Below are 72,089 nucleotides of genomic sequence, written 5' to 3'. Positions count from 1 at the left end.
CTAAGGGCACGAAACTGAACTTCTTGGAAAGTACGTTGGTCAACTATCATAATTACATTAACACTCTTAAAAAACGAGACAATATTTGACGAAAAACAAAAGATTTATTTTTTGTTTATATTTGAGCCAAAGGATATTAATGAAAACTCAAAACTGAACAAAACTCAACTCGGACACAAGAACAAGTAAGTAAACGGAACAAATAACTTGAAGATAACAAAAAAATCGGAACATACAAGAACTATTGGAACAAATAAATCTTTTCGTTAGTTGGTAGAAGCAGCAACCGAAGCATGGCTGCTGAGATCCTTGGCTGCCGCTCCTCCACATCTTCACTTGGTGTTTCCTAACCAGCTGCGTCCACCTACGAAGACATGATTGCTATAGCTACGACAAAAACATTCTTTATCTAGAACTTACATAAAAATGAGAGTGACGAACTGAGTTAATAGGAACTACCATTCTCATTCTTACGTGTGTGGTGCAAAAACAAGAAAAATAAAATGAAGCTCTAACGATATTCATAATAGCTGAGAGCTAATAAATAAAGACACTTTTACATGGCCTCTCAGGCGTGTTACAAATTATAAACTTGTAAGCTGCGGTATTTAGCGAACGATGTTGAGGCAGAGTGGATGCCTTGAGAGGCATCTAACTGTTATAGAGCAGTGGACAAAATATAACATCTTGCGTCTAAGTGCGGATAAGGAACGCCCAGTCATGTTCACTGCAAAGAAGACCAGACCTGAAGGGCAGACGTTAAATCAATAACACACGGATACAGTAGACCAACTAGGTCTGATACCTAGGTGTCTTATTAGACAGTAAACTTATAAAGCCACACATAGAAGCGAAGAAAGAGAAGATGATCAGACTAATTCATGCCCTACATCCATTAACAGAAAGCGAAAAACTTGAATATCAATACAAAAATAAGACGTTATGTTGGACTCACGATTAAGGCCATGACATACAGAAATTTCTATTGGGGCACAATATACTAGACAAATATAAAAACTCCTCAAGTCATATGAAAGAGATGCTTGTGATTCATTTTCAAAGAACCCAGGTAGTCCTGAACCAGAAACCTGTATAATGAACTTAATGAAGTCATGATAGGCAGTTGGTTGAACAAAATGGCAGAAACAGCTTGAGAAAGTTGTAAATCTCAGACCAGCCTCACAACATTTGGAATATACGAGCATAGTCAGTCGCCAGAGATGGCCTCGCATAAGAGTTCACGAGCAATGACAGAAGTACAACAAGATCCAGTAAAGGAGCTCAATGTAAATCTTTCCTTGAAGGTCAGTCTGATGTGGGTGTAGTTTCTGTTATGGGTTTCTCTGTTCTGAATTTGATGACGTTAATCTAAAACGGATAGCTCAACTTCTTCCGAACAGTCTTGCAACTGGTAGTTGGGTAATGGTGTACTGCTGCTCAATGAAGAACTATGTGTCAGTATAAGCGTTATGCGATTTCAGCTCTTATGAGTCCTCCAAAACTACACATTTCCTCTCATTCCCTCAGCGCACATCTACTTATTCAATGCACTTTGCACATTCTGGACACCCAACATCGTTTAAAATAAATACGGATATATGTGGTATTATGCTGGGTTTCTGCGTGTGAGGGCTTCTGTTGCAATGAAATTATGGACGTGGAATCCCAGGTAGAAGCAGACTGCCTGCCGCGGCATAGTGTGAAGTGTCACTGTATGCAACTGCCTCGCTCCTGAGCTAAAGAGCCCCGTGTCACTAGCAGGACTAGCTGGGCGTGGCTGGTGAAGCCTAATACCTGCATGGGGCGTGGCTCATTCCAGCCAGCGTGGCGAGGTAAGGTCCTCGTTTGCGTCCAGATTGGGCACTTTCCTCTGATACACGTATTCCTGCTCAAACGAGTTATTCTGGTCAGTGGGTGGGGTTTGTTGTCTGTTGGATACTTCCAACTGCTGAAAGCAAGAGGAAATTTCTCAGCATGTGTATTAATTATGAACAAGAAAATAGGAGTGGGGCCGAAGAACTCAGTGAACGTAATACCGTAACCAGATATACATGAATCCCACACCCAAGTGATGTTAGTATAATAGGCTGCTAGCTCTGAAGATCGTTAGAAGGTGGAAATTATAAAAGTTGAGGTAGAAAAAATTATTCATTGGATGATAGAAGACAAAAATGTAATTGTGATGCAAGGCAGGAATTCGACAGTAGGACAAGGATGAGAAGGAAATATAGTAGAACGCCATGAGCTATGGGAAAGTAATTATAGAGAAAGTCGCGGGATAAAAAATTTGCGTAGAAATCAGTTGAATTTGGGTCTTTTAAAAAAGAGAAACGAGGCTGTGTATGTTTTAGAAACCTGGAGATACCAGAAGGCTTCAGAAGACTATCGGTTGTTTCAAAGGGAACTTTAGGCACCCACTGACTGAGAAAGGGAAGTGTATTGCAAAAGAAGACGAACGGTTGGTGTCGAGAGATCAGACAATGAGAGCAGCGTAGGAGAAAAAACACAGTGCCCACAACAAATGTTTTGACAACTCGTCAGTAATGAACTTTATTCACGAACGAAGAAAATACCTAAATACTGAAGATTAAACCAGCAGATGTGAATACACAAGTCTAAAAATAATGGAGAACAAACTCTAAACCTGACTGTGGGAATGATACACGCCCCACACAGAAAAATTTAAGAAAACTTCGGAGAAAACTGAATTCACATGAATGAATACCTAGGGTTCAGATTGCAAGACAGTATGAAGCAAGGAAGGCTAGACTGAAACTTGGATTCAGTGTATAGATAGGTTCAACAAAGGGTACCAGCTTGAAATATTAATGAAAGGTACGAAGGGACACGTTATACTTTTAAAGAAATTTCACAGAGCACTGTCGAAGAAGGTCACCCGGGGTACATCGTTCTTTTGTATTAGAGTGTATTACAGGATTGTAACATACTGAATCCTTCGTTTACTCCTTTATGTAAACGAGACAGACGACTACACTTTACAGTCGTGGAAAATAACCAGATTGTGAGAGGTTTGCGAAAATTATTGTCCGACAGAGTGGCTGTTCCTGCAATACAGACGGTCTGAGAAGTACTTGACTGTTCCTCGCTCCAAACTGAGTGGCCATTAATTCTTACTAAATGGTCATTGTACAAATAATACTAACTTACCTCAGAGTGGTTCTCTTGCGGCGGATCAACGATTTCCGCATCTGGTTGTTTGGAATAGTCTCGGTGATCACAGTCGGTTTACAGGCGTCGTCCGGAAACGGTGGAATTTCTTCCAGCACATCTGTCACGTTGAAGCGCCCAATGACACGGACCTGTGGGTGGTTTGACTTCATTATCACTGACTCAGCTGTAAAGGCATTTGTCTAACCGACAGAGAACCTCATACACTGACTTAACTTTCTGAAACGGATTATATATTAAGTATGCATCCGTATGTATAGGTTGTAATAACGGTGATGAACATTGCTACAGACTTACCTCAGTACGGCCCTCCTGCGGCACATGGAGCAATTCTATCTCTCGTTTCTGCGGTAAAATTTCAGGTTGAGCACTCATTTCGAAAGTGTCGTCCCCAAAACGTGGACTCTCTCCAGCCACCTCTTCCTCGCCGAAGTCCCAAGTAAAATTGAGCTGTGGGAGGTTTAAGTTTGTCATTAGTGACTCAGCTAGAATAGCATATGCCTGAAGCATAGAAATCTTTATATATCTGTCTCAGCATTCTTAAATGGATTACATATTAAGTAATCAATCCTTCACTGTAGGCTGTAATGAACGTGTGATACAGTGCGTTTAATGTACGTTAAAATTGTGAAGATACGGGCAGGTTAGAAAAAAAGAAGCAGATCATTGCCCATACAGTGCGTAGGGTGTGTGATGACATGAAATGATTAGACCATGGACAAGGGTGAAACAAAGCAAGACTATGAAGATCTAAAAACATGACGCATGATTTGTGAGCCGTATGGTATGTAACCTTTTTGATGGTTTTTGGTTACTACTTGCGAATTTACAGCAACTACACCGGTAGATTTAAATAAAGGAAGGCTCCTAACGGAAATATAAATATGTTTTGACATTGCTCCTCTTTATCTTTTGCCAAGATTAAATACGAAGCTTAATTAACAATATATCATGTAGAGTTATTAACTATATGTTCTGTGTTCCCGTTATTTATTTTCTTATCGACTATTCTCCAAGTTTCTAAACTTTCTCCTGCATGGATTCTTGGTAAGCTTCACAGACAGTGGAACTGCAACATACGTTATATCGTTATGACATTGTGTACATTTTTCTACAGCGGATTCGTACTACTTCCGCAAACTACTGCACACAAATTAAAGTCTTGTTTCGTCTTCTTTTTAAACTGATGGCATACGCTTATACCAGTTGCTGAAAGTGCTTAGTTTTATGCACAGGTAGTCAAACTAACACTCCCTATGGCCGTATCTTGTCTACTGGAGACTGAGGTAGCACCTTGAGTGCCCTTTCCGGATTCTGGAGCAGTGACTCCACTATTAACTTTCGTTTTCATTTGGTGAAAGTGGAACGCCGAAGTTCAGTATTGTGTGTCAAACGAGTGATATATTTTGAACCCCTAGCAGCTTTACAAAGGAAACGTAGTGCACGAAATCTATAACTGCTTTTCACCTTAGATTTACCTTAGGTTCTTCTAACCAGTGCACTGTACTATTAATGGATTGTAATAAAATGCATTTCTTATTTAGTCTTTCATGCACAAATGAAAGTGTTATCCGGCAGAGTAACAGATTCTGGAAAGCATAAAATTTGCTATTTCATTTGGTCATTCTTCGTGTTTACTGCACATGGTTGTACTGCTATTGACTTACCTCGGCACAACCGTCCTTCAGCGTACAGTCCACACTGTCCTCCCCATTCTTGATGCGACTGGCTGACTCTGGGGTCCACTGGCAGGGAAATATCTCAAAGACAGAAGGCACTTGTGTCACCCTCCTCTTTCTCATGCGGCCATAAACCTGAAAGAGGGGGTTCCATATTTCTAAGGATTGCCAATACTCTAGACACTTTACTTACGTACAATGCTGGAACAAATTTTATAAAACTTAAGCAGTCCCTAACTGTAGCGTTTGAAGAGTGTGAAGTATGGTGCTACAGTGATCGATTATAAATTATGACATCAAATAAGGCAGAGAACTGAGGACCTAAGAGAATGAAAACTTGAGGTAAAATATTTATGGAAAACGCTAAAGAAAATTATGGGACGTTAATGTGGCTACAGCTAAGGCATCCTGCAATAGTTAACCTGGGACTTGAAAGGAAAAAATTATATGTATACAGCATGTTTAGAACATTTGAAGCAAATGTGGATAGATATATGCAATAAACACGTAGTGAAGTATGAAGGCCAGAAAATGCTGGACCGAGACTCGAGTACGAGACCTTTTCCTCTCTGTCAGCCATTGGCGGAAGTACAGTTGTGAGGACAAGACGTGTGTCGTACTTAGTGTAGTCCATAGAGCATGTGCCCGTGAAAGGCAAATTCATTCTGCTGCCACTGACCCACTGTGATCTCTATCCTACTGACGAATGAGATGAATCTGAAGACTCGTTAAGAACGTAAACATTTCCAGCCACTCTAGGTTGCAGAAAAAGCCTGTTACATCAAATATCATTTAAGCAACACACATCTGTGTACACTAAACGCATATCCTTATTGATGGTGTCATGAAAATAATGCTTTGTCATATAGCTCTGGTTAAGGTCACGATGTCTCAAATGGCGAAACGAGTGACCCTCCTCACACACGCACGCTGGGAAGAGTACTGACGACGTAAATAATTGTAAACATATTACAATTTACCGTGTAGTCTGCGATGGTGTAACATGTCTGGGTTACAACTACTAGGGGAAATGAACTTATGCATTAGAAGATATAAAGTTCTCCTAAATAACTGAGCCACTCATCAATTGCTACTCCTTAATATTCTCAAAAGCAACGTTGTTTAATCATGGCAGACATGCTTTTTTACTGTTTGACCCAGAAATGGTAGACAGCATGCTATCCGCATCGCTGAAACTGATTGTTACATTACGTATATGAGTTGCCTCCTAGTACAACGAACGTAAGTCTATGGTCGTCTTTCTTCAAACCATTAATGTCTGCATGCCTGTCTGAAGGAAATTGTAATGTAATACACAGGCAGCGTCTAAACGCAGATTGTGTAAATGATTATTATATTTGCGTCAATGATCTTAATTGACGCCTCTAATAATGTTTCTCTCCCTATGCGTGAACAACAAAATGCGAACATAGAAAATATGGACAATATGTGCAATATGGAAGTTTTGATCGGTCTTGGATGCATATATGTATAGCCGAAATGATAAAGTCATCCACTAGCGAGAAGCGGTAAGTCTGGCATCGAGAGCCGTTCGATTACGGATTTTCACGTGCCAAAATAAAATCTAGATGTGATTGCAAAAAGTATTCGATATTTCAGAATCTAGTTTGCAATTTTAGCGTTCTGTCTTCTTCAGTTTAGTTTACTAGCTTACTTCCAACCATTAGCGTTGTTAGCGTTCGTTTCCAATTAATATGAGTTCTTATGTAAGCAGGTATAGCTATGTCGGTGATCCGAAGATCACAGGAAAGTAAGCGGCCAGTCTTATGGGGTTTATGGATACGAAGACGTGTGTGTGCACTACAAGAGGAGCTGTAGTTTGATGATGGCTTGTTTAGGACAGCAAGTAGGACAGGTTTGCCAAGTCTAGAAGCTGATACAGTGAGAGTCAGTATGGCGTTATGGCAGTGACTATTTTAAGCATAATGTAGCTGGTCGTTAGCCTCACTATGGAATTTTTCATATATATTGGAGATATTCAGTGCTCACCTTCTCCATATCCACTTCTCTGTAATTGTAGACTCCCGTCGAACGTGCTTTCTTTGATTTGTCCCCTAAACCACGTGTCTTCTTCCTGCAGGGAAGACACAGGCAGCATAATATGCTGCATAGCACCTGCGAAGGCAAAAGATCATTACAACACGTGTGATTCAAAGTTGATACATTAAGACAGTTAAAAGACGCCACCTCAATCTCTTACTGCAGAGTAGTCATCAAGTTGCGAATTTTTTGTGGACTAGCTCTCACAATGTTTTCCGATGTGTGGAATACAGTATGGAAACTCAGAAATCGTAACTGGAGTCCAGACCAGGTGTTAGATGTTATGCCTGACAACCATATTTTTCTTATGACTGCAGTCCCGTAATTCCTCCATTAGTTATAGCATCTGACCATATCCTGTGATCACCTTTTCAGCTAAAAGAGCTGAAGGAAATGCTGAAGTCCTCGACGAACTCTGTCCTTGGAGTCGATCATGTTCACTATCCTACTCTGTGTAGTCCGCCAAATCGTTCATTGACAAAGTTTCTACGGACTTTCAACGGTATTTGGATGAGACTCTTCTCCTCACTGAACAATTTAAATAATTATTCCAGCTCCGTTAACTAAAGCAATGCCTGGGAGTACAACTTCGTCTTCAGCCAGAAGGACCCTTGGATGGTTTATTAAGAACCACTGAGAGTGGTAGTTGCGATAGAAGTATTTGGTTTCAGAAAAATTGATTTCCAAAGGGTAACGGTACAGTAGACATTCTTCGTATTATACATTCTGAAATTTTTCGAGCGTTCAGCATTAAGCAACATTTTTGCATCAGCTTTTATCGACATTAAAAGTGCATACGGCAGTATTTAAATTCCACTTCTGCTTCAAAAATTAAGCGATATATGTATTCCAAAGACATTTTTGTTTGATATTCAAACCGTCCTAAAATACAATACTATGAGTCTAGAACAAACTGCTCGTACAACCTCAGGAGGAATTCCTCAGTGCTCCAAGCCCAGCCTTCATATGTTTTAAACGTACACCCGAGATACCGACTACGGACAAGTTGGTTACGACGGTCTAAATCACCCAGTTTATTACACAGTCTCTCTTTACCATAGGTATCCGAAGCGAAATTTGTAAGTGTGGTATTTGGAATGCGCTTAAAATGGGCTGATTACATATCTCTTGTAATCAGGAAACAGCATTAACAGTATGATATCTGTAGCTGGAGCTCGGTAAGGAGTGGAGCCCACCATTCTCTTGAACATGGCCTACGACCTCCTCCGCTGTCATCGATTATGGATCCTTCTTATATCACGAAGCTACCAAAGGTGCACGTAATAAATTTGAAGCAGCAGAGTTCTGTTCCTTGCCACATTGCCTTGGAACAATGCTATCAACTTCGACGAATGCCTTACTAGTAGAAACGCTTGAATCTCCGCTGTATAAACTACTTTTTCGCATCGCAGCATGTTACACATGGGTATCTTTCTTGTACAAGAAGGTAATTTTCGACCTCTGTCTCACGGAAACGGATAAAGATAAGAAAATAATTTTCAAGGTTATTTTGGATCGGTATTTTAGAGGTATATCCGTCATGGAATCTGCGGCTCGGTTTTGGTACAAAGAGTACATGATAAAACACACTTGTGTGGTTTTCTGACAAATTAATGGTGCTTCCAGTAGTCTCTTAAGGCACAACGTACACCACGTAAAATACAAAAGGCGCCAAAGGATTTGGTCCGTTTGCGTCGGCAAAAGGAAGTGTGAAATATTCGTATTTTGACTCTGCACTGTAGTATAGTAACACTAAAACGATGCTCCTTTTGGGTATACAATAAAGAAGACGATAGCACTTAACGAGCAAATCTGTTCGCTAACTGCCATGTTCTTCTATATTGATCCAAACTTGAAGTGTGATATTTGCTCTTATTACATGGGTCTTAAGGACTTTAATATTTGCACAGAAGATGGTCTCTTAGTGACTAAAATCGATTTGCTGTAATAAATGCTTTCAAAGCCCTTATGACCGATGAGGCCGAGTTTGGTGTTTGCATATTCTTAATTGTCAACGACGGCTGTCCTCTCCTGATGTCTCTTCCCCAAAAAGTCAGCTCTGTGGACGATCTCACGTTATGCTCGTTCCCAGATGATAAGGTTTATACTTAGTATGGCAGGACGCATTAGAATCAGATAATTTCCCTGATGTACTGACGAGAAACAAACAGCAAGGACGTTTTATTCTTTCCTAATAGCCCTTGGAACGTCAATAAAGCAAATTGGCACTCTTTCAAAAAATGGTGGAGAATACAGAAGCTGTTGTGCCAGAAATGGATCCAGCGAACGTATCCAACTATTCAATGTAATATATGTGAGCGATTTCTCCATCCCAAAAACGACATGCTACTTCGTTGCAGATTAACAGCTCTCTGACCTGGTGGCGCAGTGGTTAGCACACTGGACTCGCCTTCGGGAGGACCACGGTTCAATCCCGCGTCCGGCCGTCCTGATTTAGGTTTTCCGTGATTTCCCTAAATCGTTCCAGGCAAATGCCGGGATGGTTCCTTTCAAAGGGCACGGCCGACTTCCTTCCCCATCCGCCCCTAATCCGATGAGACCGATGACCTCGCTGTCTAGTCTCCTCCCCCAAAAACCAACCAACCTCTCTGACCTGGAATACGAAATCCTCACAGTTATTGCGCAACGTCGACTACAGCTTGAACAATATCAGGTCTGGTCGAACCACGGAGCTCCATACCGACCTGTAGCGCAACAATCCAAAAGTGTATACGAATGTATTCAGCACTGACTACTGATCAGTAAAATCGACATTCGGGTACTGCAAATAGGCGAAGAGGTACGAGAATTTCCTTTCCGTGGGACCGAGGTCACTTGGGATCAGTTTACAATGACAAGAACGAACGGATGGCGAACAAGGTCGTTGTTACTCGCCGTGTAATTAATGTCATTCTACCATACTCAGATTTCAGGAAACTGGCCAAGGAAGAATGGGCAGAGGATTTGGACCTTTTAGTGTAACACAGAAGTAAATACGACACTCCAGTACAAGCACTTGTTAGATGCTCCACCAGACTTCGAACATTTCAGGAGAGGAGGAGGTTGGTAACTGTACCATTATAGTTCAACTACTTCCAAAGTACGTCGAGTAGGTATCGTATATAGCCCTTCCAGTGACTGTCACAAGATAGAAGCGGGAGACATAAGCGAACTGCTGTTTTCGTACAATTACACCAAAACACAGCCAAACTATTTACCGCAAAATCTTGAAGATATCCCTCTGATCAAGTGATTCTATTTTATTGTATCATGATGAATCACAAATATTCTTCTCAGTCCTCTTGAAGCAAATACTCTGCACCCAAATTTGTTTATTTCGTCCTGGGTCAGGTAATTAACTCAACTTGGTATGCTTGATTGTAGGTTGTACTTCGCACCATGCGTTTTCTGATCATCACTTGTTTCCGTTTCTGCAATCTCCCAGTGAGTTTCAGTATCTGACTGAAGAAAGCTGTTTATCACAGTGTTAGCATGGTTTGGAGAAATAAAGGTAGATACAGGTTGTATGTGTGTATACAGTCTCCGCTGTAGAATAAGAGATCGTTTATTCGCTGAAAACAGTGCAAAGATAAACTTTTTCGTTGTACAGGAGCGTGCTGAAAAGTAATGTCTCCGAATTTTTTATCCTTTTCTCAATACCGGTTGAGGTATTACTTGTCATGCAAATTAGTCGGTTGACTTTTCCGTTTCGCGGACGCAAGCTGTTCCAAACTGGTGCTAGAGAGTTCCGAATATTAGTGTGTAACATGTCTGCGTGTAACGTAGCTATGTCGCTGTATGAGACAACAGAATCTCAGAAAACAGAAACATCTGCAACAATCCGTCACCTCGTGTTCACAGTCATCGATCATCCTCCATCCAGCCCCGATTGGATCTCATCTGTTTTCCATCCCTTTACAAAACTTCGAGGACGTCACTTTGATAGTAATGAAAGGGTACAAGCAGAGGTGAGGTTGTAGCTCCGTCAACAAAGTGAAACATTCTACAGTGACAGTATAAAAAACTGGTCTCCCGTTGGGAGAAATACGTTGGTCCCCAGAGTGACTACGATGTGAAACAAATATATAGGCATGAAGAATAAAGACGTAGAATGTTAATAACGTAAGCTTCATTTAAAATGCCTTTCGAGTTTCAAATAAAAATTTCCGATACATTACTATTCATCAAGACGTCGTAGCACTGGGTACACATTCGGCATCGACCTATACATTCATATTCACAGTAGATAATACAAGGTACAGAAGAGAGTGAGGAAGAACAGGTGGAATGTGATGACAATAGCCATGCATTTCGAATGAGGAAATACTCTGAGAACTAAACCCTGAGCAAACACTAACAATAAAGATGCTCCATGCCATGCGTCGTGTCCAGCTGATACACTGAATACAAGTCGGAGAAGTCGATTCAGATATGCGCTGCCTGGATTTGAAGGTTTCACGTTATGCAGTACACTAAATATATTTGCCTCACGGAAAAAAGGAACTGCTTCTTACACTTCCATAAAAATAGCAGAAACGCTCCTTATACGCAGCAACTTCAGAAAGTAACACATGTCGTCCCACGCAAAGATCACTGCGCAACTAGATTGGTGCGTTATCACAAGAGAGTACATGTCCTGGGCCTCCTACAGGCATAGCCACACTGCGGTACGGTTAATAACTGCTTCACAGTGTGAGAGTGAAATTGAACGGCGACTGGAAAGGTGCCCCAAAGTTGAGCTGCGCGGCGCAGTACGATTCCTGTGTTCAAAACGTCTGAATTGCATTCAGACTGTGTGAGAAATCTGACTGTGTGTGGACAAAATGCAATGTCCCGTCCCACTGTATTGAAGTGGTGTCATCGATTTAACCCATGCTGAACGGACGTGGATGACTCTGATAGGAGACAAAGGCCATCGATATCGACATCGACCACAGACGTCGATGTCCAGACCATCGAGGAACTGAATCAAAGAATTAGGAGTATTCCAGCGATGAAGACATCCACATAGCGGTTCTAGAATGGCTCCATGTCGAACGAGTGGATTTCTATCATCGAGTAATTGAACGACTGATAGAAGGCTCCGAGGGTAGTTTACAGGGATTTGGTAACTATGCTGCTAAATTGTCTCATGTTTCTGTGTCAGTTTGAAGTGTAGGAGAGCACTCAATAAAAGTTACTTCTCCTATCTTGAGAATGTCTGCCTCACTTTTTGAGGGCTCCTCGTACGTAAAATTTTCTCATTGTATCTTCAGATATAGCAATAAAGTAATATTTTGTGGTACTTACAGAAGTGCGTATATACAATACTGGCCATTAAAATTGCTACACCAAGAAGAAACGCAGATGATAAACGGGTATTCATCGGACAAATATATTATACTAGAACTGACATGTGATTACATTTTCACGCTATTTGGGTGCATAGATCTTGAGAAATCAGTACGCAGACCAACCACATCTGGCCGTAATAACGGCCTTGATACGCCTGGGCATTGAGTCAAACAGAGCTTGGATGGCGTGTACAGGTACAGCTGCCCATGCAGCTTCAACACAATACCACAGTTCATCAAGAGTAGTGACTGGCGTATTGTGACGAGCCAGTTGCTCGGCCACCAAATGACCAGATGTTTTCAGTTGGTGAGAGATCTGGAGAATGTGCTGGCCATGGCAGCAATCGAACATTTTCTGTATCAATAAAGGCACGTACAGGACCTGGAACATACGGTCGTGCATTATCCTGATGATATGTAGAGTTTCGCAGGGATCGAATGAAGGGTAGAGCCACGGGTTGTAACACATCTGAAAAGTAACGTCCACTGTTCAAAGTGCCGTCAATGCCAACAAGAGGTGACCGAGACGTGTAACCAATGGTACCCCATACCATCACGTCGGGTGATACGCCAGTATGGCAATAAGGAATATACGCTTCCAAAGTGCGTTCGCCGAGATGACGACAAACACGGATGCAACCATCATGATGCTGTAAACAGAACCTGGATTCATCCGAAAAAATGACGTTTTGCCATTCGTGCACCCAGGTTTGTCGTTGAGTATACCAGCGTAGGCGCTTCTGTCTGTGATGCAGCGTCAGGGGTAACCGTGGCCATGGTCTCCGAGCTGGTGCTGCAAACATCGTCGAACTGTTCGTGCAGATGGCTGTTGTCTTGCAAACGTCTAAATCTATTGACTCAGGGATCGAGACGTGGCTGCACGTTCCGTTACAGCCATGCGGATAAGATGCCTGTCATCTCGACTGTTAGTGATACGATTCCGTTGGGATCCAGCACGTCGTTCCGTATTACATTCCTGAAACCACGGATTCCATATTCTGCTAACAGTCATTGGATCTCGACCAACGCGAGCAGCTATGTCCCGATACGATAGGCTACAATCCGACCTTTATCAAAGTCGGAAACGTGATGCTACGCATTTCTCCTCCTTACACGTGGCATCACAAGAACGTTTCACCAGGCAAAGCAGATATGAGAACTCGATTGGAAACTTTCCTCATGTCAGCACGTTGTAGGTGTCGCTACCGGTGCCAACCTTTTGTAAATGATGTGAAAAGCTAATCATTTGCATATCACATCATCTTCGTGATGTAGCAATTTTATTGGCTAGTACATATATTATTGGTGCTTTTCCCTTAAAGAGCGCATTTGGACTAAACTACATGGCCAGTTCCTTTTGCTGCCTTCCTTGCTGCCCAAACTTACCTCATTCGCTCCCTGTGTTTCTGTTTCCGGTCCTCTGTCCATGCTTATTGTCGGCTTTGTGTCTCGGCTTCATCTTGATTGCCTTTTTGGTTGCCCATATTTATTTCATCTTCTGGCTGTGATCTTGCTTGCGTTCTTCTGTCCATTTTATGCCTGTTCGTTTGTCATATTGTATCTCATGTAGTTTACTTTTCTTAATGATGTTTCTGAATTTTATTCTGTCGTTTATTGTGTCTGCTGTTATGTTGAGTTGGTTCAGGTCGTTTTCTACCTCTGCCACCCATTTCTTGTTTCTAGTGGTTACCCAGTCAAAGATCTGTTTGATCAGCCTGTGTGATGACATTCTGTATAGGTGTCCATAGAATTGTAGTCTGCGTTTTCTAATCTTTTCTGTGATTGTCTCCGTATGTTTGTACAGTTCCTCTGTAGGTTTCTTGATCCATATTCCATTGTTGTTAGTTGCGCCAAATATTTTCCTAAGTATTTTCCGTTCTACTTTTTCTAATTGATACGTGTATGCCCTAAGATTAGTGTGGTCTCTGCTGCATATAGTGCCTCGGGGAGCACCACCGTGTCGTAATGGCGTAATTTGGCTTTTTGTGAGATAGACTTCTTGTTGTAATGATTAAACACTACTTTGTATGCCTTGTCCAGTTTAGTCTTTCTTTCTTCGTTTGAGTCTCTGTTATGTCCACTCAATTGTAGTGTTTCACCGAGATATTTGAAGTTTGCCGTTTTGTAAATCGTGCCATACTTCGTGTTCAGAGATGAGAGTTTCTTTGTGCTCATAAACTGTGTCTTTTCGTAAGAGATCTGTAGTCCAGTTTTGGAAGCGATTTCGTGCAGTTTTTCAATAGCGTCTTTTGTTTCCTTTATACCTTTCGTGACAATCGCCAAATCCGAGTTTAGCGTTGAAGTCTCCCAGTATTATTTTGACTCTATGTGCAGGAATTTTTCTGATAGTTTCTTCCATTGTCGTCCAGAAGTCATCAATTTCTTCCGGTTTTTGCAAAATCAGACATAATGTTTTATGGGATAACAGCAATCAGTGATTTTATAATGTTACTTAAAATCCGTCTTGATTGCAAATTTTTATTATTATTCATATGACCGGTTTCGGTTCATTCAGAACCATCTTCAGATCTGATATTTCAGTTACAGGAGTAACCCGTCCAAATCCAGCAACTTTCACATCTGAAATATCACATCTGAAATATCAGATCTGAAGATGGTTCTGAATGAACCGAAACCGGTCATATGAATAATAAAAAAATTTGCAATCAAGACGGATTTTAAGTAACATTATAATTTCGTCCAGGTTTTTCCTGTTGTAGTCATTAGTCGGTGCATGTGCGTGGATTATTTTGTAGGATTTATTGGCTGATTTCACTGTGATGGTGCTGATTCTTTCGTTTGGTGACGAAAAGTCGATTATGCTGTCCGTGATGGACCTGTGTACTGAAAATCCTGTGCCAAAAAGCCTTAGGTTTTTGTTGTCTCGATGGTTTTCCTTTGTATATTCTGAAATTCTCCGTGTTTAAATGGTCTTCGTCTGTGAATCGTGTTTCTTGCAGTGCAGATATTTTGATTTGAAATTTTTCGAGAGTGTCTGTCAGTTGTTTCATCTTTCCTGTCTTCATCAGTGTGTTCACGTTGAGTGTGCCGAAGCAGTGTTTGCGTTTGGTCTTGAGGGAGTTTGAGAGGCTCCGATTCTTCTCATTATGTCCGTGAGCCCCCGGAATCCGATGCTCACGACGATCCCAGTCCATTGACTGGGGCCCGGGATAATGAGATTTTTCTCGTTGTACCATCATGATGTTTAGTAGTTGGATGTATGGCATGCTGCCGACTACAACGTGACTTTCCAGATCAGGAGGTTGGTTGAGGCCGCCACTGACATGTGGAGCAGACGCCTTTTGTAGCCGCCCACTGTGAGAACAGACGCTACTAGTAGTTTTGGTCCGCCCCGAGTATTTTATTTCCTCGGTACCACCTATATCTAGGAGGCATTCCCCTATCCGCCACCTGGGGAGGCGCTCCGATGCGGGTCTACTAACCGTCCCGATATATATATATATATATATATATATATATATATATATATATATATATATATATATATATATATAGCGTGAGTCACCTAACATTACCGCTGGATATATTTCGTAAACCATATCAAATACTGACGAATCGATTCCACAGACCGAACGTGAGGAGGGGGGCTAGTGTAATTGGTTAAGACAAACCATAAAAAAATGCGCGGAAGTATGTTTTTTAACACAAACCTACGTTTTTTTAATTGGGACCCCGGTAGTTTTGTTAGCACATCTGAACATATAAAGAAATACGTAATCAGTACCGTTTGTTGCATTGTAAAATGTTAATTACATCCGGAGATATTGTAACCTAAATTTGACGCTTGAGTACCACTCCTCCGCTGTTCGATCGTGTGTATCGGAGAGCACCGAATTACGTAGGGGTCCAAAGGGAACGGTGATGGACCTTAGGTACAGAAGAGACTGGAACAGCACATTACGTCCACATGCTAACACCTTTTTATTGGTCTTTTTCACTGACGCACATGTACATTACCATGAGGGGTGAGGTACACGTAAACACGTGGTTTCCGTTTTCAATTACGGAGTGGAATAGAGTGTGTCGCGACACGTCAGGCCAATAGATGTTCAATGTGGTGGCCATCATTTACTGCACACAATTGCAAACTCTGGCGTAATGAATGTCGTACACGCCGCAGTACATCTGGTGTAATGTCGCCGCAGGCTGCCACAATACGTTGTTTCATATCCTCTGGGGTTGTAGGCACAATCACGGTACACATTCTCCTTTAACGTACCCCACAGAAAGAAGTCCAGAGGTGTAAGATTAGGGGAACGGGCTGGGCAATTTATGCGTCCTCCACGTCCTTTGAAACGCCCGTCGAACATCCTGTCAAGGGTCAGCCTAGTGTTGATTGCTGAATGTGCAGGTGCACCATCATGCTGATATCACATACGTCGACGCGTTTCCAGTGGGACACTATCGAACAACGTTGGCAGATCATTCTGTAGAAACGCTATGTATGTTGTAGCTGTTTGGCCCCCTGCAATGAAGTGAGGACCAATGAGGTGGTCGCCAATGATTCCGCACCATACATTTACAGTCCGCGGTCGCTGTCGCTCTACCTGTCTGAGCCAGCGAGGATTGTCCACGGTCCAGTAATGCATGTTCCGTAGATTCACTGCCCCGTGGTTTGTGAAACCCGCTTCATCGGTAAACAGGTAGAACTGCAACGCATTCTCTGTTAATGCCCATTGACAGAATTGCACTCGATGATTAAAGTCATCATCATGTAATTGATGATGTAGCGACACATGAAACGGGTGAAAGCGGTGACGATGCAGTATGCGCATGGCACTGCTCGCCGATCGTGGCCCGTGTTTGTTACAACACGCAACTGAACGTCGGAGGTTTCAAGCGTCGACTTTAGGTTACAATATCTCCGGATGTAATTAACATTTTACAATGCAACAAACGTCACTGATTACGTATTTGATTATATGTTCAGATGTGCTAACAAAACTAACGTGGTTCCATTTAAAAAAACGTAGGTTTGTGTTAAAAAACATACTTCCGTGCATTTTTGTATGGTTTGTATTAAACAATTACACTAGCCCCTCTCCTCACGTTCGGTCTGTGGAATCGGTTCGTCAGTATTTGATACAGTTTACGAAATATATCCAGCGGTAACGTTAAGTGACTCACCCTATATATATATATATACATATATATATATATATATATATATATATATATACATATATATATATTCAGTCATCAGTTTATTAATAAACATCAGCAAATTAATCCGCGGAAATAATTCATTACTAGCATTTAAAACGTGTGTGAGTACTAATGTAAACTATATGCTATGTGTCCTAATATTTTGGTGAATTACAATTATTTTTGTAATTTAGTTTTTCAGTCTTATTTGGTCCCAGGACAAAACACTGACCACCAACTTAAAATTTTCACTCACGAAATCTAAGTTCAAGACTGAGCAGGATACACAACTTTTTTTTATCTGCACGAGGTAATAACACGATTATATGAAAGTTGATTTATTATCTATGGTTACATAAACGTGATAATGTCGATGTGTATGCTTCTCATTCTGTCCTTTTTTGTCTTCGGTATATTCTGTCTATAGTTGGTATGTGAATATTTCTTAGCCATTAACACTGTCCCTTCCAGGAAATTGTACAATAATTTGAAATCATTATATCCTCTACTTCATATATTACTTTGTATTTGTACCAAACGTTTGCAGCATGGCTAAATAAACCAAAACGAAATAATAGTAGCAATAAAACTCCTACAAAGTACAGCCACAATAGGTGTTGCTTATTCTATTTATGCCTGTTTCGGATAAGTCCACATTTTGTCTACTCTGTGACCCAGTTGGTTTCAGCCCATTTCGCAGCTTAATATACGAGTGCTGTTGTTTTATAAAGATCCGATCGGTCGCAAAATGAAAATCACGGTGCTAGTCAAAAATGATTTATTTGAAAGCGTTGGTTGGTTTGGGGGATGAGACGAAACAGCGATTTTGTAAGGATGGGAAAGAGACGAAACAGCGATTTTGTAAGGATGGAAAAGAGAGACGGCCGTACCTTTTCAAAGGAATCATCTCAGCATTTGCCTGAAACGATTTAGGGAAATCACGGAAATCAGGATGGCCGGAGGTAGATTTCAACCGTCGTCCTCGAGAACGTGTGTCAGGTGTGCTAACCACTGCGCCACCTCGCTCGGATCACAAAAGCTGGCTCCACCACCCAGCTACTTCTCTACATTGTCCTCGTTCAGCGTTAGACAAATGTCGTATCGTTCTATTACATATGCAATTCCCTTGCCTTAGAAGGCAGCTGCCTGCGCTTTCCGAAAATTCTGTAAGCTGATCTGCAGTCTTGTGTGGTCAGGATTGTATGGTGGATGACATATGGAGTTGACACAGGGCGACGGTTTGTTGCAGATGTCGCAGTGCTAGTCTTTGTTCCTCGTGAAACCAACTCTTCCTTATGGAGAGCGGTTCACGTGAGTAGAGATGAAACTCAGAGGGGGACATTTCGAGCTGCAGGGCAGGTGATCAAACGCTTTCCATCGAAAACGCTGCAGTAGTATCTTCATAATACACTAAAGACCAAGGTTTCAGGAACATGCAAATACAATATCAAAAACTTAAATAGTCTTCTTATTCATAGAACTTAGCTAGAAAATGCTGTGACAAGAAGGAAAATTATTATGTATTGCCGACGCAACATAGTACCGACGTGCAAGGTACTGGACCTTGACTTTCCAACAGATAAAAGGGACATTTAACATATTTTTGTATGTCAACCCGTATAAAATATTTCGAATCACTTTCAGTAAACAACAGTATTATTGCTCAGTTGATCATAATTTGTTGTATGAACATAGTTACTTCGGAATGCTTCGGCTCCGTCTCCACTATATGTGGTTGTAAGCAGTGGGAAAACAAAATTCTGATATTGTGAGGAAAGACTGATAATGATTTAAAGCTGGGATATCTTTTATTTTCCATTCAATCCCACATTCTTGTGGATTTAACGCAATTTATTTGTGGTAATCGGACATACAGGCTTTACTTAACGAAAGAAGCTTCATTGGGATGCTCGTTTTACTACTACAGTGCTACATTCGCATTACATGTGATACCGGAATCTTTGGAACGCATTCAGACAGCACTGGTTATCAAAAAGTTTAATTTGGTTGACACCGGATGTAAGGCAATCTATTTGCCCAGCAAATACGGTAAAGAACTTATCTGTGATGGCGGTAGGTCGGAGAATTACTGATGAACCATTTCATCGGACGGAGACTCACTACAGTTGAGAGAAACATGAACACACCCGAGACGGAGACATAAGACCTAAAATAAAGAACTTCTATTCCCGATTACTGCATCTGCTCTGTGGACTGGTGACATTAGTTCCACGTGAATTAGGACAAGCAGTATACGTTGCTCACATCGGCAGTTTGACGGACTGCCTTAAGTGTTAATCCTTTGGACAGTTATCAGTCCCTCGAAAACCAACTTAAATAACCGAAATGGTCTTTCGATTGACCATATTGGCACCGAAATAGTGGATCATAAGGAGGAAAACAAAATAATGAATTTGATTTTCAGAAAATCTTCCACCACGTATGATTGCAATACGTACAGTACCTCCTTTCAGTCACTTGACAAACCCCGAAGACGAAAAGCAAAGTCAGCTAAAATAGCTCACTAGAGGAAACACATCGGGACTGGACGAGATACTGGGACGTTGTATAGAGATTACTCTAAGAGCTTATGACGCTTCACTTAACACTGTCTCGTAGGTCGCCTGAGCAGCTAAGGATAAAAAGGATTGGAAAGAAGCGCAGGTCATTCCGGTTTTCGAAAAGGATCGTCAGATAGATGCACGTAATTATATACCAATATTGCGAAGAAAATTTATTGGAGAACATTGGAACATTTTTTATGTGGACCCAGTACTAAGCTTTCGGAGAAAGGAAATACAAAAAGAGTCTTCTGAAGACACAGGTCTTGATCAACTTAGTGATTAACGTCGAAAGTTCCTTGGGGTACACGGAGGTGAATCTTTTGTCTACGGAACGGTTGCAGTGCCAAAATATCGTAAGCGAAATGGAAAAATTTCTGCGGAGAATCGATTGGTGGCACAGGAACAGGTAGTACCATGAAAATTCTTTTAATTATAACACACTTCACGTAAACAGTTCAAGTCCATTATTGTTAGATTACAGTACTGACGATAAATCAATGGAGACTGAAACAAATACAAAATATTCGACATTAACAGTCAGAAACGACCTGAAGGAGAATGACGTCGTAAACATCATTATAAGAATTGCGGATGCCAAGCTGAGACTCACTAGAAGAGTCTTGAGGAAATGCAATTCATCCATGAATTAATAAACTTACAAAAAAACCTTGCTCAACCAGTTCTTCAATACTGCTGATTAGTTTGGGTCCTTTACCAGCTTGGCGTACTAGAAGAGTTGGAAGTGATCCATAGGCGTCCTCACGGGATTGTATAGTATGCCGAGAGCGTTAAGGAAATGCTCAAGTCCAGTGGAAGTCGGTTCATGAGAAGCTACTGTTGAAATTGCGAGAGAGTAAGTCCCGAATAGAATCGGTTTTCTCCCTTACAGCTCTGACGAAATGATAATGATGTGAAACCCTGAGTGATTACAGACCTTACGGAAGCGTATTATTACGCGATCTTCTGAAGCGCCTCTCGCGAATACAACAGGAAAGTTGGGAATTCAGAAGCACTCTCGGCCACACGCCGTAAGGTGGCTTGCAGAGTATAGATTTCTTTGTAAAGTTTTAGGCGATTCACAACTGAGACTGTGAGTTCCACATTCGAAGCACTCAGGAAATGTCTGTAACCACCGTCCGAAAATACATTGATGGCTCTCGGATTCAAGCTCTGTATTATTCTGATTAGGACGTATGAGATCATAGCATTCAACAGCAGCGGTTTTTATAGCTGATGCACACAGTCGGGGGTTTCTGCGTCAATGTTGATGGCTGAGGGCAGACAATTATTGGTCACTTACCTCCGCTGGCTTCATAGTTTTCTTTGATATCTGCCTGTCTTCAACAATTAACCTTGTTTCGGTGTCGACCTAAGCTCCTTCTAGCAGTGATATACAGCTCACTTCACTTTTCACAAGCTTCTCTTTCTAGAAACACTGACACGCACCCAAACAGTTTCAGTTCACCAGGCAGACGAATGCTAGGCAACGCACGCATCAGATTCTGTGATGTTACATTGTTGTGAGGCTCGCTTGGGAACAATGATAAAGTGTTATCATCGCTTATTGCTTTAGAATACTTTCTGGCCATACGCGATTTGTTTGTAACTCTCATACTTATCCATTACAATAGTCCTCGTAAGAAAAGAAGAAAAGATAAACAATTTATTTTTTCATCATCAAAAATGCGGAATGTAATTCAAAATTCTCTTACAGGAGCAATACAAAGGGTAAAAGAAACATTCAGCAGTTCCCACATTTTTCGCTGTTACTTTGATTAGAACCGTTACTCGGTTTATTTTATTGTGATGGGATCGAAAGGTTTGCATATTGTGATATACTGGCAAAAATGTGCGCGAAATATGAATGCAGGAGGCATTTGCTGTGAATTTCGTAAATATATGCATTAAAGCAACGCGACAATCTACACAGGTCGTCCAGTGTATTGAAATTTATTTCTGTTTTTGGAAAAAGCAACCGACACCGAATAGCGTGAGCGTCAAAATCGACAGATCTTGAGGGGTAAATGTGTTATGAAGAGTGAATGGCTGCGCACAATGGTTCAAATGGCTCTGAGCACTATGGGACTTATTTTCTGAGGTCATCAGTCCCCTAGAACTTAGAACTACTTAAACCTAACTAACCTAAGGACATCATACACATCCATGTCCGAGCCAGGATTCGAACATGCGACCGTAGCGGTCGCGCGGTTCCAGACTGCAGCAACTAGAAACGCTCGGTCACTCCAGCCGGCTGCAGCGCACAATGACGATAGCATCAACGTGTTAACGAATTAACGAAGGAGTAAAGCATACAAATGTTTCTATATCAAGTTGGCCGGCATAGTTTGGGCGTATGAAGTACTAAATAGTAGAGCTCTAAATAGTAGAGCTCCTGTGAAATACCCTCTCTGAATATAGCATGTACACATACGACTGAAAGCTTTACATGTGAATCCTGAGATACCACAAAAGTGCTCCAGATGGGAGGTTTACGTGACCCTTTCTAGAACAGTGCAATGCGTGAAAGGCACGGAAAAAATGTGAAAGAAAGAAGGAAAGAAGTCTTGGTTAAACGTACCAGATAAAATGGCGGAGAGCCGGCCGGTGTGGCCGAGCGGTTTAAGGCGCTACAGTCTGGAACCGCGCGATCGCTACGGTCGTAGGTTCGAATGCTGCCTCGGGCATGGATGTGTGTGATGTCCGTAGGTTAGTTAGGTTTAAGTAGTTCTAAGTTCTAGGGGACTGATGACCGCAGGAGTTAAGTCCCATAGTGCTCAGAGCCATTTTTTTTAAAAAAAGGCTGAGAACTGAGTAACTGAATGAAGAAGGACGTTTCATAGTAGGAGAAAAGAATGTACCATGGCGAAAGATGCAGGTACATTTCATATTAGAAATTATACGTGTACCCAAAAGATGACAGTAATAAAGAAACAACAAAACGCTTTCAACTGGATAAGTGAAGAGCTACAGATTAGAATGAACTTAATCATGTGATGTTTATGTTGCAAATATAACCAAAACCTGTAATCCAACACGTTCATAATTCGCAAATATACATCTAAAAGAAAGAAGTATGTATAGGAAGTTTCTCCCCTTAAGGACGTTATAAATAATATGATGCGTGGTTATCCCCCTCGGCTTTCTAGTGGCGTGTCAAGTTTTCGGTCAATACATTTCAGATTCAGAGACTTAGTTGTTATTTCAGTTTGTGAATATTTTCCATCACCTAAAACTTACGTCACGTCGCAGTTCGATGTAAGCACTTATTACCACAATGAGAAGCAACTATGAACAAATGCGCAGGAAGTGTGGTCAACTCTGCGAAGGAAAAATTGTGCTTGTTGTTGCAGTATCTCAAATCCGTAGACACCTACAGGCGTTAGCTTATCTCTGCGGCTAACCAGTAAAGATCCAAGGCCACGGAGGATAATGCATTCCAATACCCGGTCCCAGTCACGAGTAGCCGTTTGTCTTGGTATCAACGTACACGGTAAGGAAATATTTGATGCACAAGTATAATAATAATCTACTGCCAGAGAAAGAGCACCAATTGGCCGAAGAAGTTTTCCATGCTGACTACGACCAGTGCGAATGCACTGCAATGCAATCTCAAACGCTATTGTGGGCTACAGGTCGAGCGTTTGGGCTCATAGAGCCAGGATGGTCAGGACACCACAGAGTCTACGGCCAGCACAGAGAAGTGTACTACAGCACCTGACAAGCGCGTGTAGATCGACACTGTCTTAGGTGCTGTTGTGATACTAGGCTTGCTACTTCTTGACTTAACCTTAAGAGAGACAGGTCCACAATTGTGGCTGCCAATTGGCGAACCCGATAAGCTAAAGAAGATAATAGGCGTAAGAGCCACATCGAATAAGGGAATGATGGCATGCACTGTTAAAGAATAACATGAAATCTGGGTCAGGGCCGAAACAGGAAGGAGAGCTTAGCAGTTGCTTCCTCAGACGAAAAGAAGGACCATAGCGTCATACTCCCTTCCAACCACGGCAGCTATACACTACAATTAGGGACATTCTCCATACCTACTTGCTTACTGAGTGCATTTATTAATATGGAGCAATCGGCACCCTGGCATCATCGTCTAAGAATGTGCAATCAGCTTAGATGTTACAGACAACGAAAGGAACGCCTTTGGTAATACGAGGCGTGTTTTTTAAGTAAGTACCGTTTTGACATTTAAAAAAAAGACGTGCTAAAATATCTGAATAATTTTATTTTTACATGAAAGCCTGTACCTTAATCTACTTTTCTACATAATTTCCGTCAGTATTGAGGCACTTGTCATAACGTTGTACCAATTTTGGATACCCTCCTCATATAAGTCTGCCGTCTGACTTGTGTGCTTCTACGACGATTCGAAGTAATTGCCAGAAAAAACAAGACAGATTTCTCCATCTTGGGGAATTTCTATGTTAATTAAACAAGGTATACTGTATTCATGCTGTTCCCTCCACGTTATTGTCCTCTATGTAGGTAATACCTCGGTGGTGTCTGCGAACTTGGGAAAATTAATTTAGCAACATCAACTCAGTAATGACGTTTGGCTAAATGTTAATTAATGAATGCACTCGTCTGAGTTAGGTGAGGTTTACTTGGAATTTATTTGGAGTTGGAATCTGTGATCAGAATTGAACATTTAATTTTATTTCTCTTTCTTCCTTTGTGATGAAGACAGGTCTGGACAGATGCTGTCGCTTTGCCACGTTCGTTTTATGCTGGACAAAGTTACTATGATACAACTGACCCATCAAGATACCGATTTGGAAAATACACCACCTCAAAGTAAACAGAGACCCCTCTGACTCCAGTACATAACAACATCAAGACACTCAGAAGTAACACAATTAAGGCATTTTGTATGGATAATAATTTAATGATTAGTACCTAGCTGGACAACCTGTGTACAATATACACTACTGGCCATTAAAATTGCTAAACCACGAAGATGACGTGCTACAAAAAAGAAATTTAACCGACAGGAAGAAGATGCTGTGATATGCAAATGATTAGCTTTTCAGAGCATTCACACAAGGTTGGCGCAGGTGGCGACACCTACAACGTGCTGAAATGAGGAAAGTTTCCAACCTATTTCTCAGACAAAAACAGCAGTTGACCAGCGTTGCCTGGTAAAACGTTGTTGTGATGCCTCGTGAAAGAAGGAGAATTGCGTACTATCACGTTTCCGACTTTGATTAATGTCGGATTGTAGCCTATCGGGATTGCGGTTTATCGTATCGAGACATTGCTGCTCGCGTTGTTCGAGATCCAATGACTGTTAGCAGAATATGGAATCGGTGCGTTCAGGAGAGTAATACGGAATGCCGTGCTGGATCCCAACGGCCTCGTATCACTAACAGTCGAGATGACAGGCATCTTATCTGCATGGTTGTAACGGATCGTGCAGCCACGTCTCGATCCCTGAGTCAATAGATGGAGACGTTTGCAAGACAAGAACCATCTGCACGAACACTTCGACGACGTTTGCAGCAGCATGGACTATCAGCTCGGAGACTATGGCTTCGGTTACCCTTGACGCTGCATCACAGACAGGAGCGCCTGCGATGGTGTACTCAACGACGAACCTGGGTGCACGAATGACAAAACGTCATTTTTTCGGATGAATCCAGGTTATGTTTACAGCATCATGACGGTCGCATCCGGTTTTGGCGACATCGCGGTGAACGCACATTAGAAGCGTGTATTCGTCATCGACGTACTGGCGTATCAACCGGCGTGATAGTATGGGGTGCCATTGGTTACACGTCTCGGTCACCTCTTGTTCGCATTGACGGCACATTGAACAGTGGACGTTACATTTCGGATGTGTTACGACCCGTGGCTCTACCCTTCATTCGATCGCTGCGAAACCCTACATTTCAGCAGGATAATGCACGACCGCATGTTGCAGTTCCTGTACGGGCCTTTCTGGATACAGAAAATGTTCGACTGCTGCTCTGGCCAGCACATTCTCCAGACCTCTCACCAATTGAAAAAGTCCGGTGAATAGTGGCCGAGCAACTGGCTCGTCACAATACGCCAGTCACTACTCTTGATGAACTGTGGTATCGTGTTGAAGCTGTACACGCCATCCAATCTCTGTTTGACTCAATACTCAGGCGTATCAAGGCAATTTTTACGGCCAGAGATGGTTATTCTGGATACTGATTTCTTAGCATCTATGCACCCAAGTTGCGTGAAAATGTAGTCACATATCAGCTGTAGTATAATATATTTGTACAATGAATACCCGTTTATCATCTGCATTTCTTCTTGGTGTAGCAATTTTAATGGCCAGTAGTGTATTTTGCAAAATAATTCCTTAGCCTACATACAATTTGTTCTCAGTACTGTCTCCATTATTTGTTTCGTATTTTCATGGCCTCAGCCCATTGTCCCCCACTGCCCTGCAGCCTTGAGGTGCGAGCGCTTACAGCCACTAGTCGTCGCATTGTAACACGCCGTCCGGTTAAAGTCGAAACAGGCCGGCGATTTGGTTTTTCGGCGTTCTCTGCGTGTGTAACGGGTGACAGACTTGCTACGGTGGCCCAGTTGCGGAACCTGCTGTCATATACATGGGACGACACACTTAAACATCTCAGTTAACATAGTGGTACACATATTGTGTACAAATTGGCCACATCATTTTTCTATCTACTGAACATATCTAATCGGACGTGGGGTATTCTGTGATGTCACTTCAACTTTCCAGGTCCCAGAACTCGTACACTACCTTAAGGAAACATAATTCTTTTGTTAGATAGACGAACTCCTTGGGCTGTCTATTCTCTAGCGATTCCGCTACGTTAACAGTCTGACCCTTCATTTTCTTCTCAGTTATGTCTCTTAAATTACTGTACAATTATTGTGATATTCCCATTTACACTACATTTATTGTTTTGCTCTTCTCTCCAACGTTCGTTTTTCCATCGAAATCATTGGCCCTGGGGAAGGTTGCTAGATCGGTACCAGCCTCAACACAAGGCAGCATTTTCCCCGCAGATCGGGGTTTTCCTTGCTTTCTATATTCTGGGATTTCCGAACGAACTGTTCGTCGAGACAAACACGGTCATAATGGTATCCTGATTGTTCACTCTGGCTATCCCTTTCTCTTCCCCACATTAAAATTTACCCTTCTTGCAGTGCGCTTTCCGCAGTGTATTTTTACATTTGCCTCATGCAAGTACGTTTCTACACCCTTTTAAATAAAAGCAAAATACCGGAATTCGACGTTTCATGAGTCCTTCATCGTATTTTCCTAGCACACCGATAACATTACATAAATTTTGAGTTGCATCCGTGGTCTAGAGCACGCTGACACGGTAGCTCATCGTGTTCGGTCGTAGGGTTAGCTGCACTGTGTAATAAAAAGAACTGAGTAAACGGATCAACGAAGAGCCTGAATGGGTGTCGTCGGACGACCGCTCTGAACGAATTCAAAGATCAGTATAGAACAAAATGAGAGCAACCGAAAAGGAAGAAGAAAAGAGGTAGCGTCTTTGGTTAGTAATCGAGGACTCTGGATTGAATCTCGCTGCTGCTAGTGATTTTTTTCTCTGTTCTCGTGTAATGCTTATAACAGGTTTAGTAGGACTGTGCAAATTATCAGTACCTGAGTACACATTTAATGTTAACATTATCTTCACCTTGAAAATTGGTGTAAAAAAATCGAAATGGCGATGGTTCGTTTCTCGAAACGTCCCAACTTTTTACCTAACATTCACCTAAAATAAAAGAAGGCTCTGGGCTGTAAGTAGGGTATCCCGCGGGTTCGTACCCCCCCCCCCCCTCCCAAAAAAAGTGGTAATCGTAAAAAAAAAAAAAAAAAAATTGCGTCGTGACCTCTGGTTCTATAACTACTTTTCCATTTCCACCTTTTGATTTCTGAAAGATTCCGAGTCTTCCTTATTCATTTAATACAAGTATTACAATATGTCGAAAGTCGATATTATTTGTTATAAACAACGTATCCACTGAACTTCTTGGTTCAAAGACCAACGATTGGAATGTTTCCCCCGTAGACAGAAATCTTAACTTGACTGGCACTCATTTCCGAAAGTAAACACATGTTACACACTGGAAGTTCTTGGTGTTATGAATCTTTCTGTAAAGTATATACAAGGCGTATTCAGAAAGTAAGGTTGGATTTGACGCGGAATGGAAACCACTCACAAGATCCAATGTAACTTTTCGTAGTGTCTTTAGTGTGCCTGTCGCTCTTTTCAGTTCAGAGCGCAAAGCATTCAATATAAAAAAATCGAAATGTCCGCGGTCCCAGGTTCGAATCCCGCCACTGCTTAGATTTTAATCAATAATCAGTTTCGGCGGCCGAAGGCTTCCAGCACAAGGGGTCAGCCGCATTCTGCCAAAGACCTTGTCAAAAGGGCGGACGAGCTTACAAAGGTTCAGGGCACACTCTTGTCCTTGGGATGGCAAGCTGCCACTAAAGGCGGAAGAATCACCAACGATCAAAGGCATGTGGGTGCAGAAGGCAATGGAAACCATTGTATTAAAGACACATAACGTTTCTCCACAGGATATGTAGAGTGTAATTGAAAAAGTGTCATGATGATTCCGGAATAGTCCCCCATTAGGATCTCCAGGAGTGCACATGGACATTTTTGTTCAGTTCCTGCTGAGATCATCGGTCCCCAGGCCTACACACTACTTAATCTAACACAAACAATCTTAGCACTAAGGACAGCACACGAGAAGAAGATTGAATAATCGACGAAAGGATAACACTCTACGAGTCGGAACGAGCAATGTCAGAAGGTTGAACATGGCAGGGAAACTAGAAAATCTGAAAAGGGAAATGCAACGCTAAATCTAAATATAGTAGGGGTCAGTGAAGTAAAATGGAAAGAAGTCAAAGATATCTGGTCAGATGAATAGAGGGTAATATCAACAGCAGCAGGAAATGGTATAACGGGAGTAGGATTCGGTATGAATAGGAAGGTAGGGCAGAGAGCGCGTTACTCTGAACAGTTCAGTGATACGGTTATTCTTATAAGAATCGATAGCAATCTAAAACCAACAACGATAGTTCAGGTATATACCGGCGTCACAACCCGATGACGAAGAGATTGAGAAAGTAAATGAGGATATTGAAAGCGTAATACAGTACGTAAAGGGAGATGAAAATATAGTAGTCATAGAAGACTGAAATGCAGTTGTAGGGAAAGGAACAGAAGAAATGGTTACAGGAGAAAATGGGCTTGCAAAAGGAATTCGAGAGGAGAAAGACTGAGTTCTGCAATAAATTTCAGCTAGTAACAGCGAATATTCTGTTCATGAATCACAAGAGGAGGAGATATACTTGAAAAAGGCCTGATGATACAGCAACATTTCAGTTAAATTACATCAAGATGAGACAGAGATTCCGAAATCAGATACCGGATTGTAAGGCGTACTCAGGAGGAGATACAGACCCAGATCAAAATATAGTATTGCTAAAGAGTAGGGTGAAATTTAAGACATTAGTCAGGAAGGATCAACACGCAAAGAATTATGATACGAAACTAGTAAGAAATGACGAGATACACTTGAAGTTCTCTAAAGCTATAGATACAGCATAAGGAATAGCTCGATAGGCAGTACAGTTGGAGAGGAATGTACATCTCTAAAAAGGGAAATCACAGAAGTTGGAAAGAAAAACATAGGTACAAAGAAGGTAACTGCGAAGAAACCATAGGAAGAAGTACAAAAACGTTCCGGGAAACTGAGGAATACAGAAATGCAAATCGCTGAGGAATGAAATAAATAAGAAGTTTGTGGAGGCTAATAGGAAAAGGCTGCATGAGAAATGTGAAGAAATGAAAAAAGTAATGATTGTCGGAAGGACAGGCTCAGCATACAGGAAATACAAAACAACCTTCAGTGAAATTAAAAGCAAGGGTGGTACCATTAAGGGTGCAACGGGAATTCCACTGTTAAATGCAGAGGAGAGAGCGGAGAGGTGGAAAGAGTACGTTGACGGTCTCTATTAGGGTAAAGATTTGTCTGATATGATAGAAGAAGAAACTGGAGTCGATTTAGATGAGACTGGGGATCCAGTATTGGAATCAGAATTTAAAAGAGCTTTGGAGCACCTACGATCAAATAAGGCAGAAGGGATAGATAACATCCCACCAGAGTTTCTAAGATCATTGGGGGAAGTTGCAACAAAACGGCTATTCACATTGGTGTGTATGGTGGATGAGTCTGGCGACATACCATCGGACTTCCGGAAAGAAACATCAGCGACACAGTTCCGCAGACCGCAGAAGCTCACAAGTGCGAGAACTGTCGCACAATCATTTTAACAGCTCATGCATCCTAGTTGTTGACAAGAATAATGTACAGAGGAATGCAAAAGGAAATTGAGGATCTGCTAGATGACGATCAGTTTGGCGTTAGGAAAGGTAAAGGCACGAGAGAGACAATTCTGACGTTGCGATAGATAACGGAAGCAAGACTCAAATCAGCACAAGTTCATACGATTTGTCGACCTGGAAAAAGCAGTCGACGGTGTAAAAGGGTACAAGATGTTAGAAATTCTGAGAAAAATAGGGCTAAGATATAAGGGGTTAACTACAGTACGTACAAGAGCTAAGTGGGAATAAGAAGAGTAGACGATCAAGAACGAAGTGCTCGGACTAAAAGGGATGTACGACATGAATGTAGTCTTTCGGCCCTCCTTTTCAGTCTGTACATCCAAAAGGAAAAAATGTGAATAAAAGAAAGGTTCAGGAGTGCAACTGAAAATTCAAGGTGACAGGATATCAATGATACGATTCGCTGATGACATTGCTATCCTGAGTGAAAGTGAAGAACGATTACATGATCTGCTGAATGGAATGAACAATCTAATGAGTACGGAATATGGATTGAGGGTAAATCGAACAAAGACAAAAGTAATGTGAAGTGAATTCTGCTACCTAGACTGTAAGATAACCAATAATGGACGGAGCTGGAACACTGTTGTGTGTATCACATTTTTATATTGGTTAACATGTTTCATTTGTATGCAACGAAATAACGAATGTGTATTCTTTTAAAGAGTATTTTGAGTGCCATGATGCATTCCCTTGATGAGTTCTTCTATGTGTTATTGCTTTTTAGGCCACTATGTGTGACATTACATGTTTTTAGAGTGACAATGTGGATGGATCACAGTAGAATACATCTTTGTATGCCACATTTTATTAATTTTTTATGATGCTGTTGTTGAATGAAATGTTATGGAAGCTTCAGTCAGTGAAAAAACAATTGCAACGACTGAAAACACATAAATATACACATGCAATGTTACAAAGCAAACAGAATATCACGTCATACAATAGATGCGGTACCACCAGCAGTGCCTCAATAACGTGAATTTGAACGAAATGTATTTCTACCTCTAGGTGGCGTCAACCGAAGTTATACATCTGCAACCATTAAAGTTACCTATGAGAGTCATTACACCTAAAATCTCTGAGTGAAAAAAATGCTGTGTCAGTGGTCAAGAATATGTGTTATGAACAAACAAAAAGTTGCAAAATGGGCTTCAGAATTCAGTGCCACATCTTACTGAAAGAGGAAACTTGGAAGAATGGCCGGCCGGAGTGGGCGTGCGGTTCTAGGCGCTACAGTCTGGAGCAGGGCGACCTCTACGGTCGCAGGCTCGAATCCTGCCTCGGGCATGGATGTGCGTGATGTCCTTAGGTTAGTTAGATTTAATTAGTTCTAAGTTCTAGGCGACTGATGACCTCAGAAGTTAAGTCACATAGTGCTCAGAGCCATTTTTGGAAGAATGACACGGATCGCAATGCTGTCACACTGTTACTGTACATAATAAAATATGCTTCATTATATGCACTGGAACCAAAACATCACGGCCATTGTCTTAACAGCGTTTTGATCCACACTGGAACGAAGTACAGCCGCGGGTATGTGGTTTCAGATTTCCATACACAGATCACAAAATTCCCGTGAATTATGGTCCAGGTTTCAATGTGCGGAGTTCACGCCCGATAACATTCATATGTTTGTCATCTGTATCACACTAAACAGATTTATTGGCCAATACATCAATGTGAGTGGATGCTCCTAAAAACACTGTATCAAAACTATGGGCTTGTGGGAAAGTCAGATATACTGCTGAAAGATGCCATCGCTATCGGAAAGGCATAATATTCGCTTAGTCCACAGCTGCCTTGGTGATTTTATTTACTACCATAAATCTCATGAGATCTCAGATGAATGTCCCCCAGACAATAATCCTGACCCAGGGGTCTACGTCCCAGGGGCAGTGCATGGTGTTAGCATCCATTGCCCACGAAGACGGCTTATCCAGAAATGAGCATCGACCGAGTGTAACAATGAAAATAATAAACGTGATTCATCCAACGAAATGATACAATCCCACTTATCTCAAAGCTCCTATGCCCTATCCAATTGGAAATGATGATATCGGATCAACATGGGAATACGTAAGGGTCTATTCAAGAGGTCCAATGTTCAATAGTGTGAGTTTAAAGATATACTCCGATACGTGCCTGCACCAATACTCTACTGCGTCTTGAGCACTACCACACACACCCAAATATACTGCTTTGCAGAGCAGCAAATCCCCTGTACTCTACATTCTGTGATGATGCTTACTCGTGGCTACACTCTGTGTCTAGGGGACCTGCTAGTAAAAAATTACCAACAATTAAAAATAATCTTGTTCTGTAGAAAAGAGCAATTCTTGGTAAATTACAAAAATGTGTAATTTATCGACTTTTTAATTTTTCGCTTCTTTGTGAATATAGTTTGAACGTAATGTTGCACAGGTGGTACACTCATCTGTCGTTTTAAAGTCCATTAGAATATGTGACGTAGCCTTCTTTTCCTTCTTCTCGCTTGTAGTCACGGATCGTAAACACAGATGTATTCTAGAAGGCTCTGACTGCGGGAACCTAAGTACAGGTGCATGTAGAATGCTGTGTCCTAACTGCATTTAAAGATCTAGATACATTTGTTTAGTTATTCCCTTCAGAATTTAAAACATGTGTACTTCGTAGTTACTGCCGTGTTGTTCTATTTCAGTGTATGGTTTCCTGTGCTAGAAATGCCGAGACTAAAGAATGTTAACACTAAACAGAGGTTCGAGGCAATCAATTCAAAGCAATATCGAATAATATGCTGCTGACCATTTGGGGTCAATTGTCACTTGCAGAAATAGGGTGAAAGCATATAATACCCTCATACGTATTACATCCTGTAATAGAGGCAATTAAATAAGGGTATCAGACAAATACAAACCTTCTTAAGGGATATTCCCATGGTCTCTCATAGAATGCCAACGAAACTTAACAACAATTGCATGGGGGAGCAAATACGGAAAACAGTATTTGTTGGGCTGACAGTGTCGAAGACAGGTGTAATGGATGGATCAATAACTTTCGGTGATAGTGCAGTTTCTAGCATTCACGTCCCGAGAACGTTAGGTATCCACATTGGAAGGAATACAGTTTAAGGTCTAACTGTTACTGATCAGTTGAAAGTAACCGAAGTGAAGAGAGTAGCAGAAGATGTTACTCAGGAGGCTAGCATAATTCAGAGCGTAAAGGGAAAGGATATGGAGGATAAAGAAGAAAGTGAGCAACAGGAATATGCAGGTTCGAAGTTCTAAAACGACATACTTATTATTAATGTGATAATTAATCTACAATTTAAACATGTTTAGCGTGCTCCGCAACAGTGATGTGCTCTCACATATTTTCAAACTTCAAGCGTAATTGGCCATTGTCGATTGCTGCATTCTCTATGATATCGCCCCAAGATCCAAGAACAGTACTCATCTTCTTTACTAGCGGAATCAGGGTACATTTCAGTTTCACCATCACCTTCATCCCATTAAAATTATTGGTATGTTTAATAACCTCTAATATCTCTCTCCATGTCGTATCATAATATCCGCGCGTGGCATCTGGAAGAAGAGTTTTACCAAATAGAATGTGACGTTCTCCTGATCGCAACATGTTTCGCAACAGCCTATATATGCGTGTTTCTCTCCCTTTAAAGTTGTGTTTCTTAAAAAGATTCATGTAACACCGCCGGTAATGAAGCAGAATATTTTAACGAGTGTGATATTTTCGGTCATGGAGCCTACATTTTGCACCCACTAACTGGTCACCATAGACAGGAAGCTCATTAAGAAAGCATAGAGAGTATATCTATTGAGCAAAAATAGAAAACAGTCACTTTCAACCTGTTACTAGTTACATTCTGGCAACTTAAGAGAATCTCAAGACTGTGATGAAAACTATGACAATTCATGTATCGGTGAGAAAAAGAATACAACAGCCTTCAATGAGAGATCATACCGAAAGATATATGAAGAAATCGTAGGACATACAGATCAGACGAGGTTCAGATACACAGTTCTTACATCATCATCCGTGGATGGTCTTGCGTTGAAATTCAGTGCAGCAGAAAGTAAGCCAAAACATCAACGGTTATCAAAAAATTTGCTTCAAGTGCTGAGGACAATAGAGCAAACAAAGAGCACAGACTTGATTTCTGCTAGATTTTACGAAGAATACTTTTCTCACTTGGCGTTACACATGTCCATGTCGTTGTGGAGACCAGTCGGAGATAGCTTCGTGCAGTTCTCTGCAGTAGTCTAATCTGTGTAAAGCTCTTCAGCTCTGCGTAACTACTGCAATTTGCATAAATTTGAACCGCAATTTACATTAATTTGAACCTGATTACTGTACTCTAGCCCTGGTCTTCTACTATAATTTTAACCCTCCACACTTACTCCGTTTCGAAACTGGAATGCCACGATTCCTTTTGATGTGTCGTATCAAAATGAAAGTTTTGTGTGATATTTGCAAATTGCTAACCTTCAGTTACTTACTTGTCGATTATTCGCGACGAACTTCTGTTGATATCTCAGAACCCACTGATTGACTTTCACCGCAGCATCTGGTACGGTAGTTATTCTACTTGAGTTCTTTGGGACGTGAATAACCTATGGCAGCCACGAGAAGGAGAGTGCAGACGTTAGGCATGCTTTCACAAATTCCGAAGGAAAACAGGGCCTTTGTATTATTTCTATTCTGTACGAGGCTGTGATAGAAGAAGGTGTCCTTTCTTACGATGTAAGAAAGGACACCCACGTACTGCATCCTGCAGAGTGCATCCTTCATTGGACAAACAGATGGAAGCCGGATGGTGCGAAAGCTCAGTGAATCAGCACCACTAACGGAGAAATACAGTTCTGCACCATGGTGTTTGATTATGATTCATCGATCACTTCGTTAGAGCGAGCCCACACATTTTAACATTTGCATGAGTGACAACCGTGTGCGGGAGGCCGGCAAGCGGGTTATCAGACAGATTCACGCCACCTTGTTGCAGTGATGACAGACACCTCGCCCAATGACTCATCGTGATTTTGTTCAGTGCCAGGTCTCTGTTAACATTCTGAAAGAGGCTTGAATACCTGCGATACTTCAGTTTTTGCCAAAACACTCTCAATGACAGCTCTGTACTTTTAACACATCTCCGTTACAGACGCCATTTTGAAAGCTATGTATAGCGCCACAACCTATCGGAATTTTCAGTGAAGTACAGGGTAGGAAGCAGGAATATACCACGATGTCTCACAACAAATTATGCATTTTTAACCAAAATGGTGGAGGAAAAAAATTCCTTTCATTACTTATTGACCACCCATCATACATAATGAGAGGATTGTGAGTGTGAGCAGTGTATGAGAGCAGCAGTGGGTTTGTAAGTGTGAAATACATGTGTGAAATTAAAGATCCCCTTATACGACTATTCTGCATCAGAGATTACCATGTTTTCGTTACTGCGTATCAGTCGAGCAATGTTGGCCTGTCGACATTTATCTAAATCAGACACAGAATGCCATGGAAGAGTGCCTTTCTGCGATTACGGTTCATTTTGGCAGTTCCAGCTTATAAACTGCATTTAATTGACCGTCAGGTAATGCAAGTCGGTATTTCATTCACCACATACGTTTTACGTCTTCTATTCTTTTCAGACCTTTGTGAAAGGTCTTTCTATGCTGTGCTGAGACCAGGAATTTTTCCAACTAACCTTAATTAGATTCGTCTAATTTAAAAAATGCCCACTGCTTAAAGAATATTGATGTCGTCTAAATTTTGATAACTGAGAATACTGTGGGACTAGTTTTCGTCATATAAGGTGCACATTTTCGAAGTTTTATGTTTCCTTTTGCACAAACAATGTCTATCATTATGTAAAACCCACTGCGCCAAAGTGTCTGAAGTTACACCAAATGTTTATTGAATTCGACACTAGTTATTGTATTTTTTTTTTTTGTTCTTATTTTATTAAAGCGCATAACGGGAAATCTAACTCAAAGTTCAGAAAAGCCAATGAGGGGATAAAACTTAAACATGTGTTTTCTCATACATTTTCAATACATGGTATTTGGTGTTAGTGAGACAGGAATATTGGCTAGTGTGTTGGAACGCACGTTAGGGAGAAATCTGGCTTAGTAGTTGATTCCAAGTTACATTTATTCAGAAAATGGAGTGAAATACTTAACTCCTGCAAACACTTATTATGTACAAAATCCTTTCACTGTGGGTCCATGAGGTATAACGGCTTTAACAATTTTAGTTCGCAATATTCTGCAAAGATTCAGTTAAGGGAAAAATCTAAAATGGGCACTAAAGTGATACAAAAATCCGGACACTAACAGAGCAGAAGAAAAAGTTCACCATCTCTAAGGCAGACGAGGTGTGAAACCTGGCTTGCAGCCGACAATGGAAAGACTTAAAGAAACTTAATCAGGATCGCGATGCATGAAGCAAATCATAACTGGATGAGGACCAAGTCCTTCCCTAACTGAATCTATTGAAACGACAAGATATTTATCATTAATGAAGTACACAAAAAAATGCTCCCGACTACTGAATCAGCTATCATAGATACTTCCTACCACGGAAATACTATCTCACATCCAAAATCACATTTCTTGTGAGCACAGCAATAGCAGTCACACTCAACAGACCCCAAACAGCGTCTGCTGATTCTGAACAGCTTTCAGCCTGTAGCAACTCCGTAAACAGAGACAGATAAAAACTTGGAGGTGGCGAACCGACCAGTCGACAAACCGACTTTGCAGTGGTATTGAGTGTCTCCTCCAATCAGGAGATAACAGAGACAGCACCTGATTTTCTATTCAGTATTTCCTATTGACTCAGCGTGAAAAATCTAAACAAGGGTCTTCGACGAATCAATCGCGAAGCCACTCGTTAAGAATGAACAAGCGGACAGACATCCCCCCCTCCCCGACTGCTCTGAACCACAAGACTGCCACCACAAGGTAGCCATTCCAAGGCCCCAAGACGGAACCGAAGATGTCCACCTAAATTTGTCAAAGTGCGTGCGTTTGTATTTACACAGACTTTCACACAATCAAACAATCATCCGCGCTTAGGAAAGGTGGGTAAAAGTTGCGTAATATGGTGAATATCGAGTGTAATAAAATTTAGAATAAAAATTAAATGCGTTCCCAGTGTGAACTTCGTCCTTGGAATGTTAAAAAAGTCTAAGAAACGCAAACGCGTTAGACACACTTTGCTGAACTTTTAACGTAAAATATTGGTATTCCCGAGATACAAGAATAATGATAAAGATCAATGGAAATCTCGAATCATTATTTCTGGTTCGCAACTTTCATAAATTAAATTAAGTACCAATTTTGTAATTTACCAGAAGTGAATAACCCAGCGACTTAGCGCCAAGTAATGTTGTCATTGTAGTATATACTTAAATACTTTTCATATACTTGATGTGCAAAGGTAACGATTAGCGTCTTGTCTTTGAGCACGCATCATACACCTAAATCATTCTCCAGAAGCCACCAAAGCGCGTTTGGTGGAGTGCAATTCTGGCACCACTAAAAGATCAGCCATTGCCTGTTACAGTAGCGAATAACGTGTGTCTGATACTTCAAGTTTTGAAATACAAACTCATTGCTTATTCTTCCATGTGTCACAGAATCCTGGCGAACTGTTATGTGTTGCATGACACTTGTAACTTCATCTGCTCTCATTGAATAGCACAATGAGGAATTCTCTGTCATTGTGGACAAAATTGATTAATTAATGCTCTCACATGCTGAGAATTTGTAATTTATCTTATAAATTCTGTAAATATCAGCCTATAACAATATTTTCTTATGCCAATAGCTACGTAACTGTACATGCCACCTGAGGCACCTATAGCATTAGGCTATACTGTTATCCACTTCATAATCCTTTGTAATAATTTCGTTGGTGTTATAAATAATCGGGTCTCGACTATTATGATATGTTTGTTCTTTTGTATCTAGATTATCTCCATCAACTTAGTGACTTAACACGTTCAGTGTATTCCTCCCGCGACCCTGATGAAGTTAGAAAAACCTTAACCTTCTATTTTTTGGTTTGTGCTGTTCTACGCCATGAATGATATGGGTGCTCTGATTTATAAGTTAAGGCTGTACACGTAAATCACATACGATTAAGTTAGGTATTGAGAATACCCATAAGCTTGAGCTTTTTATCTTGTTGATATGCTAGCTATGAATGTTTCATTTCCATCACATCCACAGCGAGGCCATATTTTGAGTTAACATTTTACACTATTTAAGTACATATTTTTGTATTACTTTCACATATTAGCTGGTAGTGTTCACTTACATCACGACCGCAGTGAGGCCATAGCTTTGACTTATGTCATTTACATTTTCATTTTTGTGAGGATTTACATTTGCCTGTTACGCATGAGCTTGTTCGGTGTAAGTATTTTGCAGAACTTCTATTATTAATTGTCAATAATATAAATCACATTACAATCCTGTCTTAAGTATGTGTAACATCCTTCAAGTATCATTCCTAGAAACTTCTCACATTTTACTAGTTCACTGTTACATGTATAAAACTGTTACTAACGTTATTACTCAAGACCACAGAATACAATTACATTCACAGAAATTGCTGATAATTTTAGGAGGAATTTGTTGAAATTTTTCAAGACTATCTATCAAAGTAATTTTCTACTATTTAGTGGAGAATTATATATTTTAATTGCGATTGTACTTGCTGAATGAGTAAGATTTCCTAGCAGTAAGGATTGTGAAAAGCGATCAGCTTGGAATATGTCCTGCTGTTTACTTCAAAAATAAGTATGAAGCCTGCTCTCCAGTTTTAAGAGAGTCTGATGAAAGTTGTTCTTTATATTTTGATATTTGCCAAATTCTATAGGTTCGATTAGTTCATCTCAGTTATCTGCAAAGGACTTTTTCTCTTACCTTCAAACCCAGTGATTAACTTTCGTTATGTGGTTTGCTGTGATATTCTAGGTACATGATAAGCCCAGCAGTCGCTGGCCATATCAAAGCAGAACAGTAATGAGTGCTTCTTATTGATCTGTCCATGACTAAGGTATGGATAAGATTTTCTGTCTTATAGTGTGAAATAATGTATTGCTGATAGTGGCTGTATTTACACATGCTGAGGAGTATATATATGACACATAGAAACTATTGCTGCTTTCACAAGTGTGTGTGTGTGTGTGTGTGTGTGTGTGTGTGTGTGTGTGTGTGTGTGTGTGTGTGTGTATGAAACAGCAATAGTTTGTAGGTGTCAGACACTTTATTAAAAACAAAGCTCCCCTCATCTGACGAATCCAGACATAGCTATCATTTATGCAATTCTCAAACATCTGATGTCTTGATTTTTCTTTTCTCCTGCATTGATTAGCTGTCAGATTTTACAGTCTTCAACCGCCTTTCTAGATTTTTTTTTCATTAGTATCTTTTCGCCTAAAATCTTCTTGTCTTACATCTCCTCTGCTTGGTTGATAACATTATAACCTGTGTCTCTTCTTAAAACTCTGCTTGGCTTTGCATGGTCTAACAGCATTCTTCTAGCCGTTGCGATAATTCCCTGTTCTACACAAAATCTTATGATTTTCGTCACAAAGACACTTCCCTAACTTTCCTCGAAATGATTACTCTTTATCACTAACTAAACGACTTGTCCTATCTGTTTGTCATTAGGATACCAGGCACTATTATCGACTGACTTATCATTCTTCGATTTTTCCTTAACAAAATTTTGCACAGATAAAAGATTTCCTCCTAGACGAAAGCAATTTCTATACATATAAACTGCATAAATTCCACAGTTTATTATAATATCTACAATGCTTCATCTTTCATTTACACTTAAATACAAAATAACGAAAAAACTTATTGTACAACTTATTATATACTTATTTAACCACTGAAAATGCACTGCGTTATGTGGCGGAGGAAATGTCCATTACAGTTTCATCACAGAAAAAGGAAAGATGCAACCAGCGGGCATTTGCAGTAAACAGAGGAGACATAAAGCAAACAGAAAAAAATACATTCCCAATTGACTAGCAAAGATTTCTTTACGCATTGCCTCGCTTCCTGAATGTCTTTTACACGAGAACAATGTATCTGACGATTTCTGTACGAGATTTCTGCCACGATAACTGTTTGCTACCTTACTATACTCACATTCATTGTCAGAGTTTCAAGACGCTGTTTCAGTTTGTTCCTGTAAACATCGAACGCATCACCAAGTATTGGAATCTATTGATCTTTGATGCATTACATTTAATTAAAATTTCGTGAATGCAGCAACCTGGATTTGCTTGTAATGTTTGTAAAATTTTCATTCTCTTAGCTTGGTCGTCTGAACATAGGATGTTTCTCTCCGTTTTATTATGATTCAGAACAGAAGGCTTTGTTTCGGTTCCCATATTACGGCTAATTTTAGGCCTTTTTTTCTTTATATGGTTGCTGAAGTACAGCTCACTGTAAGACAAACAGTCAGTCCCATGACATACTGCAGCTATTGGTTTTTTTTTCTGAAATAATACATTAACATTTACTGTAGGACAGACTGTTTTCTTCTCGTATTTGTTCTTTTATTCCGTTATTGCGGTTAGTTAAACATTACGAAACTTGCTATTCGTTGAGTTACTGAAGAATGTCATTCAACTTGAATTGATGAATGAATTCCGAATCATATGGTTACTGTACTTTTTCTTGCGCCAGAAACGGATGACTCCTTACAGTTTTATCTTATCTAGGGTATTTATTTCTTTCTTCCATTCGGCGTGGAAAACAATTCTTATAGCATGTAGCTATGGAGTCTGTGTTCTTGCTAGCTTAGTAATTTGTCTCCTCGATTACTTTCACATTAGAAATATCTTGGTGCCTAAATGGTTTTTGCTTTCACAGTATGCATTCCGCGTATTTTGAGTAGCAAAAGTGAGACGTGTTATTATTTTATAAACGAACCAGTTTAAAGTACTGTTTCTTCGAATTTTATTTTCTGTTTTTATTTAAGTGACAGAGACACTTCTGTGAACTTTGCGCTCTGCTATGGTCCATTCATACATTCCAGCGCAGTTTGGACGAAACGTATCTGCCCAAGTGGCGTTAGCCTTTGCATCTCTCGATTAGGTTTTATTAGGATGCCAGTTTTCTGATGTCATCTATCCCAAGTGGTATTACATCTACTCCGAAGGTTTAGATTGCATCCAATGGATGCTGCATCTGTAGGGTGAAGGTAGCATAACAGGTGTACGCAAATGACCTCACTCTATGTTATACAAACTAGGTGGCGTACTCTACGAATAACAAAGAACCAGGAGAGCCAGGATTAACAGAGATAGAATTATTTTGTAACGTCCTATGACCCAGTTCTCTATCTCGGGGAAATCCATGGCTGTATTAAAGAGGATAAAATCACAATTTCGGTGACCTTGGAAAGATTTATTTTTATTTTTATTTCATTTTATTTTATTTTTGTTATGGTTTTAGGGCGCAAAACTGCTACGGTTATTAGCGCCCTGGCCTTGGAAAGAGGCAGTACAATCAACAAACCGACATTAACGAACCAACACTTTCCATATCTGTATGGAATTGAAATTGTACGTTTACATTAACGGATATGTATTATGTACACTAACCATTCCTGAAGATAATGCGTGACGAAATTCTTCCGTGACAGCTTGCCTTTTATTGACAGTTTAACTTGGTCTAACTACCTTTCATAAAGTAGCTACCTTGTTTGTCAATGGAAGATGGTGGTGACATATTCGTACAGATAATGAATACAATTTTCCTAAACAAACTAGAAAGGTATTCAAGGGCGGCGTAAGGAGCATAAAATAAAATATGTTACATATCTCTCAATCATCATTTTTAAGGCAGAGATTTATAACGGTACAAACGCGCAATATACAGATATGTACGCATCTGGTACATGGAAGTAAGCTTCGTAGGAGTAGGCAGACTACGGGAGGCCTTCGTAAAGTTCCATCAATGTTTTATCCAACGGAGTCCTAAGCAACTTATGGCCAGTATATACACCCATATAAATTGTTCCCAAGTATGGACAAATTTCCAGGCCATGATTTTATGTATAATAATTGGAAATATCGGTTACACTTCATCACACTTATCTACCCACTCTAAGAACTATAAAACTAAATTGAGCTTCTTAGCGTTAAATGAAGTGTGTAATTGTGAAGCGAATGTGGTATTGTAGACTTAGCTGAATTATTAAACTTAGCTGATATATGTGCCACAGGCGGAGGTCCATGTTTACCCTATCTATGGCGCTGTAATGAGCTTTCCAAGTGCCTTAGACAATCTTGAATACACGTCATAGTGGATGGTGTTAACGCAGCTGCTTATGGATGAGCAATTACAAATAAAGTTTCCTGTGGCTTCAAGGGTAGTTATATACTACTTTACATGATCGATTTTTGAACTACGAGTCCCATCCTCACATTCGCCTCAAGTGCACATCGAATCGACGTTGTATATTGTTTCTCTGAATACCATTTTTCTGAATGGTGTCTGGCTGTTAATGAAATGAGAAGTGTGCTAGAGCCACGTCTACAACACCACATAAAATGGCCAGCAGTGTGGTGACGTCGTGTGTGGTGCTGTGGACGTGGGGCTTGCGTGTTTGTCATTCGGTTGTCAGCCACCTGTGATGTGAAATAATAATGGCTAACATCGATTAGATCTTTATTTAAGGTATGCCTGAAAACAGGACTAGGAGTTTCGAAATCGATCATGTAATGAGCGTATGAGTCATAAAATCATCCTTGCGTCCAAAGGCCGTTTTTGTTATAAATGCTATCAAGGACTAATTTTCAGAATGCGAAGAGTATATTATTGATTGCTACTAAGGGCAGGAAACTGAACTTCTTGGAAAGTACGTTCTTCAACCAACACTCTTAAAAAACGACACAATATTTGACGAAAAACAAAAGATTTATTTTTTATTTATTATTGAGCCAAAGTGTCTTAATGAAAATTCAAAACTGAACAAAACTCAACTCGAACAAAAGAACAATTAAATAAACTGAACAAATAACTTGAAGATAACAAAAAAATCGGAACATACAAGAACTATTGGAACAAATAAATCTTTTTGTCAGTTGGTAGAAGCAGCAACCGAAGCATCGCTGCTGAGATCCTTGGCTGCCGCTCCTCCACATCTTCAATTGGTGTTTCCTCACCAGCTGCGTCCACCTACGAAAACATGATTGCTATAGTTCAAAATGGTTCAAATGACTCTGAGCATTATGCGACTGAATTTCTGAGGTCATTAGTCCACTAGAACTTAGAACTAGTTAAACCTAACTAACCTAAGGACATCACACACATCCATGCCCGAGGCAGGATTCGAACCTGCGACCGTAGTGGTCTCTCGGTTCCAAACTGCAGCACCCAGAACCGCACGACCACCTCGACCGGCTTGCTATAGTTGCGACAAAAACATCCAATATCTAGAACTTACATAAAAACTCCTCAAGTCATATGAAAGAGATGCTTGTGACTCATTTTCAAAGAACCCAGGTATTCCTGAACCAGAGACCTGCATAATGAACTTAATGAAGTCATTATAGGCGAGTTGGTTGAACAAAACACCAAAACAGCTTGAGAAAGTTGTAAATCTTAGACCAGCCTCACAACATTTGGAATATACGAGCACAGTCAGTCGCCTAAGATGGCCCCGCATATAGAGTCCACGAGCTATGATAGAAGTATAACAAGATCCAGTAAAGGAGCACAATGTAAATCTTTCCTTGAAGGTCAGTCTGATGTGGGTGTTTTTACTGTTATGGGTTTCTATGTTCTGAATTTGATGACGTTAATCTAAAACAGATAGCTCAACTTTGTTTCCGAACAGTCTTGTAACTGGGAATTACGCAACTCGACAGTGTACTGCTACTCAATGAAGAACTATGTGTCAGTTATAAGCATTATGTGATTTCAGCTCTTACGAGTCCTCCAAAATTACCCATTTCCTCTCATTCCATCGGAGCACATCTACTTATTCAATGCACTTCGTGCATTCAAACCCCCAAAATCGTCTAAAATAAATACGGAAATATGTAGAATTATGCTGGGTTTCTGCGTATGAGGGCTTCTGTTGCAATGAAATTATGGACGTGGAATCCCAGAAAGAAGCACACTGCCTGACGCGGCATAGTGTAATGTGTCACTGCAACTGCCTCGCTCCTGAGCTATGGAGCCCCGTGTCACTGGCAGGACTAGCTGGGCGTGGCTGGTAAAGCCTATTACCTGGATGAGGCGTGTCTCATTCCAGCCAGCGAGGCGAGGTGAGGTCCTCGTCCGCGTCCTGATTAGGCACTTTCCTCTGATACACGTATTCCTGCTCAAGTGAGTTAAATTTGGTCAGTGGGTGGGGTATGTTGTCTGTTGGATACTTCCAACTGCTGAAAGCAAGAGGAAATTTCTGAGCAGGCGTATTAATTATGAACAAGAAAATAGAAAGGCGGCCGAAGAACTTAGTGAACGTAATACCGTAGCCAAATAGACATGAATCACACACTCACGTGATGTTAGTATAATAGGCTGTAGCTTTGAAGATCATTATGTGGTGGAAATTATAAATTATAGATTATTCATTGGCTGAAAGAAGACAAAACTGTAATTGTGATGCAAGGCAGTATTTCGAGAATAGGACAAGGATGAGAAGTAAATGTAGTTGAACACCATGAGCTATGGGAAAGTAATTATAGAGAAAGGCGCGCGGAAAAAATTTGCGTAGAAATCAGTTGAATTTGGGTCTTTTAAAAAAGAGAAACGAGGCTGTGCATGTTATAGAAACCTGGAGATACCAGATGACTTCAGAAGACTATCGATTGTTTCAAAGGGAACTTTAGGCACCCACTGACTTATAAAGGGAAATGTGTTGCAAAAGCAGACGAACGGTTGGTGTCGAGAGATGGGATAATGAAAGCAGCGTAGGAGAAAAAAGACAGTGCCCACAACAAATGCTTTGACAACTCATCAGCAATGAATTTTATTCACGAAAGAAGAAAATACCTAAATACAGAAAATTAAGCCAGCAGATGTGAATCTACAAGTCTACATCTAATGGAGAAGAAACTCGAAACTTGACTGTGGGACGCCCCACACAGGAAAATTTTAGAAAACTTTGGAGAAAACTGAATCACATAAATCATAAATCAAGGTGCGAGTTGGCTAAGACACAGAACTCGAAATCAGTATGTACCCTTTTAAATTTACACCGACTATCCGGATTCAGATTGTCCACTTTTCCATGAATTACATAAAACATTAATCATCATAGTTGCGTTGAAAGGGAGTCATTGGGTTGGGTATTCGTCATTTCCCAATTATAAATCACACTATGTAAATAACGTCTGTGTGCCGAATTAAAACTTAACTGCTTATGTTAAACCTCTATCTCCGACCTGCCATGTAGACGGAAGGATGTGACAGAAGCCAGCACTAGCATACTGTCACTCGATAGGACTATCATCTACAACTGGCACGATTCAAGTCGTTGTAGAGTGCTATGTAACAATACCGAATCGGTGACAGTTGTGCAGTGGATGCTTATAATCTCTAGTGATACCACCTCGTTATGCCTTAGTGTCTAGTACCAATTGACATGAGTACACACTAAGAAAAAAATCTGATGTACATGTATAGACAAACAATTACAGTTTCAGAAAAATTGGATGTTTGATTTAAGAGAAGGAGCATCACAAATTGAGCGAGTCAGTGATGCGCTGTTCCGCCTCTGGCCTTTATACCAGCTGTTTTTCGGCTTGACGCTGATTACTGCAGTTACAGGATGGACTCCTGGCATCGAGGCACGTTCTGCACAGTCTAGCTGGATGGTGGGCCTGCCCTCAGGACTTCAAACGTCCTGAATTGGGGAGAGATCCGACTAACGTGCTGGACAGGGTAGGATCTGACAAGCAAGAAAGTAGCCAGTATGAACCCTCGTCTTCCTGAAATGAAAGCCCTGGATATTGTTCCAAGAATAACAACAAAGAGTTGCGTGGATTATCGTCGACGCACTGCTGCGCTATAAATGGGCAGCGAAAGATATCCAAGTGGTACCAGTTATGAAAAGAAATGCCACCCCAAACCATCTTTCCTGGTTGTCAGACTGCCCGTCATGACCAGCCAATCTCGGTTTAAATTTTAGCATATGCACAGGGTGAAAGTTTCTGCTGATTTTCTTCGCTCTTACCGGACCTTAACCTGACCAGGAAAGTCACTGAATCTCTTCCCAATTGAAAATGTTTGGAGTATTATGGTCAGGAACCTGTAGCCAACGGGGGATTTTAACCTTCTAACGTGACAATGTGGCACTATATATCTCAGAAGGACATCCAACAATAATGCCAATCAACGGCAAGGAGAATAAAAGATTTCAGAAGATCCAGACGTGTACCAATGTGATTGTCACTTCAGTTTGTTAAGATTATCCTGATTTTTTACGTAATCATTTGTTTGTCTGCACATCTACATCGTGTCTACCGATATCCGTCCCATTCTGATAATTCGATAATTCGTTTGTGGTGCGTCGTTCTTTTCTCTAGGAGTGTATTATAGGATTGTAACATACTGAATCCTTCGTTTACTCCTTTATGTGAACGAGACGGACGACTACATTTTACAGTCGTGGAAAATAACCAGATTGTGAGAGGTTTGCGAAAATTATTGTCCGGCAGAGTGGCTGTTCCTGCAATACAGACGGTCTGAGATGTATTTGTCTGTTCCTCGCTCCAAACTGAGAGGCCATTTATTCCTACTAACTGGTCATTGTACCAATAATACTAACTTACCGCAGAGGGGTTCTCCTGCGGCGGATCAACGATTTCCGCCTCTGGTTTTTTGGAATAGTCGCGGTGTTCACAGTCGGTTTACAGGCGTCGTCCGGAAACGGTGGAATTTCTTCCAGCGCATCTGTCACGTTGATGCGCCCAATGACACGGACCTGTGGGTGGTTTTACTTCATTGTCACTGACTCAGCTGTAAAGGCATTTGTCTAACCCACAGAGAACCTCATACACTGACTTATCTTTCTGAAACGGATTATATATTAACTATGCATCCGTATGTATAGGTTGTAATAACGGTGAAGAACAGTGCTACAGACTTACCTCAGTACGGCCCTCCTGCGGCGCATGGAACAATTCTCTCTCTCGTTTCTGTGGTAACATTTCAGGTTGAGCACTCATTTCGAAAGTGTCGTCCTCAAAACGTGGAATCTCTCCAGCCACCACTTCCTCGCCGAAGTCCCAAGTAAAATTGAGCTGTGGGAGGTTTAAGTTCATCATCAGTGACTCAGCTAGAATAGCATGTCTCTGTAGGATAGAAATCTTCAGACATCTCTCAGCATTCTTAAATGAATTACATATTAAGTAACCAAACCTTTACTGTAGACTATAATGAACGTGAAACACAGTGCCTTTAATGTACGTTAAAATTGTGAAGACATGGGCGGGTTAGAAAGAAAGAAGCAGATCATTGCCCAGGTGCGTGATGATATAAAATGATTAGATCATGCACAAGAGTGAAACCAAGCAAGACTATGAAGATCCAAACACAGGACGCATGGTTCGTGAACCGTATGATATGTAACCTTTTTGATGGTTTTTGGTTACTATTTGCGAACTTACAGCAACTACGCCGGTAGATTTAAATAAAGAAGCGGTCCTAACGGAAATATAAATATGTTATGACATCGCTACTCTTTATCTTTTGCCAAGATTAAGTATGAAGCTTAATTAACAATATATCATGTAGATTTATTAACTGTATGTATGTCAGTGCCCTAATATATTTTTCACAATAAAAGTAATTAGTAACACATTGTAAGCTCAAAGTCTTTTTTCGCTGTGTGACTTTATTATAAGAAAATGTATAATTTCTCTAAACTTATTAATATCGTAGTTTTTCATCAATTTACACCGATTTTACTAGAGCCACGTCTCCATATGTATATTGTTTTTCATGTTCCTTGTTGTTCAGTTTCATAGCTACCTTTCCTCTCCACAGTAATATCCTTGCGTGCGACCTTAGATTTCCCTTAGGGTCTTGTAACCAGTTGAGGATAATATTATTAGTCTGCAGTACAGTGAATCCATCTCATTGTTCTTTCTTGTAAATCTGAGTGATGACTTGAAAGCATCTATGGAGCTTGAGCGGTTCTCAATAATACACTGAAGCGCCAAAGAAACTGGTATAGGCAAGCGTATTCAAATACAGAGATAAGAAAACAGACAGAATACGGCGCTGCGGTCCGTAACGCCTGTATAAGACAATAAGTGTCAGCAAGTTGTTAGATCCGTTACTGCTGCTACAATAGGCGGTTATCAAGATTCAAGTGACTTTGAACGTGGTGTTATAGCTGGCACACGAGCGATGGGATACAGCATCTCCGAGGTAGCGATGAAGTGGGGATTTTTTCGTGTGGCCAATTCACTAGTGAAAATCAGGAGTCCGGTAAAATGTAAGATCCCTAGGATGGGATAATTAAACAGACTATATATTCAATATGCAGCGCGTAATTGTAGCTGTTAAAGATTTTGAATGCGGTACTGTTGATGTATGCTGGAAGTTAAGATGTCGGATAAGGTAGAGAACTATGAGGTACGAGAGTGAAGATGCAAGGAAAGATGTTTATGGAGCACACTTAGTAAATTAATTGTAGTTTGGTGCGACCAATGCTAAGGCATCGACTAACAGTTAACCAAGCACTTCGAAGGTGAAACTCTGAAAGTATGCAAAGCTTGAATAGAAGAAGCAGATTACTGTCGATGTTGCGTGAAACATGACATGACTGACCAATGAAGAATAACGAAAACAGTCAAGAATCTTGTGATATAAAACGGCGATTAACTGTCTATGGACAGTTTCGGCTGTATTTTTTTTCTGGCTAGTATTTACTTACATTACTACAGCAAATAAAAGATAAATCTGAAGTGAGAGTATGTAATAAAATGTGCAGTGAATTGCAAGTGAGAGTGTTTATTAATGAAGATGTAAATTTTTGTCTATAATTATATTTGTTCCCATACTAATGTCTCTCAGCTTATTCTGCCCAACGTCACGTGAATTTCTCTGTAAAGTTCCTTGACGCCTCCCAATAAACCCCGAATTCCGGTTCTGGAACCTTACAGGGTGTTTGTACGACAGCATTGTCATCTTTTGTTTAAGAATCCCTGCACTCTAAGCCCCTCTCTAACACCTCTGTGTTCTGTGTTCCGGTTATTTATTTTCTTATCAAGTATTCTTCAAGTTTCTAAATTTTCTCCTGCATGGGTTCTTGGAAAGCGTCACAGACACTGTAACTGTAACGTATGTTACATTGTTCTGGCATTGTGTACATGGATTCGTATTACTTCCGCAAATTACTGCACAAAAATTAAAGTCATCTTTCTTTTTCTTTTTAAACTGATGGCATGAGCTTATAACAGTTTATGGAACTGCTTAGTTTTATGCACAGGTATTCAAACTAACACTCCCTATGGCCGCATTTTCTCTACTGGAGACTGTGGTAGCACTTCTTACGCCCTTGCCAGATGTTTGAGCACTGTGTCCACTGATAGCCTTCGTTTTTCATTTGGTGAAAGTCGAGCGCCAAAGAACAGTATTGTGTGTGAGACGAGTGGTATATTCTGAACCCCCAGCAGCTTTACAAAGGAAACTTAGTGCACGAGTTCTGTACCTGTTTATCACCTTTGATTTACTTTAGGTTCTCCTAACCAGTGCACGATACTATTACTGGATTGTAATAAAATGCATTTCTTATTTAGTCCTTCATGTACAAATGAAAGAGTTATCCGGCAGAGTAACAGATTCTGGATAGCATACAATTTGCTATTTCATTTGGTCTTTCTTCGCTCTCGTTCTTTCTTACCCTTTCTTCGTGTTTACTTCACACGGTTGTAGTGCTATTGACTTACCTCTGCACAGCCGTCCTGCAGCGTACAGTCCACGCTGTCCTCCTCATTCTTGATGCGGCTGGGTGACTCTGGGGTCCACTGGCAGGGAAATATCTCAAAGACAGAAGGCACTTGTGGCACCCTCCTCTTTCTCAAGCGGTCAAAAACCTGGAAGAGGGGGTTTCACAATTCTAACAGATACCAATACTCTATACAATTGACATACAATGCTGGAACAGTTTTTAGACACCGTCAGCAGTTCACAACCGTAGCGCTCAAAGAGTGTGAAGTATGGTGCTAAAGATGGCGATTATAAATTAAGACATCAAATAAGGCAGAGAACTGACAGCTAAAAGAATGAAGACGAGAGGTAAGATTTTTATAGAAAACGCTAAACAAAATAATGGTACGTTAATGTGGCTACTGCTAAGGCATCCTGTAATAGTTAACCTGGCACATGGAAGGAAAAAATTGTATGTATACAGAATGTTTAGAGCATTTGGAGCAAATATGGATAGATATATCCAACAAACACGTAGTGAAGTATGACGGCAGAAAATGCTGGACCGAGACTCGAGTACGAGACCTTTTCCTCACTGTCAGCTATTGGCGGAAGTACAGTTGTGAGGACAGGTTGTGTGTCGTACTTACTGTAGTAGATAGAGCACGTGCCCGCGAAAGGCAAATTCATTCTGCTGCCACCGACCCACTGTGATCTCTATCCTACTGACGAATGAGATGAATCTGAAGACTCATTAAGAACATAAACATTTCCAGCCACTCTAGGTTACAGAGAAAGCCTGCTACATCAAATATCATTTAAGCAACACACATCTGTGTACAGTAACGCATATCCTTATTGAAGGTGTCATGAAAATAATGCTTTGTCATACGGCTCTGGTTAAGGTCATGATGTCACAAATGGCGAAACAAGTGACCCTACTCACACATGCAAGTTGGGAAGAGTACTGGTGACGCAAATAATTGTAGACGTATTACAATCAGCTGTACCCCACTTTATTACCGTGTAGTCTGCTTCGTGTGACATGTCTGGGTTTCATCTACTAAGGGAAATGAACTTATGCATTAAAAGATATATGCTGTTATTGTTGTGGTCTTCAGTCCTGAGACTGGTTTGATGCAGCTCTCCATGCTACTCTATCCTGTGCAAGCTTCATCATCTCCCAGTACCTACTGCAACCTACATTCTTCTGAATCTGCTTGGTGTATTCACTCTTGGTCTCCCTCTACGACTTGTACCCTCCACTCTGCCCTCCAATACTAAATTGGTGATCCCTTGATCCCTCAGAACATGTGCTACCAACCGATCCCTTCTATCCCTTCTTCTAGTCAAGTTGTGCCACAATTTTCTCTTCTCCCCCATTCTATTCAATACCTCCTCATTAGTTATGTGATCTACCCATCTAATATTCAGCAGTATTCTGTAGCATTACAATTCGAAAGATTCTATTCACTTCTTGCCCAAACTATTTATCGTCCATGTTTCATTTCCATACATGGCTACACTCCATACAAATACTTTCAGAAATTACTTCCTGACACTTAAATCTATACTCGATGTTCACAAATTTCTCTTCTTCAGAAATACTTTCCTTGCCATTGCCAGTCTACATTTTATATAGTCTCTACTTCGACCATCATCAGTTATTTTGCTCCCCAAATAGCAAAACATCTTTACTACTTTAAGTGTCTCACTTCAATAATCTAATTCCCTCAGCATCACCCGACTTAATTCGACTGCATTCCATTATCCTCGTTTAGCTTTTGTTGATGTTCGTCTTATATCCTCCTTTCAAGACACTGTCCATTACGTTCAACTGCTCTTCCAAGTCCTTTGCTGTCATCGGCGAACCTCAAAGATTTTATTTCTTCTCCATGGATTTTAATACCTACTCCGAATTTTTCTTTTGTTTCCTTTACTACCTGCTCAATATACAGATTGAATAACCTTGGGGAGAGGCTACAACCCTGTCTCACCCCCTTCCCAACCACTGCTTCCCTTTCATGTCCCTCGACTCTTATAACTGCGACCTGGGTTCTGTACAAGTTGTAAATAGACTTTCAGTTCCTGCATTTTACCCCAGCCACCTTTAGAATTTGAAAGAGAGTATTCCAGTCAACACTGTCAAAAGCTTTCTCTAAGTCTACAAATGCTAGAAACGTAGGTTTGCCTTTCCTTAATCTTTCTTCTAAAGTTTTCCTAAATAACGTAGCCATTAATCAATTGATACTCCTTAATATTCTCAAAAGGAACGGTGTTTATTCATACCAGTGATGTTTTGACGGTTTGACCCACATATCTGTCACAATATTGGCTGAATGTAATTTTCGGTTGCCTTCGTACGTACCTTGTTTCACTGCTTGCTAAAGACAGCCTGCTGCTATCCGCAGCGCTGAAACTGATTGTTACGTTATGTATATAAATTGCCTCCTAGTGCAACGAACGTAAGTCCATGGTCGTCTTTCCTCAAACCATTAATGTCTACATGGCTGTCTGCAGCAAACTGTAATGCAATACACAGACACCGTATAAACGCAGATTGTGTAAATGATTATTATATTTGCGTCGTTGATCTTAAATGACGCTTCTAATAATATTTCTCTACCTCTGCGTGAACAACGAGATGCGAACATAGAAAATATGGGCAATATGTGACATTTGGAAGTTTTAGTCGGTCCGGGATGCGTTCAGGTATGGCCGTAATGATTAGGCCGGCCACTCGCGATAAGCGATAAATCTAGGATCGCGCGCCTTTCGGTTCCGGATTTTCATGTGTCACAAATAAAATCTAGATGTGACTCCAAACAGTATTCGAAATTTGACTATCTAGTTCGCAATTTTAACATTCTGTATTCTTCGGTTTAGTTTACTAGCTTACTTCCAACCACTAGCGTTGTTAGCGTTCGTTACCAACTAATATGAGTTCTTATGTAAGCATGTATAGCTATGACGGTGATCCGAAGATCACAGGAAAGTGAGCGGCCAGTCTTATGGGGTTGAGGGATACGAAGGCGTGTTTGTGCACAGGAGGAGCTGTAGTTTGATGATGGCTTGTTTAGGACAGCAAGTAGTTAAGACAGGTTTGCCAAGTCTAGAAGCTGATACAGTGAGAGTCAGTATGGCGTTATGGCAGTGACTATATCAAGTTTAATGTAGCTGGTCGTTGGCCTCGCTGTGGAATTTTTCATACACCTTGGAGTTATTCAGTGCTCACCTTCTCCATATCCACTTTTCTGTAATCATAGACTCCCGTCGAACGTGCTTTCTTTGATTTCTGCCCCAAACCACGTGTCTTCTTCCTGCAGGGAAGACACAGGCAGCATAATATGCTGCATAGCACCTGCGAAGGCAAAAGATCATTACAACACGTGTGATTCAGAGTTTATACATTAAGACAATTGAATGACGCCACCTCAATCTCTTACTGCAGACCAGTCATCAAGTTGCGAATTTTCCGATGTGTGGAACACAGTACGAAAACTCAGAAATCGTAACTGGAGCCCAGACCAGACGTTAGATGTTATGTTCGACAACTATATTTCTCTTACGAGTGCAGTCCCGTAATTCTACCAGTAGCCATAGTATCAGACCATATCCTGTGATCACCTTTTCAGCTAAAAGAGCTGAAGGAAATGCCGAAGTCTTCGACGAACTCTGTCCTTGGAGCTGATCATGTTCACTATCCTACCCTGTGTAGCCCGCCAAATCGTTCATTGACAAAGTTTCTACGAACTTTCAACGGTATTTGGATGAGACTCTTCTCCTCAATGAACAATTTAAATAATTATTAACTATTACAATGCCTGGGATTACATCTTCGTCTTCAGCCAGAAGAACCCTTGGATAGTTTATTAAGAATCACTGAGAGTGGTAGTTGTGATAGAAGTATTTGCTTTCAGAAAATCAGTTTGGATTTCCAAAGGGTAATGGAACACTAGACATTCTTCGTATTATACATTCTGAAATTTTTCGAGCGTTCAGCAGTAGGCAACATTTTTGCATCAGCTTTTATCGACATTAAAAGTGGATATGGCAATGCTTAAATTCCACTTTTGCTTCAAAAATTAAGCGATATATGTATTCCAAAGACATTTTTGTTTGATATTCAAACCGCCCTAAATTACAGTACTATGAGACCAGAACAAACTGCCTCAAGAGGAATTACTCAATGCTCCACACCCAGCCTTTATATGTTTTAAACGTACTCACGAGATACAGACTACGGTCAAGTTGGTTACGACGGTCTAAATCATCCACTTTATTACAGAGTCTCTCCTTATCATAGGTATCTGAAGCGAAATCTGTTTGTGTGGTATTTGGAATGCGCTTGAGATCTTTTGTAATCAGGAAACAGCATTAACACTATAATATCTGTAGCTGGACCTCGGAAGGGTGTGGAGCCCACCATTCTCTTGAACAGGGCCTAGGGCCTCCTCCGCCGTCATCGATTATGGATACTTCGTATATCACGAATCTACCAAAGGGTCACTTTATAAACTTGAAGCAGTAGAGTTCTGTTCCCTGCGACATTGCCTTGGAATAATGCTATCAACTTCGACGAGTGCCTTACTAGTAGAAACGCTTAAATCTCCGCTGTATAAACTACTTAGTCGCCCCAGACCATGTTACATATTCGTATCTTTCTTGTACAAGTAGGGTAATTTTCGACCTCTGTCTCACGGAAACGGATAAAGATATGAAAATAAATTTTAAGGTTATCTAGGATTGGTATCATAGGCGTATATCGTAGGAAATCCACTCATATGCTACGCATATTCGTCTTGGAATCTGCTGCTCGGTTTTGGTACAAAGAGTACATGATAAAACACTTTTGTGTGGTTTTCTGACAAACAAGTTAATGGTGTCTCCACCAGCCTTTTAAGGCACACTGCACAGCACAAAATAAAACACAAAAGGCGCCAAAGGATTTGGTCCGTTTGCGTCGGCAAAAGGAAGTGTGATATATTCGTGCTTTGACCCTGCACAGTAGTATAGTGACAATAAAGCGATACTCTTGTTGGGTATACAATATAGAAGACCATAGCACTTAACGAGCAAATCTGTGGGTTAACTGCCTTGTTCTATATTGATCCGAACTTGAAGTGTGATATTTCCTCTTGCTACATGGGTCTTCAAGACTTTTATATTTGCACGGAAGATGGTCACTCAGTGACTAAAATCGATTTGCTGTAATAAATGCTTTCAAAGCCCTTATGACCGATGAGGCCGAGTTTGTTGTTTGCATATTCTTAATTGCCAACGACGGCTGTCCTCTCTTGATGTCTCTTCCCCAAAATGTCAGCTCTGTGGAGGATCTCACGTTATGTTCGTTTCCAGATGATAAGGTTTCTACTTAATATGGCATGACGCATTAGAATCAGATCATTTCCATAATGTACTGATGAGTATCCGACAGCAAGGACATGGTATTCTTTCCTAATAGCTCTCAGAACATCAATAAAGCAAATTGGCACTCTTTCAAATAATGGTAGAAAATACAGAAGCTGTTGTGCCAGAAATGGATCCAGCCCACGTATCCAAGTACTCAATGTACTAAATGTGAGAGATTTCTCTATCCCAAAAACGACATGCTACTTTGTTACAGTCCGCAGCTCGTGGTCGTGCGGTAGTGTATTCGCTTCCCGCGCCCGGGTTCCCGGGTTCGATTCACGGCGGGTTCAGGGATTTTCTCTGCCTCGTGATGACTGGATGTTGTGTGATGTCCTTAGGTTAGTTAGGTTTAAGTAGTTCTAAGTTCTAGAGGACTGATGACCATAAATGTTAAGTCCCGTAGTACTCAGCGCCATTTGAAACATTTGAACTTCGTTACAGATTAACAGCTCTCTGACCTCGGATACGAAATCCTCACAATTATTGCGCAACGTCGACTAGAGCTTGAACAATATAAGGTCTGGTCAAACCACGGAGCTCCAGAACGTTCCGTAGCGCAACAATCCAAAAGTGTATACGAATGTATTCAGCACTGACTACGGATCAGTAAAATCGACGTTCTGGTACTGCAAATAGGCGAAGAGGTACGAGAATTTCCTTTTCGTGGGACCGAGGTTACTTGGGATTACATTGACAAGGTTTACAAAGACAATAATGAACGGTTGGCGAACAAGGTCGGTGTTATTCGCCGTGTAATTAATGTCATTCTACCATCCTCAGATTTCAGGTTACGGATGAGGAAACTGGCCAAGGAAGAATGGGCAGAGTATTTGGACCGTTTAGTATACCACAGAAGTCAGTACGACACTCCAGTACAAGCACTTATTAGATGCTCCACCAGATTTCGAACATTTCAGGAGAGGAGAAGGTATGTACCTGTACCAGTATAGTTCAACTACTTCCAAAGAACGTCGAGTAGGTATCGTGTATAGCCCTTCCAGAGACTGTCACAAGATAGAAGCGGGAGACATAAGCGAACTTCTGTTTTCCTACAATTACACCGAAACACAGCCAAACTATTTACCACAAAATCTTGAAGATATCCCTCTGAGCAAGTGATTCTATTTTATTGTATCACGATGAATCACAAATATCTTTCTTAGTCCCCATGAAGCAAGTACTCTGCACCCAAATTTTGTTTATTTCGTCCTAGGTCAGGTAATTAACTGAACTTGCTATGGTTGATTGTAGGTTGTACTTAGAACCATGCGTTTTCTGATCATCGCTTGTTTCCATTTCTGCAATCTCCCATTTAGTTTCAGTATTTGACTAAAGAAAGCTGTTTATCACAGTGTTAGCATGGTCTGGAGAAATAAAGGTAAATACAGGTTGTATTTGTGTATACACTCTCCGCTGTAGAATAAGAGACCGTTTATTCGCTGAAAACAGTGCAAAGATAAACTTTTTCGTTGTACAGGAGCGTGCTGAAAAGTAATGCTTCCGAATTTTTTATTCTTTTCTCAATATCGGTTGAGGTATTACTTCTCATGCAAATTAGTCGGTTGACTTTTCCGTTTCGCGGATGCAACTTGGAGCAAACTGGCGCTAGAGTGTTCCGAATTTTAGTGTGTAACATGTCTGCGTGTAACGTAGCTATGTCGTTGTATGAGACAACAGAATCTCAGAAAACAGAAACATCTGCAACAATCCGTCACCTCGTGTTCACAGTCATTGATCATCCTCCATCCAGCCCCGAATGGATCTCATCTGTTTTCCATCCCTTTACAAAATTCGAGGACGTCGCTTTGATAGTAATGAAACGGTACAAGCAGAGGTGAGGTTGTAGCTCCGTCAACAAAGTGAAACATTCTACACTGACAGTATAAAAAAACTGGTCTCCCGTTGGGAAAAATACGTTGGTCAATAGAGTGACTACGATGAGAAATAAATATATAGGCATGAAGCATAAAGTCGTAGAATGTTAACGTAAGCTTTATTTAAAATGCCTTTCGAGTTTCAAATAAAAATTTCCGATACATTACTATTCATCAAGACGTCGTAGCACTGGGTACCCATTCGGCAACGACCTTTACATTCATATTCACAGTAGAGAATACAAGGTGCAGGAGAGAGTGAGGAAGAACAGGTGGAATGTGGTGACAATAGCCATGCATTTCGAATGAGGAAATGATCTGAGAACCAAACCCTGAGTAAACACTAACAATAAAGATGCTCCATGCCACGAGGCGTGTCCACCTGAGATACTGAATACAAACCGGAGAAGTCGATTCAGATATGCGTCGCCTGAATGTGAAGGTTTCACGTTATGCAGTAGACTAAATATATTTGCTTCACGGAAGAAAGGAACTGCTTCTTTCACTTCCATAAAAATAGCAGAAACGCTCCTTATACGCAGCAACTTCAGAAAGTAACACATGTCGCCCACGCAAAGATCACTGCGCAACTAGATTGGTGCGTTATCACAAGAGAGTACATGTCCTGCGCCTCCTGCAGGCATAGCCACACTGCGGTACGGATAATAACTGCTTCAAAGTGTGAGAGTGAAATTGAACGGCGACTGGAATGCTGCTCCAAAGTTGAGCTGCGGGGCGCAGTACGATTCCTGTGTTCAAAACGTCTGAATTTCATCCTGACTGTCGAGGAATCTGACTGTGTGTGGACAAAATGCAATGTCCCGTCCCACTGTATTGAAGTGGTGTGATCGATTTAACCCATGCTGAACAGACGTGGATGACTCTGATAGGAGACAAAGGCCATCGATATCGACATCGACCACAGACGTTGATGTCCAGAACATCGAGGAACTGAGTCAAGGAATTAGGAGTATTCCAGCGATGAAGATATCCACATAGCGGTTCTAGAATGGCTCCATGTCGAACGAGTGGATTTCTATCATCGAGTAATTGAACGACTGATAGAAGGCTCCGAGGGTAGTTTACAGGGATTTGGTAACTATGCTGCTAAATTGTCTCATGTTTCTGTGTGAGTTTGAAGTGTAGGAGAAAACTCAATAAAAGATACTTCTCCAATCTTTAGAATGTCTGCTTCACTTTTTGTGGGCTCCCCGTACGTAAAATTTTCTCGTTGTATCTTCAGATATAATAATAAAGTAACATTTTGTGGTGCTTACAGAAGTGCGCATATACAATACTGGCCATTAAAATTGCTACACCAAGAACAAACGCAGATGATAAACGGGTATTCATTGGACAAATATATTATACTAGAACTGACATGTGATTACATTTTCATGCAATTTGGGTGCATAGATCCCGAGAAATCAGTACGCAGACCAACCACATCTGGCCCTAATAATGGCCTTGATACGCCTGGGCATTGAGTCAAACAGAGCTTGGATGGCGTGTACAGGTACAGCTGCCCATGCAGCTTCAACACAATACCACAATTCATCAAGAGTAGTGACTGGCGTATTGTGACGAGCCAGTTGCTCGGCCACCAATTGACCAGATGTTTTCAATTGGAGAGAGATCTGGAGAATGTGCTGGCCAGGGCAGCAGTCGAACATTTTCTGTATCCAGAAAGGCCCGTACAGGACCTGGAACATGCAGTCGTGCCTTATCCTGATGAAATGTAGGGTTTCGCAGGGATCGAATAAAGGGTAGGGCCACGGGTCGTAACACATCTGAAAAGTAACGTACACTGTTCATAGTGCCGTCAATGCGAACAAGAGGTGACCGAGACGTGTAACCAATGGTACCCCATACCATCACGCCGGGTGATACGCCTGTATGGCGATGACGAATACACGCTTCCAAAGTGCGTTCGCCGAGATGACGACAAACACGGATGCGACCATCATGATGCTGTAAACAGAACCTGGATTCATCCGAAAAAATGAGGTTTTGCCATTCGTGCATCCAGGTTCGTCGTTGAGTTTACCAGCGCAGGCACTTCTGTCTGTGATGCAGCGTCAAGGGTAACCGCGGCCATAGTCTCCGAGCTGATAGTCCATGCTGCTGCAAACATCGTCGACTGTTCGTGCAGATGGTTGTTTTCTTGCAAACGTCTCCATCTATTGACTCAGGGATCGAGACGTGGCTGCACGATCCGTTACAGCCATGCGGATAAGATGTCTGTCATCACGACTATTAGTGATACGAGGCCGCTGGGATCCAGCACGCCGGCCGGGGTGGCCAAGCGGTTAAAGGCGCTACAGTCTGGAACCGCGCGGCCGCTACGGTCGCAGGTTCGAATCCTGCTTCGGGCATGGATGTGTGTAATGTCCATAGGTTAGTTAGGTTCAAGTAGTTCTAAGTTCTAGGGGACTGATGACCTTAGAAGTTGAGTCCCATAGTGCTCAGAGCCATTTGAACCATTTTTTTTTTATCCAGCACGTCGTTCCGGATTACCCTCCTGAAACCGCGGATTCTATATTCTGCTAACACTCATTGGATCTTGACTAACGCGAACAGCAATGTCCCGATACGATAGGCTACAATCCGACCTTTATCAAAGTCGGAAACGTGATGCTACGCATTTCTCCTCCTTACACGAGGCAACACAAGAACGTTTCACCAGGCAACGCTGGTATGAAAAATCGGTTGGAAACTTTCCTCATGTCAGCACGCTGTAGGTGTCGCTACCGGCGCCAACCTTTTGTGAATGATGCGAAAAGCTAATCATTTGCATATCACATCATCTTCGTGATGTAGCAGTTTTATTGGCTAGTATCAATATATGTACTAGCCAATACTTTCAGACATCATTTTATTAATAAACGTCAGCAAATTAATCCGCGGAAATAATTCGTTACTAGCATTTAAAACGTGTGTGAGTACTAATGTAAACTATATGCTATGTGTCCTAATATTTTGGTGAATTACAATTATTTTTGTAATTTAGTATTTCAGTCTTATTTGGTCCCAGGACAAAACACTGACCACCAACTTAAAATTTTCACTCACGAAATCTAAGTTTAAGAGTGAGCAGGATACACAACTTTTTTTTTATTTACACGAGGTAAGAACACGATCATATGAAAGTTGGTTTATTATCTGTGGTTACATAAACGTGATAATGTTGATGTGTATGCTTCTCATTCTGTCCTTGTTTGTCTTCGGTATATTCTGTCTATAGTTAGTATGCGAATATTTCTTAGCCATTAACACTGTCCCTTCCAGGGAATTGTACAATAATTTGAAATCATTGTATCCTCTACTTCATATATTACTTTGTATTTGTACCAAGCGTTTTGCAGCATGGCTAAATAAACCAAAGCGAAATAATAGTAGCAATAAAACTCCTACAAAGTACAGCCACAGTAGGTGTTGCCTATTCTATTTATGCCTGTTTTGGATAAGTCCACATTTTGTCTACTCTGTGACCCAGTTGGTTTCAGCCCATTTCGCAGCTTAATATACGAGTACTGTTGTTTTACAAAGATCCGATCGGTCGCAAAATGAAAATCACGGTGCTAGTCAAAAATGATTTATTTGAAAGAGTTGGTTGGTTTGGGGGATGGGACGAAACAGCGAGAGCTTCGGACCCTTCGGATTTTGAAAGGATGGGAAAGAGAGGCGACCGTACCCTTTCAAAGGAATCATCTGAGCATTTGCCTGAAACGATTTAGGGAAATCACGGAAATCAGGATGGCCAGAGGCGGATTTCAACCACCGTATTCGCGAACGTGTGTCAAGTGTTCTAACCACAGCGTCACCTCGCTCGGATCACAAAAGTTGGCTACACGACCAAGCTACGTCTCTAATTAGTCCTCGATCAGCGTTAGACAAATGTCGTATCGTTGTACTACATGTGCAATACCCTCGCCTTAGAAGGCAACTGCCTGCGCTTTCCGAAAATTCTATGTGCTGGTCTGCAGTCTTTCTTGTCTAGTCGAGATTGTATGGTGGATGATCCATAACAGTTACCACAAGGCGACGGTTTGTTTCAGATGTCGCAGCGCTCGTCTCTGTTCCATGTGAAACCAACTCTTCCTTATGGAGAGCGGTTCACGTGAGTAGAGATGAGACTCAGAGGTAGCCATTTAGAGCTGCAGGGCAGGTGATCAGACGCTTTCCATCGAAAACGCTGCAGGAGCGTCTTCATTGCCGCTGCAGTGTGTGGCCAGAAGTGTCCTGAAGAAGGAAATATCTGACTATTACGTAACTTGAGCATCGTGTACTGAGGCGAGATCTTTCGGCAGGCATTTGTTCTTCGCGAATGCTACTGTTTTCTGTGAATTCTTACTTGTAATCCGTGCTCTAAGGACTGAAACGATCGACGCGATCGACGGGCATATCTGGGACACTGCCACTGACATCTGTGCAAGGTTTCATCATTTTTTTCTGTGATTTAAACTTCGTGACCCAGCAGACCTTAATAATGGAATAGCCTTCGTATGAGAGGAGCTTCCTACTATTTGAGCAGTTCAGCGATCTCAGCTGAAATTTATTTCATTTCCTTAAGTCACTTAAGGTAGATGTCTGATTGGTACACCTGAGAATAATTTATACTTATGGTGGAGTCGGATCCGAACGTCACCGAGCTGCCAAAGCTATGATTTCCTTTCAGCTATGTTGTTATTCACCGCATAAGCTGAAGTTCCAACACAGCTCTAGATATACTTTTAATCTGTTGGTCAATTTCGGGATCGTTATTCGCTAGTTTGACTACTAGTAATTAATTATGTTCCTATTTCGCACCTGAAACTCAACAAAATCACCCACTATTTTAATTGGAAAGTCAGTACCTTACCACACAATAAATAGTTCACATGTATCATCCATTTCCACACGTATGTTTTGAGTTTGTGATGTTTCCCTAAACAGTGAACGTATTCTATTATCGACAACGCTAAGCAACTACTTTCACTAAATTAGTCATAAATTTCAGTAATTGTTTCAATGACAAATACATAGTGAATAAACATTTGAGATTCGAAAAAAAGCTGCCAGCAGCTTTTACTATGAGTCGTTGCGTTGTCAGTGCACACCTCAGCACAAAACGAAGTTGTAGCAAAATCATAAAATACGGTGGCATTGCCACGCGTTTTTTGTGGTAGTTAATCTGCATTTACTGCATATGCACAACAGACTTAGGAACGTTTTACTAATTATATTCCATTCAGACCTTTTTTGTGACTGGTATATCGTTGTGTCCGAATAATACACTAAAGACCAAGATTTCAGGAACATGTAAATACAATATCAAAAACTTAAATAGTCTTCTTATTCATAGTACTTAGCTAGAAAATGCTGTGACAAGAAGGAAAATTATTATGTATTGCCGACGCAACATAGTACCGACGTGCAAGGTACTGGACCTTGACTTTCCAACAGATAAAAGGGACATTTAACATATCTTTGTATGTCAACCCGTATAAAATATTTCGAATCACTTTCAGTAAACAACAGCGTTACTGCTCAGTTGATCATAATTTGTTGTATGAACATAGTTACTTCGGAATGCTTCGGCTCCGTCTCCATTATATGTGCATGTAAGCAGTGGGAAAACAAAATTCTGATATTGTGAGGAAAGTTTGATAATGTTTTAAAGCTGGGGGTATCTTTTCTTTTCCATTCAGTCCCACATTCTTGTCGATTTAACGCAATTTATTTGTGGTAATCGGACATACAGGCTTTACGTAACGAAAAGAACTTAATTGGGATGCTCGTTTTACTACTACAGTGCTATATTCGCATTACATGTGATACCGGAATCTTTGGAACGCATTCAGACAGCACTGGTTATCAAAAAGTTTAATTTGGTTGACACCAGATGTAAGGCAATCTATTTGCGTAGCAAATACGGCACAGAACTTATCTGTGATGGCGGTAGGTCGGAGAATTACTGATTAACCATTTCATGGGACGAAGACTCATTTCAGTTGAGAGAAACATGAACACACCAGACACGGAGACATAAGAGCTAAAATTTAGCAACTTCTATTCCCGATTATTGCATCTGCTCTGTGGACTGGTGATTTTAGTTCCACGTGAATTATGACAAGCAGTATACGTTGCTCACATCGGCAGTTTGACGGACTGCCTTAACTGTTAATCCTTTGGAGAGTTATCAGTCCCTCGAAAACCAATTTAAATAACCGAAATGGTCTTTCGATTGACCATATTGGCACCGAAATAGTGGATCATAAGGAGAAAACGAAAATAAGAATTTGATTTTCAGAAAATCTTCCACCATGGATGATCGCAATACCTACGGTACCTCCTTTCAGTCACTAGACAAATACCGAAAACGAAAAGCAAAATCAACTAAAATAGCTCACCAGAGGAAACACATCGGGACTGGACGAGATACTGGGACGTTGTATAGAGATTACTCTAAGAACTTATGACCCCTCAAGTAACACTTTCTCGTAGGTCGTCAGAGCATCTAAGGATAAAAAGGATTGGAAAAGAAGCGCAGGTCATTCCGGTTTTAGAAAAGGATCATCAGATAGATGCACGTAATTATATACCAATATTGCGAAGAAAATTTGTTGGAGAACATTGGAACATTTTTTATGTGCACCCAGTACAAAGCTTTTGGAGAAAGGAAATACAAAAAGAGTCTTCTGAAAACACAGGTCTTGATCAACTTAGTGATTAACGTCGAAAGTTCCTTGGGGCACACGGAGGTGAATCTTTTGTCTACGGAACGGTTACAGTGCCAAAATATCGTAAGCGAAATGAAAAAATTTCTGCTGAGAATCGATTGATGGCACAGGAACAGGTAGTACCATGAAAATTCTTTTAATTATAACACACTTCGCGTAAACAGTTCAAGTCCATTATTGTTAGATTGCAGTATTGACGATAAATCAATGGAAACTGAAACAAATACAAAATATTCGACATTAACAGTCAGAAACGACCTGAAGAAGAAAGACGTCGTAAACATCATTATAAGAATTGCGGATGCCAAGCTGAGACTCACTAGAAGAGCCTTGAGGAAATGCAATTCATCCATGAATTAATAAACTTACAAAAAAACGTTGCTCAACCAGTTCTTCAAAACTGCTGATTAGTCTGGGTCCTTTACCAGCTTGACGTACTAGAAGAGTTGGAAGTGATCCATAGGCGTCCTCACGGGATTGTACAGTATGCGCGAGAGCGTTAAGGAAATGCTCAAGTCCAGTGGAAGACGGTTCATGAGAAGCTACTGTTGAAATTGCGAGAGAGTAAGTCCCGAAGAGAATCGGTTTTCTCCCTTACAGCTCTCACGAAATGATAATGATGTGAAACCCTGAGTGATTACAGACCTTACGGTAGCGTATTATTACGCGATCTTCTGAAGCGCCTCTCGCGAATACAACAGGAAAGTTGGGAATTCAGAAGCACTCTCGGCCACACGCCGTAAGGTGGCTTGCGGAGTGTAGATTTCTTTGTAAAGTTTTAGGCGATTCACAACCGAGACTGTGAGTTCCACATTCGAAGCACTCAGGAAATATCTGTAACCACCGTCCAAAAATACATTGATTGCTCTCGGATTCAAGATCTGTATTATTCTGATTAGGACGTATGAGATCATAGCAGTCAACAGCAGCGGTTTTTGTAGCTGATGCACACAGTCGGGGGTTTCTGCGTCAATGTTGATGGCTGAGGGCAGACAATTATTGGTCACTTACCTCCACTGGCTTCATAGTTTTCTTTGATATCTGCCTGGCTTCAACTATTAACCTTGTTTCGGTGTCGATCTAAGCTCCTTCTAGCAGTGATGTACAACTCACTTCACTTTTCACAAGCTTCTCTTTCTTGAAACACTGACACGCAGTCAAACAGTTTCAGTTCACCAGGCAGACGAATGCTAGGCAACGCACGCATCAGATTCTGTGATGTTACATTGTTGTGAGGCTCGCTTGGGAACAATGATAAAGTGTTATCATCGCTTATGGCTCTAGAATACTTTCTGGCCATACGCGATTTGTTTGTAACTCTCATACTTATCCATTACAATAGTCCTCGTAAGAAAAGAAGAAAAGATAAACAATTTATTTTTTCATCATCAAAAATGCGGAATGTAATTCAAAATTCTCTTACAGGAGCAATACAAAGGGTAAAAGAAACATTCAGCAGTTCCCACATTTTTCGCTGTTACTTTGATTAGAACCGTTACTCGGTTTATTTTATTGCGATGGGATCGAAAGGTTTGCATATTGTGATATTCTGGCAAAAATGTGCGCGAAATATGAATGCAGGAGGCATTTGCTGTGAATTTCGTAAATATATGCATTAAAGCAACGCGACAATCCACACAGGTCGTCCAGTGTATTGAAATTTATTTCTGTTTTTGGAAAAAGCAACCGACACCGAATAGCGTGAGCGTCAAAATCGACAGATCTTGAGGGGTAAATGTGTTATGAAGAGTGAATGGCTGCGCACCATGGTTCAAATGGCTCTGAGCACTATGGGACTTATTTTCTGAGGTCATCAGTCCCCTAGAACTTAGAACTACTTAAACCTAACTAACCTAAGGACATCATACACATCCATGTCCGAGGCAGGATTCGAACATGCGACCCTAGCGGTCGCGCGGCTCCAGACTGCAGCAACTAGAAACGCTCGGTCACTCCGGCCGGCTGCAGCGCACAATGACGATAGCATCAACGTGTTAACGAATTAGCGAAGGAGTAAAGCACACAATTGTTTCTATATCAAGTTGGCCGGCACAGGTTGGGCGTATGAAGTACTAAATAGTAGAGCTCTAAATAGTAGAGCTCCTGTGAAATACCCTCTCTGAATATAGCATGTGCACATACGACTGAAAGCTTTACATGTGAATCCTGAGATACCACAAAAGTGCTCCAGATGGGAGGTTTACGTGACCCTTTCTAGAACAGTGCAATGCGTGAAAGGCACGGAAAAAATGTGAAAGAAAGAAGGAAAGAAGTCTTGGTTAAACGTACCAGATAAAATGGCGGAGAGCCGGCCGGTGTGGCCGAGCGGTTTAAGGCGCTACAGTCTGGAACCACGCGATCGCTACGGTCGTAGGTTCGAATTCTGCCTCGGGCATGGATGTGTGTGATGTCCGTAGGTTAGTTAGGTTTAAGTAGTTCTAAGTTCTAGGGGAATGATGACCGCAGGAGTTAAGTCCCATAGTGCTCAGAGCCATTTTTTTAAAAAGGCTGAGAAATGAGTAACTGAATGAAGAAGGACGTTTCATAGTAGGGGAAAAGAACGTACCATGGCGAAAGATGCAGGTACATTTCATATTAGAAATTATACGTGTACCCAAAAGATGACAGTAATCAAGAAACAACAAATGCTTTCAACTGGATAAGTGAAGAGCTACAGATTAGAATGAACTTAATCATGTGATGTTTATGTTACAAATATAACCAAAACCTGTAATCCAACACGTTCATAATTCGCAAATAGACATCTAAAAGAAAGAAGTATGTATAGGAAGTTTCTCCCTTTAATGACGTTATAAATAATATGATGCGTGGTTATCCCCCTCGGCTTTCTAGTGGAGTGTCAAGTTTTCGGTCAATACATTTCAGATTCAGAGACTTAGTTGTTATTTCAGTTTGTGAATATTTTCCATCACCTAAAACTTACGTCACGTCGCAGTTCGATGTAAGCACTTATTACGACAATGAGAGGCAACTATGAACAAAAGCGCAGGAAGTGTGGTCAACTCTGCGAAGGAAAAATTGTGCTTGTTGTTGCAGTATCTCAAATCCGTAGACACCTTCAGGCGTTATTTTATCTCTGCGGCTAACCAGTAAAGATCCAAGGCCACGGAGGATAATGCATTCCAATACCCGGTCCCAGTCACGAGTAGCCGTTTGTCTTGGTATCAACGTACACGGTAAGGAAATATTTGATGCACAAGTAGAATAATAATCTACTGCCAGAGAAAGAGCACCAATTGGCCGAAGAAGTTTTCCATGCTGACTACGACCAGTGCGAATGTACTGCAATGCAATCTCAAACGCTATTGTGGGCTACAGGTCGAGCGTTTGGGCTCATAGAGCCAGGAAGATTAGGACACCACAGGGTCTACGGCCAGCACAGAGAAGTGTACTACAGCACCTGACAAGCGCGTGTAGATCGACACTGTCTGAGGTGCTGTTGTGATACTAGGCTTGCTACTTCTTGACTTAACCTTAAGAGAGACAGGTCCACAATTGTGGCTGCCAATTGGCGAACACGATAAGCTAAAGAAGATAATAGGCGTAAGAGCCACATCGAATAAGGGAATGATGGCATGCACTGTTAAAGAATAACATGAAATCTGGGTCAGGGCCGAAACAGGAAGGAGAGCTTAGCAGTTGCTTCCTCAGACGAAAAGAAGGACCATAGCGTCATACTCCCTTCCAACCACGGCAGCTATACGCTACAATTAGGGACATTGTCCATACCTACTTGCTTACTGAGTGCATTTATTAATATGGAGCAATCGACACCCTGGTATCATCGTCTAAGAATGTGCAATCAGCTTAGATGTTACAGACAACGAAAGGAACGCCTTTGGTAATACGAGGCGTGTTTTTTAAGTAAGTACCGTTTTGACATTTTAAAAAAAAGACGTGCTAAAATATCTGAATAATTTTATTTTTACATGAAAGCCTGTACCTTAATCTACTTTTCTACATAATTTCCGTCAGTATTGAGGCACTTGTCATAACGTTGTACCAATTTTGGATACCCTCCTCATATAAGTCTGCCGTCTGACTTGTGGGCTTCTACGACGATTCGCAGTAATTGCCAGAAAAAACAAGACAGATTTCTCCATCTTGGGGAATTTCTATGTTAATTAAACAAGGTATACTGTATTCATGCTGTTCCCTCCACGTTATTGTCCTCTATGTAGGTAATACCTCGGTGGTGTCTGCGAACTTGGGAAAATTAATTTAGCAACATCAACTCAGTAATGACGTTTGATTAAATGTTAATTAATGAATGCACTCGTCTGAATTAGGTGAGGTTTACTTGGAATTTATTTGGAGTTGGAATCTATGATCAGAATTGAACATTTAATTTTATTTCTCTTTCTTCCTCTGTGATGAAGACAGGTCTGGACAGATGCTGTCGCTTTGCCACGTTCGTTTTATGCTGGACAAAGTTACTATGATACAACTGACCCATCAAGATACCGATTTGGAAAATACACCACCTCAAAGTAAACAGAGACCCCTCTGACTCCAGTACATAACAACATCAAGACACTCAGAAGTAACACAATTAAGGCATTTTGTATGGATAATAATTTAATGATTAGTACCTAGCTGGACAACCTGTGTACAATATACACTACTGGCCATTAAAATTGCTAAACCACGAAGATGACGTGCTACAAAAAAGAAATTTAACCGACAGGAAGAAGATGCTGTGATATGCAAATGATTAGCTTTTCAGAGCATTCACACAAGGTTGGCGCAGGTGGCGACACCTACAACGTGCTGAAATGAGGAAAGTTTCCAACCTATTTCTCAGACAAAAACAGCAGTTGACCAGCGTTGCCTGGTAAAACGTTGTTGTGATGCCTCGTGGAAGAAGGAGAATTGCGTACTATCACGTTTCCGACTTTGATTAATGTCGGATTGTAGCCCATCGGGATTGCGGTTTATCGTATCGAGACATTGCTGCTCGCGTTGTTCGAGATCCAATGACTGTTAGTAGAATATGGAATCGGTGCGTTCAGGAGAGTAATACGGAATGCCTCGTATCACGAACAGTCGAGATGACAGGCATCTTATCTGCATGGTTGTAACGGATCGTGCAGCCACGTCTCGATCCCTGAGTCAATAGATGGAGACGTTTGCAAGACAAGAACCATCTGCACGAACACTTCGACGACGTTTGCAGCAGCATGGACTATCAGCTCGGAGACTATGGCTTCGGTTACCCTTGACGCTGCATCACAGACAGGAGCGCCTGCGATGGTGTACTCAACGACGAACCTGGGTGCACGAATGACAAAACGTCATTTTTTCGGATGAATCCAGGTTATGTTTACAGCATCATGACGGTCGCATCCGGTTTTGGCGACATGGCGGTGAACGCTCATTAGAAGCGTGTATTCGTCATCGACGTACTGGCGTATCAACCGGCGTGATGGTATGGGGTGCCATTGGTTACACGTCTCGGTCACCTCTTGTTCGCATTGACGGCACATTGAACAGTGGACGTTACATTTCGGATGTGTTACGACCTGTGGCTCTGCCCTTCATTCGATCGCTGCGAAACCCTACATTTCAGCAGGATAATGCACGACCGCATGTTGCAGTTCCTGTACGGGCCTTTCTGGATACAGAAAATGTTCGACTGCTGCTCTGGCCAGCACATTCTCCAGACCTCTCACCAATTGAAAAAGTCCGGTGAATAGTGGCCGAGCAACTGGCTCGTCACAATACGCCAGTCACTACTCTTTATGAACTGTGGTATCGTGTTGAAGCTGCATGGGCAGCTGTACCTGTACACGCCATCCAATCTCTGTTTGACTCAATACTCAGGCGTATCAAGGCAATTTTTACGGCCAGAGGTGGTTATTCTGGATACTGATTTCTTAGGATCTATGCACCCAAGTTGCGTGAAAATTTAGTCACATATTAGCTGTAGTATAATATATTTGTACGATGAATACCCGTTTATCATCTGCATTTCTTCTTGGTGTAGCAATTTTAATGGCCAGTAGTGTATTTTGCAAAATAATTCCTTAGCCTACATACAATTTGTTGTCAGTACTGTCTCCATTATTTTTTTCGCATTTTCATGGCCTCAGCCCATTGTTCCCCACTGCCCTGCAGCCTTGAGGTGCGAGCGCTTACAGCCACTAGTCGTCGCATTGTAATACGCCGTGCGGTTAAAGTCTAAACAGGCCGGCGATTTGGTTTTTCGACGTTCTCTGCGTGTGTAACGGGTGACAGACTTGCTACGGTGGCCCAGTTGCGGAACCTGCTGTCATAGACATGGGACGACACACTTAAACATCTCAGTTAACATAGTGGTACACATATTGTGTACAAATTGGCCACATCATTTTTCTATCTACTGAACATATCTAATCGGACGTGGGGTATTCTGTGATGGCACTTGAACTTTCCAGGGCCCAGAACTCGTACACTACCTTAAGGAAACATAATTATTTGTTAGATAGACGAAGTCCTTGCGCTGTCTATTCTCTAGCGATTCCGCTACGTTAACAGTCTGACCCTTCATTTTCTTCTCAGTTATGTCTCTTAAATTACTGTACAATTATTGTAATATTCCCATTTACACTACATTTATTGTTTTGCTCTTCTCTCCAACGTTCGTTTTTCCATCGACGTCACTGGCCCTGGGGAAGGTTGCTAGATCGGTACTAGTCTCAACACAAGGCAGCATTTTCTCCGCAGATCGGGGTTTTCCTTGCTTTCTATGTTCTGGGATTTCCGAACGAACTGTTCGTCGAGACAAACACGGTCATAATGGTATCCTGATTGTTCACTCCGGCTATCCCTTTCTCTTCCCCACATTAAACTTTACCCTTCTTGCAGTGCGTTTTCCGCAGTGTATTTTTACATTTGCCTCATGCAAGTACGTTTCTACACCCTTTTAAATAAAATCAAAATACCGGAATTCGACGTTTGATGAGTCCTTCATCGTATTTTCCTAGGATACCGATAACATTACATAAATTTTGAATAGTATCCGCGGTCTAGAGCACGCCGACACGGTAGCTCATCGTGTTCGGTCGTAGGGTTAGCTGCACTGTGTAATAAAAAGAACTGAGTAAACGGATCAACGAAGAGCCTGAATGGGTGTCGTCGGACGACCGCTCTGAACGAATTCAAAGATCAGTATAGAACAAAATGAGAGCAACCGAAAAGAAAGAAGAAAAGAGGTAGCGTCTTTGGTTAGTAATCGAGGACTCTGGATTGAATCTCGCTGCTGCTAGTGATTTTTTTCTCTGTTCTCGTGTAATGCTTATAACAGGTTTAGTAGGACTGTGCAAATTATCAGTACCTGAGTACACTTTTAATGTTAACATTATCTTCACCTTGAAAATCTGTGTAAAAAATCGAAATGGCGATGGTTCGTTTCTCGCCACGTCCCAACTTTTTACCTAACATTCACCTAAAATAAAAAAAAGGCTCAGTCGGGTAGAGGTCTGCGCTGTAAGTAGGGAATCCCGGGGTTCGAACCCCCGCCCCCCCCCCCTCCCAAAAAAAGTGGTAATCGTAAAAAAAAAAAAAAAAAAATTGCGTCGTGACCTCTGGTTCTATAACTACTTTTCCATTTCCACCTTTTGATTTCTGAAAGATTCTGAGTCTTCCTTATTCATTTAACACAAGTATTACAATATGTCGAAAGTCGATATTATTTGTTATAAACAACGTATCCACTGAACTTCTTGATTCAAAGACCAACGATTGGAATGTTTCCCCCGTAGACAGAAA

This window comes from Schistocerca americana, chromosome 2 (assembly GCF_021461395.2).
Source record: "Schistocerca americana isolate TAMUIC-IGC-003095 chromosome 2, iqSchAmer2.1, whole genome shotgun sequence".
NCBI lineage: Eukaryota > Metazoa > Arthropoda > Insecta > Orthoptera > Acrididae > Schistocerca > Schistocerca americana.
Note: the sequence above shows the minus strand (reverse complement) of the source record.